The 72,089-nt window shown below is 38.8% G+C and overlaps 3 pseudogenes; all 3 read right to left on the bottom strand.

The window, feature by feature from the left end:
- Positions 1 to 2,166: 2,166 nt before the first annotated feature.
- LOC129658872 (olfactory receptor 10AG1-like) lies at positions 2,167 to 3,241 on the bottom strand (annotated as a pseudogene).
- A 24,421-nt stretch (positions 3,242 to 27,662) lies between these two features.
- On the bottom strand, positions 27,663 to 28,596 carry LOC129641891 (olfactory receptor 10AG1-like; annotated as a pseudogene).
- Positions 28,597 to 47,914: 19,318 nt separating this feature from the next.
- LOC129658931 (olfactory receptor 10AG1-like) lies at positions 47,915 to 48,618 on the bottom strand (annotated as a pseudogene).
- Positions 48,619 to 72,089: the final 23,471 nt, after the last annotated feature.

Here is a 72,089-nt window from a genome sequence, read left to right on the forward strand (position 1 = left end):
TGACACCACCCTTATGACAGAATGTGAAGAGGAACTAAAAAGCCTCTTGATGAAAGTGAAAGAGAAGAGTGAAAAAGTTGGCTTAAAGCTCAACATTCAGAAAACGAAGATCATGGCATCTGGTCCCATCACTTCATGGGAAATAGATGAGGAAACCGTGTCAAACTGTATTTTTTTCAGCTCCAAAATCACTGCAGATGATGACTGCAGCCATGAACTTAAAAGACGCTTACTGCTTGGAAGGAAATTTATGACCAACCTAGATAGCATATTCAAAAGCAGAGACATTACTTTTCCAACAAAGGTTCATGTAGTCAAGGCTATAGTTTTCCTGTGGTCATGTATGGATGTGAGAGTTGGACTGTGAAGAAAGCTGAGCACCAAACAGTTGATGCTTTTGAACTGTGGTGTTGGAGAAGACAGTTGAGAGTCCGTTGGATTGCAAGGAGATCCAACCAATCCATTCTGAAGGAGATCAACCCTGGGATTTCTTTGGAAGGAATGACGCTAAAGCTGAAACTCCAGTATTTTGGCCACCTCATGCGAAGAGTTGATTCATTGGAAAAGACTCTGATGCTGGGAGGGATTGGGGGCAGGCGGAGAAGGGGATGACAGAGGATGAGATGGCTGGATGGCATCATTGACTAGATGGTCGTGTGTCTGGGTGAACTTCGGGAGTTGGTGATGGACAGGGAGGCCTGGCGTGCTGTGATTCATGGGGTCGCAAAGAGTCGGACATGACTGAGCGAATGAACTGAACTGAACTGATGCCAAAACTATTACTGCTGCTAAAGAAACAATGTGTCAATGTCCCTTGTGAAAAGGCAATCTTTAACATATAACAACATTCAACCAAAATTAACCCAGACAGGAATGTGCATGTTTTTTGTCTCATTAAACATACATTTTTGGTGGTATATATTTTGAAGCCATTGTTTTAACGTAACAGAAAATCTAATCTTACTAAATGACTCTCTAAGTCATATACTGGGTAGCCCAATCAGATGGCCAGAGGTGAAGAAATGCTGCTACCCAGAAAGCAGGTGTAATTTAAAAATCTGTAAAAATAAGATACAAGAGAATAATGTTTGGTCTTTACTTCAAGAGATTAATGGAGCTCCAGATGGCAATCTTTGGCTAATTTTTCAAAAAAGTATAGATAAAGTCCAATGTTTTTATGAACCATATCATAAATTTATTTCCTGTCAATTTAAAATATATTAGCTGGTAATGGATAGAAAACAAAAAAACAATTAAATGTCAATAAATAATTTATAGGGGCTGCCTCATGTGAATTAAAAGTTTGGAAAGAAAAGGGTTAGAGAAATGAAAGGAAGAAATATAAAAATCGCAAGGAATTTTGTTAATGGTATAATCCAGCCCTTGTTAATAAACACTGAGTTCACAATGATATACATGTTTACTGATATTTTATCTGAATATTATTGCAGGTTTAGCTCTGATTTAGAACTCAGTGCATTAAAGCCTTTCTTTGGTATTCTGATTGGAGTAATTCTATATGAGGGTATAGTGGGTTAAATAACTATGTGCCCAATGTTTAGCAGTTCTCTGAAATCTCTAGATTTTTTTGACATCAGTCTTAGGTAAGCCATAGCAGTGTTTATTTCTCCATTCATCCATTCAATCCCTCTGTCACACATTATTTAACTGCTACTGAGCAGTTACTGTGCCATAGAATCAAGGAAAGCCAACAAGTACAGGTATGGATAAGTAAACAATTATGTAGGTAAATAATCTTGCATATCTGCAGTATATTTGAGCAAAAAAAATCTTAGCAGACTGAATTCTGTTGTTGTTTTTGTTCAGTGGCTAAGTCATGTCTGACTCTTTGTGATCCATGAATTGCTGCATGCCTGGCTTCCCTGTCCTTCACTGTCTCCCAGAGTTTGCTCAAACACATGTCCATTGAGTCGGTGATGCGATCCAACCATCTCAACCACTGAAACGATGCACATAACACTTTTATTCATAAAGCAGGATTATTTTTAGACATAGAGTATTGAAGATAGATTAATTTGCCTAGTATATATATAAGCACAATAAATTTTGGTTTATTATTTAAAAGTATCTAAAAGTGCATTTTAAACTAGAAGTAGTTAACTTCTTAATGGAAGAATGTAGAGATTTATAATGATTTTCTGATAGCTACATGCAAGTAGATAAAGCATTGATAATTAAACACATCATGCTATATTTTAATAATTTTCTCAGTGCTCCAATCACATCCTTATTCCAAAGGCTGTATATCATGGGATTGAACATCAGAGTCACTATGGTGTAGAACAGAGAGAGGAGTTTCTCAGTTCCTGCAGAATGTCTGGATTTGGGCCTTAAGTATGCAATGGTAGCAGATCCAAAAAATAAAAGCACAACCAACAGGTGAGAAGAACACATGGAGAAGGCTTTGGCTCGCCCTCTGGCTGTTGGCAACACAGAATAGTGGAAATGATTTTGCTGTAAGAGGCAAGGATCAACATAAAAGGTACAGCAACAAACAACAGAGCTACTCCATAGACTGAGGGTTCATGTGCAAAAGTGTCTCCACAGGCCAGCTTCAGAAGCGGGGGAATGTCACAGAAGAAGTGGTTAATCTGGTTCAAATGACAGAAATGCAGAGAGAAGATCTGGCACGTTTGCCTTATCTGCACTGGGATTCCACTGGCCCAGGAGCCCACAGTCAGCTGGAGGCACACCTTTGGGGTCATGACCAGGGGATAGTGCAGAGGGTCACAGACAGCCACACAGGGGTCATAGGCCATCACCACCAGGAGGACGCACTCAGTGGTTCCGAAGATAAGGAAGAAGCACATTTGGGCAGCACAGTCCAGCACAGAAATGCTTCTGTCCTGAGTCCAAAGGTTCACCAGAATCCTAGAGAGAGTGACAGACTTGGAACAGATTTCCAAGGTGGAAAAGTTTGCCAGGAAGAAATACATGGGTTTGTGCAGTGCAGGGTCAATCCTAGTTAGTATTATTATGAGACTATTTCCAGTAAATATAATGATGTAAATTTATATTTACACATAATATATATGTAATATATATTACATGTAATATATATTATATGTAATATAATATGTAAATTTATGTATATTATTTGGGAGAACACCCCAAAGAATAGCCCTTGGAGGTTTGGAAGGTCAGAAAACCCCAGGAGTACAAATTCCATCACTTTGGATATGTAGTCTTTTGCTTCCATATCTTCATATTTCATCTGTGGGAATGATCCAATCAGAGGTACTATTATTTCACTTTCACTAGCTCTTGTTTTCTTATTTATAAAATAGGATGTTTCAACTTTCTATTTTTCAATTTCCTATGAAAACCAAACCTATAACACCAGGTGCGCTAAATGTGTGATAAAGTGTGTTTTTCATCATTATTAAATCTATCTGTAAATTAAAAAAAAAAACTTTAATCTTTCTTTCTCTCCTATATACAGTATTTATTTAGTTCTGAAGATACATGCTTGTAATTTTGCTATTCATCTGAACATTCAAAAATACAAATTCTGAATTTAAGTTCCTTTGTGAAATGACTTGATATTTTCATTTGATGTGTTATTCTTTTCACCTCTCCATTCTGTTTTTCATTATCAATTCAAAATTTATTTATTTATTTATTTATTTATTTTGCTCTTTCAAACGTCTTAAGCAATCCCTAAATAGCAAACCCTAAAAATACTTTTAGGGATACATATAGATAACTTTTTAAAATAAGATTTTTTTCAGTTGTCTTTTGAACTTTGACATTCTGCATATTTAGCTATATTATTATAAAACAAAATTCATCAGCTAACCACTCAATATTTTTAAATGGTATTTAATTTTTTAAATTGTGTATTCCAATATAGTGTCTACAAATTCAGCATTCATAATTTTTATTCATATGGCTGCTATACTCTATAAAGATTAATGATTAGAAAGTTAAAAATGTATTTTAGAAACATTATGTCCATACGTGGAATGATATCACCGTTCAAGGTTTACATATTTACTCACAAATTTTGTTACACTATTTTGTGATTTTTTTATTTTAATTCTAGCCATTAAAGTACATGTGTATCATAATTTTATTTTAATTTTAATTTGCATTTCAAAATTCAAATGCTAATGCTAAAGATGGTGAGCAAGTTTTATGTTATTATTTTAATTCTGTGTATCCTTTTAGTAAAGTATCTGTCAAAGAGTTTTGTACGTTTGTTGATTAGGTTGCTTCTGCTCTTGCTACTTATCTTTGGGAGGTTTTGTATTATCTATATACATTTCACTTTTTTGAATATGTGATTCACAAATACTTCCACACCTCAGTTTTATATTAATGTTTTGTTGAGACAAGAAGACAACTTATTTTCTCCTTATGAGTCCTTTTATACATATCTAGCAGACTTAATCTTAATAATACAATTTTAGTTATAGGAAATTATTATGACTTGTTGACTGTTCAAAGGAAAGACATCGAAATAACCACATATCAGTACTGATGTAGCCACTGTTAATCACAAGCTCTTGAACTAGTTTTCCCTACTTTGGGATGCTATTTCAAATAATCGTGAAAGTGTCATACTTGCTGTGAGTCAAGTTTTAAGGAATCTGCAAAGTCTACAGATTTAACAATGATTTTTAATATCAAAGATCATATAACAATAGAACAATGATGACAAAGTTAAATATTATTTTAAAAATAAGGTATTTGCCTCAAAAATAAATGCTTTTAGGTAATCAAATGTCTGACTGTAAAAAGTTATGAAAAACAAAGTAAAAGGAACATGCAAAACTTTTCTTTAAAATATCAATAGATCAAGTGGTTGACCAGTTTTCCCAGCACCAATTGTTAAAGAGATTGTCTTTAATCCATTGTATATTCTTGCCTACTTTGTCAAAGATAAGGTGTCCATAGGTGCGTGGATTTATCTCTGGGCTTTCTACTTTGTTCCATTGATCTATATTTCTGTCTTTGTGCCAGTACCATACTGGGAAAACTGGTCAATCACTTGTAAAAGAATGAAACTAGAACACTTTCTAACACCATACACAAAAATAAACTCAAAATGGATTAAAGAGCTAAACGTAAGACCAGAAACTATAAAACTCCTAGAGGAGAACATAGGCAAAATACTCTCCGACATACATCACAGCAGGATCCTCTATGACCCACCTCCCAGAATGTTGGGAATAAAAGCAAAAATAAACAAATGGGACCTAATTAAACTTACAAGCTTTGGCACAACAAAGGAAACTATAAGCAAGGTGAAAAGACAGTTCAGAATGGTAGAAAATAATAGCAAATGAAGCAATTGACAAACAACTAATCTCAAAAATATACAAGCAACTCCTACAGCTCAATTACAGAAAAATAAATGACACAATCAAAACATGGGCCAAAGAACTAAATAGACATTTCTCCAAAGAAGACATACAGATGGCTAACAAACACATGAAAAGATGCTCAACATCACTCATTATCAGATAAATGCAAATCAAAACCACTATGAGGTACCATTTCACATCAGTCAGAATGGCTGCTATCCAAAAGTCTACAAGCAATAAATGCTGGAGAAGGTGCAGAGAAAAGGGAGCCCTCTTACACTGTTGGTGGGAATGCAAACTAGTACAGCCACTATGGAGAACAGTGTGGAGATTCCTTTAAAAACTGGAAATAGGACTGCCTTATGATCCAGCAATCCCACTGCTGGGCATACACACCGAGGTAACCAGAATTGAAAGAGACACGTGCACCCCAATGTTCATCGCAGCACTGTTTATAATAGCCAGGACATGGAAGCAACCTAGATGTCCATCAGCAGATGAATGGATAAGAAAGCTGTGGTACATATACACAATGGAGTATTACTCAGCCATTAAAAAGAATACATTTGAATCAGTTCTAATGAGGTGGATGAAACTGGAGCCTATTATACAGAGTGAAGTAAGCCAGAAAGAAAAACACCAATACAGTATACTAATGCATATATATGGAATTTAGAAAGATGGCAACAATAACCCTGTATACAAGACAGCAAAAGAGACACTGATGTATAGAACAGTCTTTTGGACTCTGTGGGAGAGGGAGAGGGTGGGATGATTTGGGAGAATGGCATTGAAACATGTATAATATCATATATGAAACGAGTCTCCAGTCCAGGTTCGATGCACGATACTGGATGCTTGGGGCTGGTGCACTGGGACTACCCAGAGGGATGGTATGGGAAGGGAGGAGGGAAGGAGCATTCAGGATGAGGAACACATGTATACCTGTGGCAGATTCATGTTGATATATGGCAAAACCAATACAATATTTTAAAGTTAAAAAATAAAATAACTAAGTACTAAAAAAAAAAAAGTAAAAAAGAAATATAAAAAAATAAAATATGAATAGATCAATAGATCCTTCTAAAGTTAGACCTTTCTTGCTAATCTCCTACTAACACTTGGAGAATATTAAAATATTACAAAATAGTAGTGAAACGTGTCTGTATTCTCAGCAGTCTATATCCCAAGAAGTTCATATATCAGATGAAAGTGTGTTGATTACATGCATACCAAGCAAAGCATCCTTGAAACATCCGAAGTACTCAGCTACAATACACACATGATCATCATTAAAGTCTACAAACAATAAATGCTGGAGAGGATGTGGAGAAAAGGGAACACTGTTGCACCGTTGGCAGGAATGCACATTGATATAGCCACTATGGAGAACAGTATGGAGAATTCTTTAAAAAAAAAAAATAAACCTAGTAATAAAACTACAATGTTGTTGTTTAGCCACTCAGTCATGTCCAACTCTTTGAGACCTCATGGACTGAAACACACCAGACTACCCTGTCCTTCAATATCTCATGAAGCTTGCTCAAGCTCATGTCCATTGAGTCAGTGATGCTATCCAACCATCTTGTCCTCTGTCGTCCCTTTCTCCTGCCTGAAATCTTTCCCAGCAACAGGGCCTTTTCTAATGAGTCAGCTCTTCACATCAGGTGGCTAAAGTATTGGAACTTAAGCTTCAGTATTAATCATTCCAATGAATACCGAATACAATCATTGGGAGCTATGGAAAACTGGCATAAGTCCTTCTGAAGGTCGCCAATGCTGTTATTACCCCTCAGTTCAGTTCAGTCGCTCAGTCGTGTCCGACTCTTTGTGACACCATGAATCGCAGCACGCCAGGCCTCCCTGTCCATCACCAACCCCTAGAGTTCACTCAGACTCAAGTCCATCAAGTCAGTGATGCCATCTCATCCTCTGTTGTCCCCTTTTCCTCTTGCCCCCAATCCCTCCCAGCATCAGCGTCTTTTCCAATGAGTCAACTCTTCGCATGAGGTGGCCAAAGTACTGGAGTTTCAGCTTTAGCGTCATTCCTTCAAAAAAAATCCCAGGGCTGATCTTCAGAATGGACTGGTTGGATCTCCTGCAGTCCAAGGGACTCTTAAGAGTCTTCTCCAACACCACAGTTAAAAAGCATCAATCTTTCCACGCTCAGCCTTCTTCACAGTCCAACTCTCACATCCATGCATGACCACAGGAAAAACCATAGCCTTGACTACATGAACCTTTGTTGGCAAAGTAATGTCTCTGCTTTTGAATATGCTATCTAGGTTGGTCAAAACTTTCCTTCCAAGGAGCAAGCATCTTTTAATTTCATGGCTGCAGTCACCATCTGCAGTGATTTTGAAGCCCACAAAAACAAAGTCTGACACTGTTTCTACTGTTTCCCCATCTATTTCCCATGAAGTAATGGGACCAGATGCCATTATCTTCGTTTTATGAATGTTGAGCTTTAAGCCACCTTTTTCACTCTCCTCTTTCACTTTCATCAAGAGGCTTTTTAGTTCCTCTTCACATTCTGTCATAAGGGTGGTGTCATCTGCATATCTGAGGTTATTGATATTTCTCCCGGCAATCTTGATACCAGCTTGTGTTTCTTCCAGTCCAGCGTTTCTCATGAAGTACTCTGCATATAAGTTAAATAAGCAGGGTGACAATATACAGCCTTGACGTACTCCTTTTCCTATTTGGAACCAGTCTGTTGTTCCATGTCCAGTTCTAACTCTTGCTTCCTGACCTGCATACAAATTTCTCAAGAGGCAGGTCAGGTGGTCTGGTATTACTATCTCTTTCAGAATTTTCCACAGTTTATTGTGATCCACACAGTCAAAGGCTTTGGCATAGTCAATAAAGCAGAAATAGATGTTTTTCTGGAACTCTCTTGCTTTTTCCATGATCCAGCAGATGTTGGCAATTTGATCTCTGGTTTCTCTGCCTTTTCTAAAACCAGCTAGTATATTTGGAAGTTCACTGTTCACGTATTGCTGAAGCCTGGCTTGGAGAATTTTGAGCATTACTTTACTAGCATGTGAGATGAGTGCAATTGTGTGATAGATTGAGCATTCTTTGGCACTGCCTTTCTTTGGGATTGGAATGAAAACTAACCTTTTCCAGTCCTGTGGCTGCTGCTGAGTTTTCCAAATTTGCTGGCCTATTGAGTGCAGCACTTTCACAGCATCATCTTTCAGAATTTGAAATAGCTCCACTGGAATTCCATCACCTCCACTAGCTTTGTTTGTAGTGATGCATTCTAAGGCCCACTTGACTTCACATTCCAGGATGTCTGGCTCTAGGTCAGTGATCACATCATCATGATTATCTGGGTCATGAAGATCTTTCTTGTACAGTTCTTCTGTGTATTCTTGCCACCTCTTCTGAATATCTTCTGCTTCTGTTAGGTCCATACCATTTTTGTCCTTTATCAAGCTCATCTTTGCTACAGGGATGGAACACAGCCCCACTCATTAGCAGAAAAGTGGATTAAAGATTTACTGAACATGGCCCCAACTTCCCTGGTGGTTCAGAAGGTAAAGTGTCTGCCTACAATGTGGGAGACGTGGCTTTAATCCCTGGGTTGGGAAGATCTCCTGGAGAAGGGAATGGCAACCCACTCCAGTATTCTCGCCGCCACCCTGCCTCCATTAAGATGGTAGGTGTTGCAAGAGGGCATCAGAGGGCAGACACACTAAAACCATAGTCACAGAAAACTAGTCAATCTAATCACACTAGGACCATAGCCTTGTCTAACTCAATGAAACACAGCCATGCCCTGTGGGGCCACCCAAGACACGCGGGCATGGTGGAGAGGTCTGACAGAACGTGATCCACTGGAGAAGGATATGGCAAACCACTTCAGTATTCTTGCCTTGAGACCCCATGAGCAGTATGAAAAGGCAAAATGATAGGATAGTGAAAGAGGAACTCCCCAGGTCAGTAGGTGACCAATATGCTACTGGAGATCAGTGGAGAAATAACTCCAGAAAGAATGAAGGGATGGAGCCAAAGCAAAAACAATACCCAGTGGCGGATGTGACTGGTGATAGAAGCAAGCTCTGATGCTGTAAAGAGCAATATTGCATAGGAACCTGGAATGTTAGGTCCATGAATCAAGGCAAATTGGAAGTGGTCAAACAGCAGATGGCAAGAGTGAACATCAACAATATAGGAATCAGCAAACTAAAATGGACTGGAATGGGAGAATTTAACTCAAATGACCATTATATTTACTACTGCGGGCAGGAATCCCTTAGAAAAAATGTAATAGCCATCATGGTGAACAAAAGAGTCCGAAATGCAGTACTTGGATGCAATCTCAAAAACGACAAAATGATCTCTGTTCGTTTCCAAGGCAAACCATTCAATATCACAGTAATCAAAGTCTATGCCCCAATCAGTAATGCTGAAGAAGCTGAAGTTGAACACTTCTGTGAAGACCTACAAGATCTTTTGAAACTAACAGCCAAAAAAGATGTCCTTTTCATTATAAGAGACTGGAATGCAAAAGTAGGAAGTCAAGAAACACCTGGAGTAACAGGCAAATTTAGCCTTGGAATACGGAATGAAGCAGGGCAAAGGCTAATAGAGTTTTGCCAAGAAAACGCACTGGTCATAGCAAACACCCTCTTCCAAAAACATAAGAGAAGACTCTACACATGGAAATCACCAGATGGTCAACACCAAAATCAGACTGATTATATTCTTTGCAGCCAAAGATGGAGAAGCTGTATACAGTCAGCAAAAACAAGACCAGGAGCTGACTGTGGCTCAGATCATGAACTCCTTATTGCCAAATTCAGACTTAAATTGAAGAAAGTAGAGAAAACCAGTAGACTATTCATGTATGACCTAAATCAAATCACTTACGATTATACAGTGGAAGTGAGAAATAGATTTAAGGGACTAGATCTGATAGATAGAGTGCCTGATGAACTGAGGTTTGTGACATTGTACAGGAGACAGGGATCAAGACCATCCCCATGGAAAAGAAACACAAAAAAGAAAATGGCTGTCTGGGGAGGCCTTACAAATAGCTGTGAAAAGAAGAGAAACAAAAAGCAAAGGAGAAAAGGAAAGATATAAGCATCTGAATGCAGAGTTCCAAAGAATAGCAAAAGAGATAAGAAAGCCTTCCTCAGAGGTCAATGCAAAGACATAGAGGAAAACAACAGAATGGGAAAGACTAGAGATCTCTTCAAGAAAATTAGAGATACCAAGGGAACATTTCATGCAGAGATGGGCTTGATAAAGGAGAGAAATGGTATGGACCTAACAGAAGCAGAAGATATTAAGAAGAGGTGGCAAGAATACACAGAAGAACTTTACAAAGATCCTCACGACCAAGATAATCACGATGGTGTGATCACTGACCTAGAGCCAGACATCCTGGAATGTGAAGACAAGTAGGCCTTAGAAAGTATCACTATGAACAAAGCTAGAGCAGGTGATAGAATTCCAGTGGAGCTATTTCAAATCCTGAAAGACGATTCTGTGAATGTGCTGCACTCAATATGCCAACAAATTTGGAAAACTGAGCAGGGGCCACAGGACTGGAAAAGGTCAGTTTTCATTCCAATCCCAAAGAAAGGCAATGCCAAAGAATGCTCAAACCACCGCACAACTGCACTCATCTCACACGCTAGTAAAGTAATGCTCAAAATTCTCCAAGCCAGGCTTCAGCAGTACGTGAACCATGAACTTCCAGATGTTCAAGCTGGTTTTAGAAAAGACAGAGGAACCAGAGATCAAATTGCCAACATCCGCTGGATCATGGAAAAAGCAAGAGAGTTCCAGAAAAACATCTATTTCTGCTTTATTGACTATGCCAAAGCCTTTGACTGTGTGGATCACAATGAACTGTGGAAAATTCTGAAAGAGATGGGAATACCAGACCACCTGACCTGCCTCTTGAGAAACCTATATGCAGGTCAGGAAGCAACAATTAGAACTGGACATGGAACAACAGACTGGTTCCAAATAGGAAAAGGAGTTCATCAAGACTGTATATTGTCACCCTGCTTATTTAACTTATATGCAGAATACTTCATGAGAAACGCTGGGCTGGAAGAAACACAAGCTGGAATCAAGATTGCCGGGAGAAATATCAATAACCTGACATATGCAGATGACACCACCCTTATGGCAGAAAGTGAAGAACTAAAAATCCTCTTGATGAAAGTGAAAGTGGAGGGTGAAAATTTTGGCTTAAAGCTCCACATTCAGAAAACGAAGATCATGGCATCTGGTCCCATCACTTCATGGGAATAGATGAGCAAATGGTGGAAACCGTGTCAGACTTTATTTTTCTGGGCTCCAAAAATACTGCAGATGGTGATTGCAGCCATGAAGTTAAAAGACGCTTTCTTCTTGGAAGGGAAGTTATGACCAACCTAGATAGCATATTAAAAAGCAGAGACATTACTTTGCCAACAAAGGTTCATCTAGTCAAGGCTATGGTTTTTCCTGTGGTCATGCATGGATGTGAGAGTTGGACTGTGAAGAAGGCTGAGCGCCGAAGAATTGATGCTTTTGAACTGTGGTGTTGGAGAAGACTCTTGAGAGTCCCTTGGACTGCAAGGAGATCTAACCAGTCCATTCTGAAGGAGATCAGCCCTGGGATTTCTTTGGAAAGAATGATGCTGAAGCTGAAACTCCAGTACTTTGGCCACCTCATGCCAAGAGTTGACTCATTGGAAAGACTCTGTTGCTGGGAGGGATTGGGGACAGGAGGACAAGGGGACAACAGAGGATGAAATGGCTGGATGGCATCACTGACTCGAAGGACGTGAGTCTCAGTAAACTCCAGGTGTTCGTGATGGACAGGGAGGCCTGGCATGCTACAATTTATGGCCTCGTGAAGAGTGGGACATGACTGAGTGACTGAACTGCACTGAGCATGGCTCCACTCATCAGAGCAAGATCCAGATTTCCCTACAGCCAGTACCTCCAAGCAAGAAGCTTCCACAGATAGATATATACAAGATGACGTAGGAATAGGATGGGGAGACCTCTTTCTCCCCTACAAATTCATCAAAAGAACATTTGAATGCTGAGTACATTCCGCAAAACAACTTCTGAATGCCAGCAAAATACTCAGGCACACAGAAAAGCAACCCATTGTCTTTGAAAGGAGGGAGGAAAAAATATAAAAGACAAAAAGAGAATCAAAAGAGGTAGGGATTGAGCTCCATCCCGGGAAAGGAGTCTTAAGAAAGATCAGATCAGTCGCTAAGTCCTGTCCGACTCTTTGCGACTCCATGACTGCAGCACGCCAGGCCTCCCTGTCCATCAACAACTCCCAGAGTTCACTCAGACTCACGTCCAGCGAGTCAGTGATGCCATCCAGCCATCTCATCCTCTGTCGTCCCCTTCTCCTCTTGCCCCCAATCCTTCCCAGCATCAGAGTCTTTTGCAATGAGTCAACTCTTCGCATGAGGTGGCCAAAGTACTGCAGTTTCAGCTTCAGCATGATTCCTTCCAAAGAAATCCTAGGGCTGATCTCCTTCAGAATGGACTGGTTGGATCTCCTTGCAGTCCAAGGGACTCTCAAGGGTATTCTCCAACACCACAGTTCAAAAGCATCATTTCTTCCATGCTGAGTCCTCTTCACAGTCCAACTCTCACATCCATACATGACCACAGGAAAAACCATAGCCTTGACTAGACGGACCTACGTTGGCAAAGTAATGACTCTGCTTTTGAATATGCTATCTAGGTTGTTTATAACTTTCCTTCCAAGGAGTAAGCGTCTTTTAATTTCAAGGCTGCAGTCACCATCTGTAGTGATTTTGGAGCCCAGAAAAATAAAGTGTGACACTCTTTCCCTATCTATTTACCATGAAGTGATGGGACCGGATGCCATGATCTTCGTTTTCTGAATGTTGAGCTTTAAGCCAACTTTTTCACTATCCACTTTCACTTTCATCAAGAGGCTCTTTAGTTCCTCTTCACTTTCTGCCATAAGGGTGGTGTCATTTGCATATCTGAGATTATTGATATTTCTCCCGGCAATCTTAATTCCAGCTTGTGTTTCTTCCAGTCCAGCATTTCTCATGATGTACTCTTCATATAAGTTAAATAAACAGGGTGACAATATACAGCCTTGACGAACTCCTTTTCCTATTTGGAACCAGTCTGTTGTTCCATGTCTAATTCTAACTGTTGCTTCCTGACCTGCATATAGGTTTCTCAAGAGGCAGGTCAGTGGTCTGGTATTCCCATCTCTTGAAGAATTTTCCACAGTTTATTGTGGTCCACACAGTCAAAGGCTTTGGCATAGTCAATAAAGCAGAAATAGATGCTTTTCTGGAACTCTCTTGCTTTTTCCATGATCCAGAGGATGTTGGCAATTTGATCTCTGGTTCCTCTGCCTTTTCTAAAACCATCTTGAACATCAGGAAGTTCACGGTTCACATATTGCTGAAGCCTGGCTTGGAGAATTTTTAGCGTTACTTTACTAGCGTGTGAGATGAGTGCAATTGTGCAGTAGTTTGAGCATTCTTTGGCATTGCCTTTCTTTGGGGGCCAGGACATGAGCTGCCACAATTCAGGGAATTGATGCAAGGAAATGGGAACAAGTGCACCCAGGAACTGAAGATTCAGATCAGATCAGATCAGATCAGTCGCTCAGTCGTGTCCGACTCTTTTCGACCCCATAAATCGCAGCACGCCAGGACTCCCTGTCCATCACCAACTCCCAGAGTTCATTCAGACTCACGTCCATCGAGTCAGTGATGCCATCCAGCCATCTCATCCTCTGTCGTCCCCTTCTCCTCCTGCCCCCAATCCCTCCCAGCATCAGAGTCTTTTCCAATGAGTCAACTCTTCTCATTAGCTGGCCAAAGTACTGGAGTTTCAGCTTTAGCATCATTCCTTCCAAAGAACACCCAGGGCTGATCTCCTTCAGAATAGACTGGTTGGATCTCCTTGCAGTCCAAGGGACTCTCAAGGGTATTCTCCAACACCACAGTTCAAAAGCATCAATTCCTCGGTGCTCAGCCTTCTTTCCAGTCCACTCTCACATCCATACATGACCACAGGAAAAACCATAGCCTTGACTACACAAACCTTTGCTGGCAAAGTAATGTCTCTGCTTTTGAATATGCTATCTAGGTTGGTCATAACTTTCCTTCCAAGGAGTAAGCTTCTTTTAATTTCATGGCTGCAGTCACCATCTGTAGTGATTTTGGAGCCTAGAAAAATAAAGTCTGACACTGTTTCCACTGTTTCCCCATCTATTTCCCATGAAGTGGTGGGACCAGATGCCATGATCTTCGTTTTCTGAATGTTGAGCTTTAAGCCAACTTTTTCAATCTCCACTTTCACTTTCATCATCTAAAACCAGCTTGAATATCAGGAAATTCACGGTTCACATATTGCTGAAGCCTGGCTTGGAGAATTTTTAGTGTTACTTTACTAGCGTGTGAAATGAGTGCAATTGTGCGGTAGTTTGAGCATTCTCTGGCATTGCCTTTCTTTGGGATTGGAATAAAAACTGACCTTTTCCAGTCCTGTGGCCACTGCTGAGTTTCCCAAATTTGCTGGCCTATTGAGTGCAGCGCTTTCACAGCATCATCTTTTGGATTTGGAATAGCTCAACTGGAATTCCATCACCTCCACTAGCTTTGTTCGTAGTGATGCTTTCTAAGGCCCACTTGACTTCACATTCCAGGATGTCTGGCTCTAGGTCAGTGATCACACCATCATGGTTATCTGGGTTGTGAAGATCTTTTTTGACAGTTCTCTGTGTATTCTTGCCATCTTTTCTTAATATCTTCTGCTTCTGTTAGGTCCATACCATTTCTGTCCTTTATTGAGCTCATCTTTGCATGAAAGAGAGGTTTCCAGACACCAGGAAACACTCTCACTGCTGAGTCTGTGGCAAGCCTTGGAACCACAGAGGGCAGCAAAACCAGAAGGAAAAATAAATAAGTAATTAAAACCCACAGATTACATGCCCAGTAGTAACTCCCCCAGCAGAGAAGCAGCACAGATGCCTGCATCTGCCACTAGTAAGAAGGGGCTGGGCAGGGAGGGGCAGGTTACATTGCTTAGAGTAAGGACCAGGCCTGAATGCCCCAAGGGCAATCTGAGGGAACTAATTTGGGCTGACAAACCAGACTGTGGGATAGCTACCACGTGAAAAGCCCTAACCTAAGACACTGCCAGGCCTGCTCACAGAACAAAGGACTGAGCAGAGCTAGCCAACTGCAGACCATCCTCCTCTGGTGACAGGCAGCCAGAGCCGGAAGGGGGCAATCACAGCCCCAGAGAGGCATTATCTACCAAACTGCAAGCAGGCTTCGTTGCTACTAAGACTTCTTGGAGTTCTGGATGGTCAACATCCGCCTGAGAAGGTGCGCTGGTTGTACACCCAGAAAACCAATCAGTAGGGACAGGGGAGGTGATAAGTCGCAGCGACCACACTCGCCAAACACCTGGTCACTTGGGCTGCTCGGACCTGGGAAGGGTCTAGTCTACGCCTCTGACGACTACCCAAATACCTGAACCTGAGCAGCTTAGACCTGAGAAGTGCATACAACCCAGAGCTGGCCTCAGACAGTTCCCCGCAGAACAACCTAGAGCCTAAGCAGTGTAGACAGGGAAAGCTCACCGCCGTGAGCAGGGGCAAATCCAGTGTGGCCAAAACACTATGAACACACGCCAGTGTTATTTGTTTGCAGTGTCCCTCCCTCCCCACAGCACGACTGAACAAGTGAGCCTAAAAAATTGTCCACCACAGCCCCCTTGTGTCAGAGCAGAAATTAGACACTGAAGAGACCAGCAAACAGAAGAAGCTAAAATGGAACCTACTTGGAAGTGACAGGTGTAATAGATTAAAACCCTATAGTTAGTACCGACTACATAGGAAGGGGCATATAGATCTTGAGAAATATAAGCTGTATCAAGGAACTATCTGAAAAAGAACTGACCCCACACTGCCCACAACAAAACCAGAGAAAGTCCTAGATATATTTTTAATATTTTTACTATCATTCTTTATTTTTTTAATTTTTCAGTCCTCTATTACTCCTTTCATTTTTATTTTTATAACCTACTATTACTTTGCAAAAAAAAAAGAGAGACCCTATTTTTTAAAACAAACTTCATATATATATATATATATATATATATATATATATATATAATAATTTTTGTGACTTTCTTTTTTTTTTCTTAAATATTATATTTTTGAAAATCCAACCGCTACTCTAGATTTTTAATCTTTGCTTTTTGGTATTTGTTATCAATTTTGCACCTTTAAGAGCCCAATCGTCAGTACCCATTTTCACTTGGGAGAGAGATTACTGGCTTGACAGCTCTCTCCCCCTTTGGACTCCCCCTTTTCTCCACCAGGTCGCCTCTATCTCCTACCTCACCCTTCTCTTCTCTACCCAACTCTGTGAATCTCTTTGTGTGTTCCAGATGGTGGAGAACACTTAGGAAACTGATTACTGGATCTGTCTCTCTGCTTTTGATTCCCCCCTTTATCCTCCTGGTCACCTCTGTCTCCTTCCTCCCTCTTCTCTTCTGTTCTCTGTATAACTCCATGAATATCTCTGAGTGGTCCAGACTGTGGAGCGCACATAATGAAGTGATTACTGGCTAGCTTGCTCACTCCTCTTTTGATTCCTCCTCATCTCATTCAGATCACCTCTATCTCCCTCCTCCCTCTTCTCTTCTCCATGTAACTCTGTGAACCTCTCTGGGTGTCCCTCACTGTGGAGAAACTTTTCATCTTTAATCTAGATGTTTTATCAACAGTGCTGTATAGATGGAGAAGTCTTGAGGCTACTGTAAAAATATGACTGAAAACCAGGAGCAGGAGGTGTAAGTTCAAATCCTGAGAACACTAGAGAACTCCTGATTCCAGGGAACATTAGCCGACAGGAGCTCATCAAATGCCTCCATACCTACACTGAAACCAAGCACCACCCAAGGGCCAACAAGTTCCAGAGCAAGACATACCACACAAATTCTCCAGCAACACAGGAACACAGCCCTGAGCTTCAATATACAGGCTGCCCAAAGTCACTCCAAACCCATTGGCATTTCATAACTCATTACTGGACGTGTCATTGCACTCCAGAGAGAAGAAATCCAGCCCCACCCACCAGAACACCTACACAAGCTTCCCTAACCAGGAAAACTTGACAAGCCACCCACACAACCCCACCCACAGCAAGGAAACACCACAATAAAGAGAACTCCACGAACTGCCAGAATAGAGAAAGGCCACCCCAAACACGGCAATATAAACAAGATGAAGAGACAGAGGAATACCCAGCAGGTAAAGGAACACGACAAATGCCCACCAAACCAAACAAAAGAGGAAGACATAGGGAATCTACCTGATAAAGAATTCTGAATAATGATAGTGAAAATGATCCAAAATCTTGAAAACAAAATGGAATCACAGATAAATAGCCTGGAGACAAGGATTGAGAAGATGCAAGAAAGGTTTAACAAGGACCTAGAAGAAACAAACAAGAGTCAATATATAATGAATAATGCAATAAATGAGATCAAAACACTCTGGAGGGAACAAATAGTAGAATAACAGAGGTAGAAGATAGGATTAGTGAGGTGGAAGATAAAATGGTAGAAATAAATGAATCAGAGAGGGAAAAAGAAAAATGAATTAAAAGAAATGAGGACAATCTAAGAGACCTCTGGGACAATGTTAAATGCCCCAACATTGGAATCATAGGAGTACCAGAAGAAGAAGACAAAAAGAAAGAACATGAGAAAACGCTTGAGGAGATAATAGTTGAAAACTTCCCTAAAATGGGGAAGGAAATAATCACCCAAGTCCAAGAAACCCAGGAGAGTCCCAAAAAGGATAAACCCAAGGCAAAACACCCCAAGACACATATTAATCAAATTAACAAAAATCAAACACAAAGAACAAATATTAAGAGCAGCAAGGGAAAAACAACAAATAACACACAAGGGGATTCCCATAAGGATAACAGCTGATCTTTCAATAGAAACTCTTCAGGCCAGGAGGGAATGGCAGGACATACTTAAAGTGATTAAAGAAAATAACCTACAGCCCGGATTACCATACCCAGCAAGGATCTCATTCAAATATGAAGGAGAAATCAAAAGCTTTACAGACAAGCAAAAGCTGAGAGAATTCAGCACCACCAAACCAGCTCTCCAACAAATGCTAAAGGATATTCTCTAGACAGGAAACACAAAAAGGATGTATAAACTCGAACCCAAAACAATAAAGTAAATGACAACAGTATCATACTTATCAGTAATTACCTTAAACGTAAATGGGTTGAATGTCCCAACCAAAATACTAAGACTGGCTGAATGGATACAAAAACAAGACCCCTATATATGTTTCTACAAAAGACCACCTCAAAACAAGGGACACATATAGACTGAACATGAAGGGCTGGAAAAAGATATTCCACGCAAATAGAGACCAAAAGAAAGCAGGAGTAGCAATACTCATATCAGATGAAACAGACTTTAAAACAAAGGCTGTGAAAAGAGACAAAGAAGGACACTACATAATGATCAAAGGATCAATCCAAGAAGATATAACAATTATAAATATGCATGCCCAACATAGGAGCACCACAATATGTAAGACAAATGCTAACAAGTATGAAAGGGGAAATTAACAATAACACAATAATAGTGGGAGACTTTCATACCCCACTCACACCTATGGATAGAACAACTAAACAGAAAATTAACAAGGAAACACAAACTTTAAATGATACAATAGACCATTTAGACCTAATTGAGATCTATAGGACATTTCATCCCAAAACAGTGAATTTGACCTTTTTCTCAAGTGCACACAGAACCTTGTCCAGGATAGATCACATCCTGGGCCATATATCTAGCCTTGGTAAATTCAAAAAAAAAAAAAAATGAAATCATGCCAAGCATCTTCTCTGACTAGAATGCAGTAAGATTAGACCTCAATTAAAGGAGAAAAACTATTAAAAATTCCAACATATGGAGGCTGAACAGCACTCTGCTGAATAACCAAAAAATCACAGAAGAAATCAAAAAAGAAATCAAAATATGCATAGAAATGAATGAAAATGGAAACACAACAACCCAAAACCTGCGGGACACTGTAAAAGCAATGCTAAGGGGAAGGTTCATATACAGGCATACCTCAAGAAACAAGAAAAAAGTCAAATAAATAACCTAACTCTACACCTAAAGCAATGCTAAGGGGAAGGTTCATATACAGGCATACCTCAAGAAACAAGAAAAAAGTCAAATAAATAACCTAACTCTACACCTAAAGCAACCAGAAAAGTAAAAAATGAAGAACCCCAGGGTTAGTAGAAGGAAATAAATCTTAAAAATTAGGGCAGAAATAAATGCATAAGAAACAAAAGAGACCATAGCAAAAATCAACAAAGCCAAAAGCTGGTTCTTTGAAAGGATAAATAAAATTGACAAACCATTAGCCAGACTCATCAAGAAACAAAGGGAGAAAAATCAAATCAATAAAATTAGAACTGAAAATGGAGAGATCACAACAGACAACACAGAAATGCAAAGGATCATAAGAGAATACTATCAGCAATTATATGCCAATAAAATGGACAACGTGGAAGAAATGGACAAATTCTTAGAAAAGTACAACTTTCCAAAACTGAACCAGGAAGAAATAGAAAATCTTAACAGACCCATCACAAGCACGGAAATTGAAACTGTAATCAGAAATCTTCCAGCAAACAAAAGCCCAGGTCCAGACGGCTTCACAGCTGAATTCTACCAAAAGTTTAGAGAAGAGCTAACACCTATCCTACTCAAACTCTTCCAGAAAATTGCAGAGGAAGGTAAACTTTCAAACTCATTATATGAGGCCACCATCACCCTAATACAAAGATGACACATCACCCTGACAAAGATGGCACAAAAAAGAAAACTACAGGCCAATATCACTGATGAACATAGATGCAAAGTCCTTAACAAAATTCTAGCAATCAGAATCCAACAACACATTAAAAAGATCATACATCATTACCAAGTGGGCTTTATCCCAGGGATACAAGGATTCTTCAATACACCACATTAACAAATTGAAAAATAAAAACCATATGATTCTCTCAATAGATTCAGAGAAAGCCTTTGACAAAATTCAACGTCTATTTATGATAAAAACTCTCCAGAAAGCAAGAATAGAAAGAACATACCTCAACATAATAAAAGCTATATATGACAAACCCAAAGCAAACATTATCCTCAATGCTGAAAAATGAAAGCATTTCCCCTAAAGTCAGGAACAAGACAAGGGTGCCCACTTTCACCACTACTATTCAACATAGTTTTGGAAGTTTTGGCCACAGCAATCAGAGCACAAAAAGAAATAAAAGGAATCCAAATTGGAAAAGAAGAAGTAAAACTCGCACTATTTGCAGATGACATGATCCTCTACATAGAAAGCCCTAAAGACTCTACGAGGAAATTACTAGAGCTAATCAATGAATATAGTAAAGTTGCAGGATATAAAATCAACACAGAGAAATCCCCTGCATTCCTACACACTAATCATGAGAAAACAGAAAGAGAAATTAAGGAAACAATTCCATTCACCATTGCAATGAAAAGAATAAAATACTTAGGAATATATCTACCTAAAGAAACTAAAGACCTATATATAGAAAACTATAAAACACTGAGGACACTAGTGTCAAAGAGGACACTAATAGATGAAGAAATATACCGTGTTCATGGATCAGAAGAATCAATATGGTGAAAATGAGTATACTACCCAAAGCAATCAGTAGATTCAATGCAGTCCCTATCAAGCTACCAACGATATTTTTCAGAGAACTAGAACAAATAATTTCACAATTTGTATGGAAATACAAAAAACTCAAATAGCCGAAGCAATCTTGAGAAAGAAGAATGGAACTGGAGTAGTCAACCTGCCTGACTTCAGGCTCTACTACAAAGCCACAGTCATCAAGACAGTATGGTACTGGCACAAAGACAGAAATATAGATCAATGGAACAAAATAGAAAGCCCAAAGATAAATCCACGCACCTATGGACACCTTATCTTTGACAAAGGAGGCAAGAATATACAATGGAGAAAAGACAATCTCTTTAACAAGTGATGTTGGGAAAATTGGTCAACTACTTGTAAAAGAATGAAATTAGAACACTTTCTAACACCATACACAAGATTAAACTCAAAATGAATTAAAGATCTAAACGTAAGACCAGAAACTATAAAACTCCTAGAAGAGAACATAGGCAAAACACTCTCCTACATAAATTACATCAGGATCCTCTATAACCCACCTCCCAGAATATTGGAAATAAAAGCAAAAATAAACAAACAGGACTTAATTAAAATTAAAAGCTTCTGTACAACAAAAGAAGCTGTAAGCAAGGTGAAGAGACAGCCTTCAGAATGGGAGAAAATAATAGCAAATGAAGCAACTGACAAACAACTAATCTCAAAAATATACAAGCAACTCCTTCAGCTCAATTCCAGAAAAAATAAACTACCCAATCAAAAAATGGGCCAAAGAACTAAACAGATATTTCTCCAAAGAAGACATACAGATGGCTAACAAACACATGAAAAGATGCTTAACATCACTCATTATCAGAGAAATACAAATCAAAACCACAATGAGGTACCATTTCACATCAGTCAAAATGGCTGCTACCCAAAAGTCTATAAGCAATAAATGCTGGAGAGGGTGTGGAGAAAAGAGAACCCTCTTACATTGTTGGTGGGAATGCAAACTAGTACAGTCACTATGGAGAACAGTGTGGAGATTCCTTTAAAAACTGGAAATAGAACTGTCTTATGATCCAGCAATCCCACTGCTGGGCATACACACTGAGGAAATCAGAAGGGAAAGAGACACATGTACCCCAATGTTCATCGCAGCACTGTTTATAATAGCCTGGACATGGAAGCAACCTAGATGTCCATCAGCAGATGAATGGATAAGAAAGCTGTGGTACATATACTCAATGGAGTATTACTCAGCCATTAAAAAGAATACATTTGAATCAGTTCTAATGAGGTGGATGAAACTGGAGCCTATAGTACAGAGTGAAGTAAGCCAGAAAGAAAAACACCAATACAGTATACTAATGCATATATATGGAATTTAGAAAGATGGTAACTATAACCCTGTATGCAAGACACAGATGTCTAGAACAGTCTTTTGGACTCTATGGGAGAGGGCAAGGGTGGGATGATTTGGGAGAATGGCATTGAAACATGTATAATATCATATGTGAAACGAATTGCCAGTCCAGGTTAGATGCATGATACAAGATGCTTGGGGCTGGTGCACTGGGATGACCCGGAGTGATGGTATGGAGAGGGAGGTGGGAGGGGTTCCAGGATGGGGAACACGTGTGCACCTGTAGTGGATTCATGTTGATGTATGGCAAAACCAATACAATATTGTAAAGTAATTAGCCTTCAGTTAAAATAAATAAATTATATTTTTTAAAAAAGGAGCTTCCACAAGCCTCTTACCCTTATCCATTAGAGGAAAGACATAATGAAAACCACAATCACAGAAAACTAACCAAACATCACATGGATCACAGCTTTTTTTCACTTAATGAAACTATAAGCCATGCCCTGTAGAGCCACCTAAAATGGACAGGTAATGGTGGAGAGTCCTGACAATGTGTGGTCCACTGGAGAAGGGAATGGAAACCATTTCATCATTCTTGCCTTGAGAACCCCATGAACACTATGGAAAGGAAAAAAGATATGACACTGAAAGATGAATTTCTCAGGTTGGTAGGTGCCCAATATGCTACTGAACAGTGAAGAAATAGCTCCAGAAGGAATGAAGAGGCTGAGCCAAAGTGGAAACAACACTCAGCTGTGGGTGTGTCTGGTGGTGAAAGTAAAGCCCAATGCTGTAAAGAACAATATTGCATAGGAACCTGGAATGTTAGGTCCATGAATTAACATAAATTAAAAGTGGTCAAACAGGAGATGGCAAGAGTGAACATTGACATTTTAGGTATCATGAACTAAAATGGATGGGAATGGGTAAATTTAATTCAGGTGATCATTATATCTATTACTGTGGGCAAGAATCCCTTAGAACAAAATGGAGTAGCCCTCATAGTCAACAAGAGTCTGAAATGCAGTACTTGGGTGCACTCTGAAAAATGACAGATCTCTGTTTGTTTCCAAGGCAAACCATTCAATATCACAGTAATCCAAGGCTATGGTCCAACCACTAATGCCAAAAATTTGAAATTGAATGGTTCTATTGTGAGAGCTTGACTGTGAAGAAAGCTGAGTGCCAAAGAATTGATGCTTTTGAACTGTGGTGTTGGAGAAGACTCTTGAGAGTCCCTTGGACTGCAAGGAGATCCAACCAGTCCATTCTGAAGGAGATCAGCCCTGGGATTTCTTTGGAGGGAATGATGCTAAAGCTGAAACTCCAGTACTTTGGCCACCTCATGCAAAGAGTTGACTCATTGGAAAAGACTCTGATGCTGGGAGGAATTGGGGGCAGGAGGAGAAGGGGACGACAGAGGATGAGATGACTGGATGGCATCACTGACTCGATAGAAGTGAGTTTGAGTGAACTCCAGGAGCTGGTAATGGACAGGGAGTCCTGGCGTGCTGCGATTCATGGGGTCACAAAGAGTCGGACACAACTGAGTGACTGAGCTGAACTGATTATGACCTCCAAGACTTTCTAGAACTAACACACCCAATATATGTCCTTTTCATCACAGGGGACTGGAATGCAAAAGTAGGAAGTCAAGAGATACCTGGAGTAACAGGTAAGTTTGGCCTTTGAGTACAAAATAAAGCAGGGCAAAGTCTAACAGAGTTTTGCCAAGAGAATGCAGTGGTCATAGCAAACACCCTCTTCCAACAACACACGAGATGACTCTACACATGGACATCACCAGATGGTCAATACCAAAGTCAGGTTTATTATATTCTTTGTAGCCAAAGATGGAGAAGCTCTATATAGGCATCAGAAACAAGATTGGGAGCTGACTGTGGCTCAAATCATGAACTGTTTATTGCAAAATTCAGACTTAAACTAAAGAAAGTAGAGGAAACCACGAGGCCATTCAGGTGTGACCTAAATCAAATCCTTTATGATTATACACTGGAATTGACAAATAAATTCAAGGGATTAGATATGATAGAGTGCCTGAAGAACTATAAATGGAGGTCTGTAATATTGTAAAGGAGGTGGTGATCAAAATCATCCCCATGAAAACTTCCATAAGACCCAGCAATCCTACTCCTGGGTATATACCCTGAGAAAACCATAATTCAAAGAGATATGCAGCACTAATTACAATAGCCAGGACATCGGAGCAACCTAGATGTACACTGACTGATGAATGGATAAATAAGTAGTGGTACATATATATAATGGAATATTGCTCAGTCATAGAAAGTAATGAATTTGTGTCAGTTCTAAATAGGTAGATGAATCTAGAGCTTGCTATATAGAGTGAAGGAAGTCAGAAAGAGAAAAACAAATATTGTATATTAATGCAAATAAAATGGACTCTAGAAAATTAGTACTGATGAATCTATTTCCAGGGCAGGAATAGAGAGGCAGACATGGAGAACAGACTTGTGAGCACAGCAGGGGAAAGAGAGGGTGGGGAAAGTTGAGAGAGTAGCACTGAATCTTTTACATTACCACGTGCAAAGGAGATCTAATGGGAAGTTGCTCTATAACACAGCTCAGCCCAGTACCCTATGACAACCTAGAGAGGTGGGATGGGGTGGAAAATGGGAGAGAGATTCAAGAGAAAGGGGACATATGTATCCTTAGGGTTGATCCACCTTGTTATGTGGCAGAAAACAATACAACATTGTAAATCAATTATCCTCCAATTAAAAAAATAAAAATAAAAAAGCACCAAAATCTACATTCCTGAGAAACATTTCCTGCCACAATACAGATTTTCACCAGATGAAAAGACACAGAAGAGGTACTATCTACTACCACCTACCATTGTGAAACATTAATATGTATGCAGATATATTCTCCTTTAGAATTTTATTTAAGCCTGTGAGATAAAACACATTTATTTACTTCACAGAGCACTTCTGGTGGGGTGGTATGACTAGTCTTATACTTTTAAATATACTTTTAAAATAGACATTGGAGTGTCAGGTTCCTTATGCTTTCCTGCTTTCCCATTCTTAGATATGACTTCTGTACCCTTCCAAAGATGAAAGATGGAGAAGGAAATGGCAACCCACTCCAGTATCCTTGCATGGAAAATCCCGTGGACAGAGGAGCCTGGTGGGCTGCGGTCCATGGGGTTGCAAAGAGTTGGGCACAACAGAGTGACTAACACTAAGGATGAAAGTAGTGGAAACAAAAGACTGAACACTTGTTGACACCTATCTTCATGTTATTAGCCAAAATTGAGTCATTGCTTCATACTCAGCTGGAATGGAGGCTGATAAATTGAATATTTAAAATCCTCATAGTACAGCTAAATTGGTTATGAGATTGAAGTTTTGAATTTATATATCCTGAGCAGGTCTACACCATTTCTTATATTATTTTCTGTGAACATCATTATTTTCTGTGTATTAGTTGTCTCTTGCAGTTTTAGTAAATTACCACAAACTGAGTGCCTTAAAATTTATTATCTTAGAGTTCTGTAGATGATATGTCAAAAGTGTTGGGAGGGCCACATTCTTTTTTTATGCTCTAGTGAGTATTCCATCTTTCTTGTTCAATTGAATTATTGGCAGAATTTGCTTCCTTGAGGTTGTCAGACAGAGGACTGATTATTTGCTGGCAGACTGCCAAATGCCATGCTCACTTTCTAGAGATCAGGACAGTCCTTGCTCTTTGTCCCAACAGACTTTGGAGCCAACAATGACAAAATGAGCCCTCCTTTTCTCTGCTCCATCTGTGATAACCTATTTTTTGAATACTGCTTTTCTTTCTCTTCTTGTTTCTAAAGCTTATGTGATCAGATTGGTTCTACCTGAATAATCTCCCCATCTCAATGATTTATATTAATCATATCTATAAAGTCCACTTTGTCAAGTAATGTAGTGTACTTATTTCCAGGGATTCTAGTTCATCTCACAATCTCCCAATGAAATAGCATGACTGGCTTATGTGGTCTTCATTTGATTGAACCATTAACTTCCATAAATTATTCTCTGATACACCATATGATAGTACATCCCAGGATAAAGACAGTTAGGTTATAATTAAAACTAAAACTAGAGAATGAAATAATTGTCAAAACAACTGTAGCAGAAGTTCTCAGGGATAGCTACAAGTCATCTCTTAATGTTGCTGATCTGAGGATGGAATTGGGAAGATGGGCATTAATAATCCTAATGACATACGTTCACTTTCCTTCATTATATCAGTCAATGATTTAAAATTTTCAACACTAAAGGAGGGGATAAAGACACAGGAGGTTAGTCCAGACACATTAATGTAATGCAATTGTACAGACTATGGGTAATTCTGAAAATAATTTCTAAAACTTTTCTTCACTTTTATATCCATATAGATTTTCTTTTAAAAATTCAAATTGACATAGATTTAGCTGTTAGAAAGCAGTTATATAACGGATAAAATAATGCAAAGCAAATTATTTTGGATCAAATTTGCTAAGTAGAACATGCAAATATGTGCAAAGTAAACCAGTTAAGATGAATAGGAAGGTACTCTTTTATCATGCATTTAGGAAGAGAACAAAGTCTGTAAATGCTATTCTTTTGGTTTTATGATTGGGGTAATTTCACATGAGTTTATAGTGGATAAGCAAATATGCTCCCAATATTACTGGTTCCCTGAAAAATCTAGATTTTTTTTGCTAGCAGTCTGATGTTGGTACTAGCAATATTCATTTACCCATTCACTCATTCAATCCCTCCTTCAAACATCCAATTTTCAACTGCTAGTAGTCATTTTCTGTGCTATAGAATCAAAGAATGCCAACAAATGCAAGTGTGGAGATAGAGATAATTATTTAGATAAATAAACATATATTTTCTAGTGAATTTAAGCCAAAAAACTTAACTGATTCAATTTTGTTTTAGCCTTTTTAATATGTAAATTACTATGTAATTCATGAGGCAGGATTATTCCTTAGGCATGGAGGATTGACAACTCATTTATCTTGGATATGTCCAAGACCAGTAAATTGTGGATTAGTTTTCTAAAGTATTCATAACTGCATGTGAGAATAGAAGTGGCTAACTCCTTAAAGAGGGAAGATAGAAGCTGAAAATGTTTCTCTGTTAATGGTTTAGCAAACAGTTAAAACATTTATAATTAAAATCATCACATTATTTTTAAATAATAATTTTCTCAGCACTGTAATCACATCCTTGTTCCAAAGGCTGTATATCATGGGATTGAACATCGGAGTCACTATGGTATAGATCAGAGAGAAGAGTTTGTCAGTTCCTGCAGAATGACTGGATTTTGGTGTTGAGTAGGTAATGGCAGCAGATCCAAAGAACAACACCATAACCAACAGGTGAGAAGAGCATGTGGAGAAGGCTTTACCCTGTCCTCTGGCTATTGGCAACCTCAGAATAGTGGGAATGATTTGGCTAGACGAGGCAAGGATCAACAAAAAAGGGACGGCAGAAAATAACAGAGCTACTGCATAGACTGAGAGCTCATGTGCGAAAGTGTCTCTGCAGACCAGCTTCAGAATGGGGGGAATGTCACAGAAGTGGTTAATCTCGTTCAAATTATAGAAACGCAGAGAGAAGATCGGGCACACTTGCCCTATCTGCACTGGGATTCCACTGACCCAGGAGCCCACAGCCAGCTGGAGGCACACATTTGGGGTCATGACCAGGGAATAATGCAGAGGGTCACAGATGGCCACACAGTGGTCACAGGCCATCACTGCCAGGAGGAGACACTCAGTGGCTCTGAGGATAAGGATAAAGCACATTTGGGCAGCACAGTCCAGCACAGAAATGCTTCTGTCCTGAGTCCAAAGGTTCACCAGAATCCTAAGGAGAGTGATGGACACATAACAGATTTCCAAGAAGGGAAAGTTTGCCAGGAAGAAGTACATGGGTTTGTGCAGGGTAGGCTCAAGAATATGTACTATTATTATAAGACTGTTTCCATTAAAGATAATGATGTAAATGATGGAGAACACCCCCAAATAATAGCCCTTGAAGGTTTGGAAGGTCAGAAAACCCTAGGAGTACAAATTGTATCACTGTGGACATGTTTTCTTCTGCTCCCATCTCTTCATATTTCATCTGTGGGAATGATTCAATCAAAGGTACTGTTATTTCACTTTCTTTGGCTTTTGTTTCCTTATATATAAAAAAGATGGTACACCATTCATTTTTTCCAATTCCATTAGAAAACAAACATAATTGCTAGGTGTCTAACAGGTTATGAATTACATTTTTCATGATTATCATTAAATTAATTTGTAAGAAAAGTTATCCATTTAATCTTTATTTTCTGCTGTGAATTATCACTTGTTCTGAAGATATGTGATTATAATTTTGCTCTTCATCTGAATGCTCAAAAATGCAAACATTTGAGTTAAATTCATTTACATTAGTGATTTTGCTCTTACAGCCTGTGTTTTTCTCTTCTCCTCTCAATTCTGTGTTTAATTATTATCAATTGAAAGTTAATTTGATTGCATGGTGAAATATATTGTAAGTGACCTAAGATAGTTTTAGGGATGAATATAGTTAATTTTTAAAGTGTTGGTTTTCCTGTGGTATTTCCAAAGTCTTGTTTGGCATTGACATTCTACATATTTCATTTTTTTCTTATAAATAAAATTGATGAGCTGACTATATAATATTATGGGATGTTACTAGTTTTCAAACATGTGTATTTCAGTGTAAAGTCCATAAATCAGTAGTGATAAGTTCTATTCAGATTTCTCAGTTGAGAGAAAATGAATTTTAAGCTGTTCTTTTGGCCCAGGAACACTCGAGACGTAAGAGGCAAGTACATCCAGGTTTATGTTCATGAAAGCAGTTCTAGCTAGAACATTCACCTCTCACTCATTTACTGCATGAAAGAGACACCACCCACAACTCATCTGTGAGATCTTCCTAAATTACCCACATCCTCAATAATTGCTGTTTTATTGATGATCCCATTCAACTTATTCATTCTTTCTTTTTTGCATGTGTTTGTGTTAGTCATCCATGTGAATGTGATAGGTTGAGATTTCCCATCTTTTTTGCATTTTTCTTATTATTTGTACTGTATTACTAGCTTCTTTTGTTTTTTTCTATAGATCTTTTTGGGCAATGCTTAGTACATTTCTTTCACTAAATGTGATTCATTAACTTATAGAACACATTAAAGATGAATCAATTTGATTGCTTCTTTGGAATTTCCCCCAAGGTATAAGAACCCAGATAGCTCACTCAGTAGAGCATCAGACTTTTAGTCTTAGGGTCCAGGGTCCAAGTCCCTGTTCAGGTGGAGGTTATTTCAAGCTTCCCTCATAGCTCAGCTGGTAAAGAATCTGCCTGCCATGCAGGAGACCCTGGTTTGATCCCTGGGTTGGGAAGATCCGCTGGAGAACGTATAGGCCACCCACTCCACTATTCTTGGGCTTCCCTTGTGGCTCAGCTGGTAAAGAATCTGCCCACAATGCAGAAGACCTGGGTTTGATCCCTAGGTTGGGAAGATCCCCTGGAGAAGGGAAAGGCTACCCACTCCAGTATTCTGGCCTGGAGAATTCCATGGACTGTATAGTCCATGGGGTCACAAAGAGTCAGACACAACTGAGAGATTTTTCACTTCACTTCCAAAGTATAAACATGGATTCCCACTGAAAATGTAAATCTCAGAGATCAAGCATACTTTTGATGGGACGTGCATGTGTGTATATTTAGAAATTATACTCTTTTTACTCATTCTTGCAGAAGTAGTAAATTGCTTCATTATTTTCAACATGTTATACATGTATTTTCATATTATATGTTAACTTGTTTGAAAGCCAATAGAAAATAAGTCACTGAAAATAAGATATACAACTAACTACATATTCTAAGGGTATTAAATGAGGACAAAAGTCAAGATTTCTGCTGAAAAAAAATGTAGACAAACATGGAGTAGAACCAATAGTCCATGCAAAAGCAAGAATACTGGGGTGGGTTGCCATTCCCTTCTCCAGGGGATTTTCCCCACCCAGGGGTCAAATCCAGGTCTTCAGCATGGCAGACAGATTCTTAATCATCTGAGCCATCAAGGAAGTCATATACTATTTATATATGTACCATCTACAATATCTTAAACTACACATTACAGTACTAAAGATATTCAAACTTTTTCCATTATTATACAATTCTCTCAATAAAAATGTGGTTGTTAGAAATGCAAAAATTATATGAATGAGTCTTTTAAATGGTCAGAAGCTAGTGGCTGACAGATGCATTATATATGAGTCTATACAATCATGCCTCTTTTTTTCAATACTTTGTCCCAACACCTTTATCAAATTTTATTCATATACTTAAATCAATGTAAAGTGCAGTACTTTGATACTGATTAAAATTGCTTATTAATGAATCATCAATCTTTTCAGCAAGCAGCATGCACCTACATTTGATGAGCCACCCATTTCCCGCAGAAACTGCCACCTGCTTTATTCTTTTTATTGTATCTGCTGTTTATGTATGTAAGGTTTTCTCTCATTATTTAATCCCCTTTGTAAATATTCCTTGCTGTTCAGGTAGGATAGTACATTTGAAAAGCATACTGAAACTAAGATGTCAAAGAAAAGCCCAAAAAAGTAAGAAAGCAAAACTTAATATAAAGAATGGAGTGTTCCACATTTATTAAAATATTTTTGTCTCAACTTTTTATTTGTCAAATGGAAACTTTTTATGAATAGTAAATGGAATTGTCATTATAAAACCATTTCTAAAGTAAGACATATTATAATTATTCAAATTCTATACAAACTATACTTATATTCTAAACTCAATCTCAGGTTCAAAGATTTCTTCAAATCTTGTGACATATTTGTTAGTTTCTCTGACTTCTAAAAACTGTCAATGCTTCTCTTTATACAACTCAAATAGAAAATCACTATATAATTCATCTAAATAGAGCCACTTTTGTTTTTCCTCAAATAATTCATGTTTATTGTTCTGGTATTTCCACTGAAACGACAATTTTCTTTGATGTAGGGATTATGATATCATGTAAATCAGCTATATCACAATGCATTTAATACTGTATAGAGCAAGTTTATGAAATCAATTTGAAATAGGAAATGGAAACCTAAAATTGGTAAATACAGTTCAGAAGCCTGCTTCCTTTAGGATAAAAAGGAAAACATGCCAATATTACTTTAATAGTTTCTCATTCATTTGCCATAGAATTTAATTTTAACAAACAAATTATTCCCTTGGTATTGTGAAAACACATTTTAATAGCTCCTTTTACTATTATACAACTTAGTTAATTTTTAAAAATTTTTTGTGCTATATCCTGATTTAATGCTACATGCAAACTACTTAAATGCATGCTTACTATGTAGTAATCACTTACTGAATCTTAATACTTAAGGTGACTGATGATAATGATAATGAGGTTGTAATCTTTGATATATTGGCCAAATATATTACAAAACATTTCCTGGTGGCTCAGTGGTAAAGAATCTGCCTGGAATGTAAGAGATGAGAGACGTGGGTTCGATCCATGGGGCAGAAAGATCTCCTGGAGTGACAACCCACTCCAGTACTCTTGCCTGGAGAATGCGAAGGACAGAGGAGCCTGGTGGACTACAGTCCATAGGTTCCCAAAGAATCAGAAGACTGAAGCGACTGAGCGCATATGTGTATTACACAGTACTCTGTAATTTCTCACTTGATAAGATAATGATGAGAATCAGAAAAGTAAAAAGATTATCTGAATCAGGGTTTTCTAAATTAATTAACAGTAAGGAGAAGGGATATATTTTTAATTCTTTTGAAATGAATGCCTTTTTTGCTGATGCTAAATATACATAGATATTTGTAAAGCTAAATTTGCTATTGGAAAAAAATGATTCATGCTTACCTGTTTGAAGCTAAATGCAATGCTTGCCTTTATAGATAGAGTTAAAAGACAGAAAAAAGCGAGATCTTTTTTGTTTTGGCAATTAGGCAATTTACATTTATTTGGAACAGAGGCTAACCACAGTCTATAATATATTCCTTGTCATGAAAAATAGTGCTCTTTAAATAGAAAATATTCTTTACCCTTGAGATCAGCTTATTCCCCATGTCACTTCTTTTTTTTTTAATTTTATTTTTTATCTTTACAATATTGTATTGGTTTTGCCATATATCAACATGAATCTGCCACAGGTATACACGTGTTCCCCATCCTGAACCCTCCTCCTTCCTCCCTCCCCATACCATCCCTCTGAGTCGTCCAGTGCACCAGCCCCAAGCAACCAGTATCGTTCATCAAACCTGGACTGGTGACTCGTTTCATATATGATATTATTCATGTTTCAATGCCATTCTCCCAAATCATCCCACCCTCTCCCTCTCCCACAGAGTCCACAAGACTGTTCTATACATCAGTGTCTCTTTTGCTGTCTCATATACAGGGCTATTGTTACCATCTTTTTAAATTCCATATATATGCATTAGTATACTGTATTGGTGTTTTTCTTTCTGGCTTACTTCACTCTGTATAATAGGCTCCACTTTCATCCACCTCATTAGAACTGATTCAAATGTATTATTTTTAATGGCTGAGTAATACTCCATTGTGTATATGTACCACAGCTTTTTTATCCATTCATCTGCTGATGGGCATCTAGGTTGCTTCCATGTCCTGGCTATTATAAACAGTGCTGCGATGTCACTTCTTAATTAAACTAAAACTTTCTGTCTGCCACTGGAGGAGTTTGGTATGACAAGCAAAATCAAATCTGTCCATAGTATTCCTTAAAATTTTCTACCTCTCTTCCTGTATTTTGTGATTATTAAGAAATGGGAGCACTGTAAAATTAGAAATTTATGATTGCATATTACTGATGCTATAAAATAAAGATGTTCTAAAAAAGATGTAAATGAATAATGTCTTGAAGAGAATTGTCTTTGTCATTAAAAATTCAAAAGTAAGAAATCTAGAAGACTTGGGACAATTAGGTCAAGTTCAACATGAATTTTCCGTCTCCACATTCACACTAACCAGTTAGACCTCACCTTCTCCTAGACTACAGAAAGGGGAATGAGGGGAAGGGGAACACACACTTATTCCTTTTCAGGTTTATGAGCTGAAAGCAGGAGCCCAGTGGGCTACAGTCCAAAGTGTCACAGAGATGACTAAGCATGCACACATGTAAGCAGGAATAAACAGACTTGTATAAAGAATAATGGAAAGAGAGTTAGAACAATACATTTTAGAAATATTTTGTCCATGCATTGAAAGCTATCACTATTGAAGGGTTATATGTTGTGTAACTTTTCAAGTATCTGGAGGTCTTCCTCTTATTAATCTACATTTTTACTTAATATAAATGTAACATATCATAATCTATGAGATCGTATCACAATCTATGAGATGTAGCCAAAGCAGTACTAAAATAAAATATTATAGTACTGAACACTTAGAACATTAAAATAACATCTTAACTCAATAAATTAAATTTTCACCACAATAAATTCTAAAATTCATAGTAAAATAAATCCAAATCAAACAGGAGGAAGAAAAAACAAAAAGAGAAGTCAACAAAACTAAAAAAAAAAAAAGAGAGAGAGAGAGAAAGAGAGAAAGACAATCAAGTAAAAAGCTGATACTTTGTAAATTTTATAAAGTAAATATGATTTTAAAAAGTAGACAATGAAAAAAGACATATCACATGTATTAAAAACAAAGAATGAGAGTTGGCACATTGAAATCCATAGATATTATTAAAGGGTTAATAAAGATGTTTTTAATAACTCTGTGTCTATAAAATTGCCAATAAGATGAAATGGACTGGTTCCTCAAAACTCACAAGCTATCAGGGGATCATTCTGACCCAGGGATTGAACCTGAATCTTTTAGGTCTCCTGTATTGGCAGACAGATTCTTTACCACTAGCCCCACCTTGGAAGCCGCAGGATATTTATATCTGTATCTGTACCTAGATATCTAATCTATGTCTGTATCTGTTTGGTTCAGTTCAGTCACTCAGTCGTGTCCGACTCTTTGCGACCCCATGAATCACAGCATGCCAGGACTCCCTGTCCATCACCAGCTCCTGGAGTTCACTCAGACTCATGTCCATCGAGTCAGTGATGCCATCCAGCCATCTCATCCTCTGTCGTCCCCTTCTCCTTCTGCCCCCAATCTCTCCCAGCATCAGAGTCTTTTCCAATAAGTCAACTCTTCACATGAGGCGGCCAAAGTACTGGAGTTTCAACTTCAGCATCATTCCTTCCAAAGAAATCCCAGGGCTAATCTCCTTCAGAATGGACTGGTTGGATCTCCTTGCAGTCCAAGGGACTCTCAAGAGTCTTCTCCAACACCACAGTTCAAAAGCATCAATTCTTTGGCACTCAGCCTTCTTCACAGTCCAACTCTCACATCCATACATGACCACAGGAAAAACCATAGCCTTGACTAGATGAACCTTTATTGGCAAAGTAATGTCTCTGCTTTTTAATATGCTATCTAGGTTGGTCATAACTTTCCTTCCAAGGAGTAAGCATCTTTTAATTTTATGGCTGCAGCCACCATCTGCAGTGATTTTGGAGCCCCCCAAAATAAAATCTGACACTGTTTCCACTGTTTCCCCATCTATTTCCCATGAAGTGATGGGACCAGATGCCATGATCTTTTTCTGAATGTTGAGCTTTAAGCCAAATTTTTCACTCTCCACTTTCACTTTCATCAAGAGGCTTTTTAGTTGCTCTTCACTTTCTGCCATAAGGGTGGTGTCATCTGCATATCTGAGGTTATTGATATTTCTCCTGGCAATCTTGATTCCAGCTTGTGCTCCTTCCAGTCCAGCATTTCTCATGATGTACTCTACATATAAGTTAAATAAGCAGGGTGACAATATACAGCCTTGACATACTCCTTTTCCTATTTGGAACCAGTCTGTTGTTCCATGTCCACTTCTAACTGTTGCTTCCTGACCTACATACAAATTTCTCAAGAGGCAGATCAGGTGGTCTGGTATTCCCATCTCTTTCAGAATTTTCCACAGTTTATTGTGGTCCACACAGTCAAAGGCTTTGGCATAGTCAATAAAGCAGAAGTAGATGTTTTTCTGGAACTCTCTTGCTTTTTCTATGATCCAGCAGATGTTGGCAATTTGATCTCTGGTTCCTCTGCCTTTTCTAAAACCAGCTTGAACATCAGGAAGTTCACGGTTCACATATTGCTGAAGCCTGGCTTGGAGAATTTTGAGCATTACTTTACTAGCATGTGAGATGAGTGCAATTGTGCAGTGGTTTGAGCATTCTTTGGCATTGCCTTTCTTTGCAATTGGAATGAAAACTGACCTTTTCCAGTCCTGTGGCCACTGCTGAGTTTTCCAGATTTGCTGGCATATTGAGTGCAGCACTTTCACAGCATCATCTTTCAGGATTTGAAATAGCTCAAGTGGAATTCTATCGCCTCCACTAGCTTTGTTTGTAGTGATGCTTTCTAAGGCCCACTTGACTTCACATTCCAGGATGTCTGGCTCTAGGTCAGTGATCACATCATCATGATTATCTGGGTCCTGAAGATCTTTTTTGTACAATTCTTCTGTGTATTCTTGCCATCTCTTCTTAATATCTTCTGCTTCTGTTAGGTCCATACCATTTCTGTCCTTTATCGAGCCCATCTTTGCATGAAATATTCCTTTGGTATCTAATTTTCTTGAAGAGATCTCTAGTCTTTCCCATTCTGTTGTTTTCCTCTATTTCTTTGCATTGATTGCTGAAGAAGGCTTTCTTATCTCTTCTTGCTATTCTTTGGAACTCTGCTTTCAGATGCTTATATCTTTCCTTTTCTCCTTTGCTTTTCACTTCTCTTCTTTTCACAGCTATTTATAAGGCCTCCCCAGACAGCCATTTTGCTTTTTTTTGCATTTCTTTTCCATGGGAATGGTCTTGATCCCTGTCTCCTGTACAATGTCACGAACCTCAGTCCATAGTTCATCAGGGTGAACTGTATCTGTTAATATATATTAATTTTTAAATATTCAATTGTTAAATTTAATGAGAAACTACAGCAAACCAATTGGGGCAGCCTGAGGATCACAAAGAATTAGACATGGCTGAAGCAACTGAGCACACACACATGCACACACAGCCCCCGGAATCATACATCCAGTTTCTGGAAACGCATCTCTCTGTGTTTGTGTCTGTATGTGTGCATGTTTGCAAAAGACTGAGGGCAAGAGTGAAAGGGAGCAATAGAGGATGAGATGGTTGGATGGCATCGCCATGTCTCTCCCTCATTTGATCAATTTTGAGTTAATTTTTAAATAAGGTTTTATGGTTTATATAGAAATTCGGGGGGGGGGTTGATGTTGTTGTTTGTTTCTTTGGATTTGCATGTGCAATGCTTTAATAACTTTTTTAAGACAATGTATTTTTTCTTAAATATATTGCATTATTTTGAACCTTTGTCAAATATCACTTAGTATTATTTGTGTTGGGAAATTTTTAAAATGTCTTAGATTCCATTGCTCCATCAACATTAGATGTCCTAATTCCCCTAGGATATTTATGTGCTTGTGTACTAAGTAGCTTCAGCCATGTCCAACTCTTTGTGACCCGGTGGACTGTAGGCCACCAGATTCCTCTGTCCATGGGATTCTCCAGGCAAGAATCCTGGAGTCAGTTGCCTTGTTATTTAAAGCACTACAGAATAGAGTAAGACATCACTGAAAAGGAATGCTATGGCCAGGGGCATTTTTAGTTGCTTTCCAAAATATTTGAATGGCTAGTATAATGAGCTGGTTCGATTATACATTGATACAGGAGAGAACTAATTCCCAAAGCTGAAAGAAATCTATTTCTACTTAAAGAGCACTATTTGCTTCAGAGGGAAAAAATGATTTAGAAAGACATTTGCAACACCTAACATTCAAATTGTTTAAAACTGAATTTCAATAGAACAACATTTAAAATACTCCATATCAAAGAAAGAAATAACTTCATTCCAATCCATGAAGGTAAGTGTGAACTCTTACATCAAAAGTGTTGTTTACATTTTAGATTGATTTTTCTTAGCTAATCACATCTTAAATATCAAAATTTATATCAAAGCCCAAATATTTACAGGCTATTAAGATAATATATTAAATTTGACAAGTTAGACTATATTTCAGGCAATATCTTCATTATTCTCTTAGATAATTAGTGAGATAAATGACTAAAATAATTTTGAAACATATTTTTAGTTATTAAAATAGTTGAGGCAGTTTTGAAGAAAATTTTAAATGTAGGAAAACTTACTGAAGAAGGCAGTAATTGGCTTCTTTTTAAATGTTTTAAAAGTGTTTGCATATTACCATCGATGAAATTCAGTATTATTTCTGAAGAAACACTATTTTGAAAAGTATTAGTTGCTCAGTTGTGTCCAACTCTTTGTTCTCATGTACTGTAGCCCGCCAGGCTCCTAAGAAAAGAAGCCAACCTAAAGGAAAAACAAACAAACAAACAGAAAGCCTCAATTAAAAGAATCAGGCCTGTTTATTGTTCACTTGGAAGGACTTCTGTGAAAGAAAAGTTTGAGTAGAATTAATTTTAGAATAGTGACGTGACACTGCCTTTATCTACAGTGAAGGGGTATAAGTATACAATCAAAACACAATACTAATCTCATCTCCAGTATTAGGCATAGACTGAAAACACTGGTGGCGGTTTAGTCACTGTCCTGTCTGACTCTTGTGATCCCCATGGACTGCAGCCCACCAGGCTCCTCCATCCAAGAGATTTCCCAGGCAAGAATACTGGAGTGGGTTGCCATTTCCTTCTCCAGGGAATCTTCCTGACCCAGAGATTGGACCCATGTCTCCTGCATTACAGGTGGATTCTTTATTGCTGAGCCACCAGGGATTCACTAAGGTGAATATTTTGTTATGAAAATACTGAGAATAATTCATAGGTTGTGGCTTTCCCATCTCTCTCTCCCTCCCTTCTTTCTTTCCCTCCCTCTCCCCTTCCCTTTCTCTGCTCCTCTTCTTCCTTTTCTATCTTTATGTTTCTTGAATTTCATCCAGCTGACAATCATTTTATTGCTTAAGAATCATTTGAGAAAATAAAATGTGGAGAGCCTTATAGTAGATGTGGTGGATAATACCACCATCTCTGTATTGCATGTGTGAATGCATGCTCAATTGTGTCTGATTATTTGCAATCTCCTAGACTGTAGCCCATCAGGCTCCTCCGTCCATGGAATTTTCCAGGCAAGAATGCTGGAGAGGGTTGCTATCTCCTTCTCTAGGCAATCTTCCAGACCCAGGGATCGAACCTGCAACTCTTGCATCTCCTGCACTGGCAGGTAGATTATTTACCCCTAGTGCTGTGTGGGAAAACCCTCTGTATTGCAGAACACTGTAATTTCAATAAACTGTTTTGGAAAATAAACATAAAATCATTTAACACAAATAGAGACTGTTAATCAAAGTCTGAAATAAATAGTGGACTTAGAATGGAATTTGTAGTCACCAACTGTTTGGTTTGTACACTTCTTTTTTGTTCTCAGTGTTTTAGGTTATTAAAACAAATAATATGAGTCCAACACAATGTGTGATCAGTATATACATCTTTCGCTGTCATAGATGAATACATAATATTTTTCAGTATTATAATAAACCCATGCATGAATGGTATACCTGACACCACCTGGAAAACATTCAAAATTCATGGAGAAAATCTTCAGTATTTTTATATAAAGGAAAGAATTTATGCCACTATAATATTTAAGGAGGGAATTAGAAATTGGATAGAAATTGCTTAATAACTTCTCTACATTTCAAAAGGTTTTATCATGCAATTTCTATTTAATATTCATAATATGCGTGGAAATTTCAAAAATTACTTATCATTGCATCTTATGAAGAACTTGTCTCAAATCTTACTCAAGCAAATTAGTACTCGGTTGTAGATTGCTAATTTCCAATTTGTTTTTGATTGTTATTTTTACTTTTCTCTGATTTGTTTTTCCAAAAATACTTAAAAAAATATGGAAGAAGGATATTGTTACAATATAGGAGAAGAATTAAGACAAGACTTCAATGTGCAGAGAGAGAGAGAGGTGAACAAAAAACACAATAATGAGAATCAGACCAGATCAGATCAGTCGCTCAGTCTGATCTGCCTATTGAGAAATTTGTATACAGGTCAGGAAGCAACAGTTAGAACGGGACATGGAACAACAGACTGGTTCCAAATACGAAAAGGAGTTCGTCAAGGCTGTATATTGTCACCCTGTTTATTTAACTTATATGCAGAGTACATCAGGAGAAACGCTGGACTGGAAGAAACACAAGCTGGAATCAAGATTGCCGGGAGAAATATCAATAACCTCAGATATGCAGATGACACTACCCTTATGGCAGAAAGTGAAGAGGAACTCAAAAGCCTTTTGATGAAAGTGAAAGTGGAGAGTGAAAAAGTTGGCTTAAAGCTCAACATTCAGAAAACGAAGATCATGGCATCTGGTCCCATCACTTCATGGGAAATAGATGGGGAAACAGTGGAAACAGTATCAGACTTTATTTTTCTGGGCTCCAAAATCACTGCAGATGGTGAGTGCAGCCATGAAATTAAAAGACGCTTACTCCTTGGAAGGAAAGTTATGACCAACCTAGATAGCATATTCAAAAGCAGAGACATTACTTTGCCAACAAAGGTTCGTCTAGTGAAGGCTATGGTTTTTCCTGTGGTCATGTATGGATGTGAGAGTTGGACTGTGAAGAAGGCTGAGCGCCGAAGGATTGATGCTTTTGAACTGTGGTGTTGGAGAAGACTCTTGAGAGTCCCTTGGACTGCAAGGAGATCCAACCAGTCCATTCTGAAGGAGATCAGCCCTGGGATTTCTTTGGAAGGAATGATGCTAAAGCTGAAACTCCAGTACTTTGGCCGCCTCATGTGAAGAGTTGACTCATTGGAAAAGACTCTGATGCTGGGAGGGATTGGGGGCAAGAGGAGAAGGGGACGACAGAGGATGAGATGGCTGGATGGCATCACCAACTCGATGGACGTGAGTCTCAGTGAAGTCCGGGAATTGGTGATGGACAGGGAGGCCTGGCGTGCTGCGATTCATGGGGTCGCAAAGAGTTGGACATGACTGAGTGACTGATCTGATCTGATCTGATCTTCTCTTAAAATACTGTGATGCCATAATGACACCTGGTTTCACCTGAAGTTAACTATTCTCAAACCTTGAGATAACTAATGCATTTTCTTATGGAAATGTGTCTTAAGCTATGCTAATGTACAATGCGTTTACCCCAAACTCTGTCTTCAAGTCAGTTCCACCTCTTGGCTCAGAACCTACTTGACAAACCAGCATGTTATACTCAGATATTGTTCCCCTAATCTATGTAAATGAAACTATTTGTATGGTGATCTGACCCTCTACAATATTCAAGTTAATCATTTTATGGCCCAGGATGAACCATTTGGTGCCAAGATTATCCCAAAATTCATCTTATGGGGGAGGGGCCTGGTGCCATTCTGAGTTTTAAGACATTCCTTTCTATTATTAACAGACTGCTAGCATTACTTTGCCAACAAAGGTCCATCTAGTCAAGGCTATGGTTTTTCCTGTGGTCATGTATGGATGTGAGAGTTGGACTGTGAAGAAGGCTGAGTGCTGAAGGATTGATGCTTTTGAACTGTGGTGTTGGAGAAGACTCTTGAGAGTCCCTTGGACTGCAAGGAGATCCAACCAGTCCATTCTGAAGATCAGCCCTGGGATTTCTTTGGAAGGAATGATACTAAAGCTGAAATTCCAGTACTTTGGCCACCTCATGCGAAGAGTTGACTCATTGGAAAAGACTCTGATGCTGGGAGGGATTGGGGGCAAGAGGAGAAGGGGACGACAGAGGATGAGATGGTTGGATGGCGTCACTGACTCAATGGACGTGATTCTCAGTGAAGTCCGAGAGTTGGTGATGGACAGGGAGGCCTGGTGTGCTGCAATTCATGGGGTCGCAAAGAGTTGGACATGACTGAGCGACTGATCTGATCTGATCTGATCTGACTGTGATATTGAATGCTTTGCCTTGTAAATGAACAGAGATAATTCCGTCGTTTTTGAGTTTGCATCCAAGTCTGCATTTCACTCTTTTGTTGACCATAATGGCTATTGCATTTCTTCTGAGGGATTCCTGCCCACAGTAGTAGATACAATGGTCATCTGAGTTAAATTCACCCATTCCAGTCCATTTTAGTTCGCTGATTCCTAGAATGTCGACGTTCACTCTTGCCATCTCTTGTTTGAACACTTCCAATTTGCCTTGATTCATGGACCTGACATCCAGGTTCCTATGCAATATCGTTCTTTACAGCATCGGACCTTGATTCTACCACCAGTCACATCCACATCTGTGTATTTTTTTTGCAGCTACCCCACGTCTGAAGTCAGGGGCAGAAGCCAGGAGGACCCCATGCCCAAGAGGAGGTGGCCAAGAGGAGCTACCCCACGTCCGAGGTCAGGGGAGGGCGGCCAGGAGGAGCCACCCAACGCCCGAGACCAGGGGCGGCAGCCAGGAGGACTTACCCCACGCCCGAGGCCAGGGGCAGCGGCTGGGAGAACCAACCCCACCTCCAAGGAACGGTGGCTGCACGGGCACAGGAGGGCCTAGAGGAGCTATTCCGAGTTCAAGGTCAGAAGGGGCAGCGGTGAAGAGGTACCCTTCGTCCAAGGTAAGGAGCAGTGGCTGCACTTTGCTGGAGCAGCTGTGAAGAGATACCCCACGTCCAAGGTAAGAGAAACCCAAGTAAGATGGTAGGTGTTGCAAGAGGGCATCAGAGGGCAAACACACTGAAACCATACTCACAGAAAACTAGTCAATCTAATCACACTAGGACCACAGCCTTGTCTAACTCAATGAAACTAAGCCATGCCCGTGGGGCCACCCAAGACGGGCGGATCATGGTGGAGAGATCTGACAGAATGCGTTCCACTGGAGAAGGGACTGGCAAGCCACTTCAATATTCTTGCCTTGAGAACCCCATGAACAGTATGAAAAGGCAAAATGATAGGATACGGACAGAGGAACTCCCCAGGTCAGTAGGTGCCCAGTATACTACTAGAGATCAGTGGGGAAATGACTCCAGAAAGAATGAAGGGATGGAGCCAAAGCAAAAACAATACCCAGCTGTAGATGTCACAGAATAATGATCCTCAAAGACACATTTTATAAGGAAGGCTGAATGCTGAAGAATTTATGCTTTTAAATTGTGGTGTTGGAGAAGACTCTTGAGAGTACCTTGGACTTCAAGAAGACCAAACCAGTCAATCCTAAAAGAAATCAGTCCTGAATATTCATTGGAGGGACTGATGCTGAAGCTAAAGCTCCAATACTTTGGCCACCTGATGCAAAGAGCCGACTCATTAGAAAAGACACTGATGCTGGGAAAGATTGAAGGCAGGAGGAGAAGGGGAAGACAGAGGATAAGATGGTTGGATGGCATCACCAGTTCTATGGACATGAGTTTGAACAACCTCCAAGAGATGGTGAAGGACAGGAAAGCCTGGCGTGCTTCAGTCCATGGGCTCACAAAGATTTGGACACAACTGAGCGACTGAATAGCAACAAAAATATATATATGTGACAACCTTGTGTGTGCATGCTAAGTCACTTCAGTTGTGTCTGATTGTGCCACCCTATGGACTTGAGCCAGCCAGGCTCCTCTATCCATGGGATTCTTCTGGCAAGAATACTAGAATGGGTTGCCATGCCCTTCTCCAAGGTGTCTTCCCAATCCAGGGATCAAACCCACATCTCCTGCAGCTCTTGCACTTCAGGCAGATTCTTTACCACTGAGCCACTGGGGAAGGTCATATATGACAAGCTTAATCATTCTAAATACAATTACTTCAATGAATCCACCTAGAAAAGTTCACATCTGTGTTATTGAATGCACGTACACAAACTCTTTTTATCTATGTATCTATCATCTATCTAAATGCTTTAAACACAAAATATAAATGTACATATATAAATATGTATATCTTTTGTGTGTGAAGCTTATTATGACAAAGCTCAATCATCTTCCTTTTTGAAATTTCAACATCATCTCTAAAAGTTTGTTTCATAATTTATATTTTTTCCAGCTCTTCCCCTTAGACCATATGTTCACCTTCTCTTTATCTCCCAATTCTATTATTCTATTTCCATATATGTTCTTTGTACTAATTATATGATAGTGAAATAAGCTTACATGCTTTCATGTCACACACAGCTAAAGAAATAGTTATCGATATAAAGGTTGCTCCTGCTGCTGCTGCTGCTAAGTCACTTCAGTCATGTCGGACTCTGTGCCACCCCATAGATGGCAGCCCACCAGGCTCCCCTGTCCCTGGGGTTCTCCAGGCAAGAACACTGGAGTGGGTTTCCATTTCCTTCTCCAATGCATGAAAGTGAAGAGTGAAAGTGAAGTTGCTCAGTCGTGTCTGACTCTTCGCAACCCCGTGGACTGCAGCCTACCAGGCTCCTCTGTCCATAGGATTTTCCAGGCAAGAGTACTGGAGTGGGGTGCCATTGCCTTCTCCGGATATGAAGGTTACATATAGCAAAATACTATTCCAAGAAACAATTATACATATGATACCTATATAAATATGCAGATACCTTTAAAAGAAGGAAAGAAAGAGAAGATGTCTACCATTATTCCCTGAATTATCTTTTCCAGCAAAGAATCCATACCTATTAATACAATCCAGATGCACAATGAAGACATATTCACTTTTCACTTTTCCTGATTCAGGCTATTGATCTTGGAAAGATTTTGCACATATTATTTGCCTTCCCATCCTTCATTGTCAGTTGACTTTATTCCACAAGAGCAATACTCTCCTAAAGCACACACACAGACACACACAAACAAGCATGTATACCTACGTAAATGAATATCTGTTTTTGTGTTTCTAAATAATAAAATTGTGTGTGCTTAGTTTCTCAGAATTATAAGTGACTTGTTCTGGAAATAGTACAGTACAAAGTAGTAACAGAGGATTATCTTGCTAATAAAGATATTTATAATGTACAAAGCAGTGGTAGTATTTGCACACATTCATTGTGTTTTTGTTTTTGTTTTTTTTTTAGGTTTTTTTTTTTATTTTATTTTATTTTTAAACTTTACATAACTGTATTAGTTTTGCCAAATATCAAAATGAATCCGCCACAGGTATACATGTGTTCCCCATCCTGAACACTCCTCCCTCCTCCCTCCCCATTCCATCCCTCTGGGTCGTCCCAGTGCACCAGCCCCAAGCATCCAGTATTGTGCATCGAACCTGGACTGGCAACTCATTTCATACATGATATTTTACATGTTTCAATGCCATTCTCCCAAATCTTCCGAATCATAGGGGTCCCAGAAGAAGAAGACAAAAAGAAAGACCATGAGAAAATACTTGAGGAGAAAATAGTTGAAAACTTCCCTAAAATGGGGAAGGAAATTATCACCCAAGTCCAAGAAACCCAGAGAGTCCCAAACAGGGTAAACCCAAGGCGAAACACCCCAAGACACATATTAATCAAATTAACAAAGATCAAACACAAAGAACAAATATTAAAAGCAGCAAGGGAAAAACAACAAATAACACACAAGGGAATACCCATAAGGATAATAGCTGATCTTTCAATAGAAACTCTTCAAGCCAGAAGGGAATGGCAAGACATACTTAAAATGATGAAAGAAAATAACCTACAGCCCAGATTATTGTACCCAGCAAGTATCTCATTCAAGTATGAAGGAGAAATCAAAAGCTTTTCAGACAAGCAAAAGCTGAGAGAATTCTGCACCACCAAACCAGCTCTCCAACAAATACTAAAGGATATTCTCTAGACAGGAAACACAAAAATGGTGTATAAATTCGAACCCAAAACAATAAAGTAAATGGCAATGGGGTCATACTTATCAGTAGTTACCTTAAACGTAAATGGGTTGAATGCCCCAACCAAAAGACAAAGACTGGCTGGATGGATACAGAAACAAGACCCCTACATATGTTGTCTACAAGAGACCCACCTCAAAACAGGGGACACATACAGACTGAAAGTGAAGGGCTGGAAAAAGATTTTCCATGCAAATAGGGACCAAAAGAAAGCAGGAGTAGCAATACTCATATCAGATAAAATAGACTTTAAAACAAAGACTGTGAAAAGAGACAAAGATGGTCACTACATAATGATCAAAGGATCAATCCAAGAAGAAGATATAACAATTATAAATATATATGCACCTAACACGGGAGCACCGCAGTATGTAAGACAAATGCTAACAAGTATGAAAGAAGAAATTAACAATAACACAATAATAGTGGGAGACTTTAATACCCCACTCACACCTATGGATAGATCAACTAAGCAGAAAATTAACAAGGAAACACAAACTTTAAACGATACAATAGACCAGTTAGACCTAATTGATATCTATAGGACACTTCATCCCAAAACAATGAATTTCACCTTCTTCTCAAGCGCACATGGAACCTTCTCCAGGATAGATCACATCCTGGGCCATAAAGCTAGCCTTGGTAAATTCAAAAAAATAGAAATCATTCCAAGCATCTTTTCTGACCACAATGCAGTAAGATTAGATCTCAATTACAGGAGAAAAACTATTAAAAAATCCAACATATGGAGGCTGAACAACACGGTGCTGAATAACCAACAAATCACAGAAGAAATCAAAAAAGAAATCAAAATTTGCATAGAAACGAATGAAAATGAAAACACAACAACCCAAAACCTGTGGGACACAGTAAAAGCAGTCCTAAGGGGAAAGTTCATAGCAATACAGGCACACCTCAAGAAACAAGAAAAAAGTCAAATAAATAACCTAACTCTACACCTAAAGCAACTAGAAAAGGAAGAAATGAAGAACCCCAGGGTTAGTAGAAGAAAAGAATTCATTGTGTTTTAAAAACAAGTGATACAGATACACGATACTGGATGCTTGGGGCTGGTGCACTGGGAGGACCCAGAGGGAGGGTATGGGGAGGGAGGAGGAAGGAGGGTTCAGGATGGGGAACACAGATATACCTGTGGCAGATTCATTTCGATATTTGGCAAAACTAATACTATATTGTAAAGTTTAAAAATAAAATTAAATTAAAAAAAATAAAAACAAGTGATACAGACACATTTTTGGCAAGCTATTACCACTGAATGTGATAACTAGTTTAGATATGGTTTGTTAGTTGCCAAGCCAAAGAGAAAATAATTTCTGAAGCTGTCCACTGACATTTTTAGCTTGTGGAACTTCAGTATCTACCCAAAAAAGTCATAATGCTTTAAGATATCACTCTTATTTGCTCTTCTCTATAAAAGGAGAGAGATCCAGTCACATCTCTTCGATATATCAATATTTTTAAATGTTGCCCACCCCCCATTAGTGATCTCTTCTCTCTAAAAAAAGTTGTTTGTTTGTTTTTTTTAATTAGACAGGAGGGAGAGAAAAAAAGAGAGGATTTCTTAATGTCTGTCTCAATCTTTTCAACATATAATAGTTCCAGGATTTATCCAACTTCTGCCTAGAAATTTTCCTGGAATTTTGTTGTTGCTGTTATTATAGTTTTTCTTTTAACCTCCCCTGTATTCAATCATTTCCATTAGATTTTATTAGGTTATGATGACTGTGTTATCTGAGAATCTTGGTGATTTATTGTTTACTTGGTTCTCAATAAGAGTTGGTTTTTCCTTCTTCACTTAATTATCAGAATTGGTCACATGTCATCTGGTTGCTTTCTCCCAAGGGGAAAGTGGTACTGCACCTCCCTATCCATCTGGAAATAGCCAGCTCCAGATAAATGTGAACAAAACTGACATATATTTTTATGGGAATAAACTTTAAAAGCAATGGTTCAAGCTTCATCATATTTTTTAACTTTGAGTACTGGCTACAGGTCATATTTCTGCAATGATATGTTGCCTGACTATATGAAGGATTATTATCTAAACATGGAATTTTGAAAATTATATAACTACAGAAATAGCACACACAACTAATAATTGTGATTTTCCTTATCCAGAATGAATACAAATTTACTGTTTGTTATTTTGATTACTTGAATAACACAAGCCTATTGTAATAAACTGCACAATTTCAATAAAACAAAGGGAAAAATAGAATGATTTACTTTGTGATTTCCATAATTAACAACAGTGATTATTTTTGTATTGACCATTTCTAATAGGTGTATGTATATAAGGTTTAAGGTGTACAATACTTGTGCTTTTATAGCAGATACTTACTTTTACAAAAGTTTAAATCCTTTGTCTTTTCCTCTAACTTTCCTATGCCCACTATCATCTCTAGGAAAATATATTTTTAAAAAAATGACTTGTGAATATTCCCATCACTTTTTCCAAGCTCATCTTATTATATGTAAAGATTTCTATAATATCTTTTGTTTTATCAACTCAACAAATCATGTTATGGATTTAATCTGATATACACATAAATGATGCCTAATAATTACTAGTATCAACAGAAATGGAACCAAAACAAACAGCACAGCAACTGTGAAGACCAACATTCCATTCAGAAAAGTGTCCCTACAGGCCAGCTTGAGTATGGGAGGGATGTCACAGAAGAAGTGGTTGATGAGGTTAGAACCACAAAAGGGCAGAGAGAAAATCTGGCCTGTCTGGCCTATGTGGATTGGGATTCCACTGATCCAGGAGCCAACCACTAGCTGGATGCACACCTTGTAGTTCATGACTAGAGGATAGTGCAGAGGGCTACAAATGGCCACATAGCGGTCATAGACCATCACGGCCAGAAGGAAGCACTCGGTGGCCCCAAGTATAAGAATGAAGCACATTTGTGTGGCACAAGCAACTAAAGAAACCATTCTTCTTTGTGTCCAAAGACTCGTGAGAATTCTGGGGAGTGTAACAGACACATAGCAGATTTCTAAAAGGGAAAAATTGCCAAGGAGGTCTGGAGACCAGGGTCTAGTTTTGTTATCAGAAATATGATGCCATTGCCCATCAAGATAATTATATAGATGAATAAGAACAGTCCAGATAAAAACCTCTGGAGACGAGGAACATCAGCAAGGTCCAGGAGAACAAATTCCATCAATTTAGTGAGGTTAGCTTCTGGTGCTTTTTCTTGATGTTCCATCTGTGAAAAGGTGGAAATGTATTATCTGCTTTTTATTTTACCATCAGGGATCAGGGCCTGTTTTATAAATTGTATCAGGATATCCAGATTGATTTCCATGATCAATGCAATTGTTTCTAATTTAAGAATTTTATTATTTATGCATTTCTTCTTTCTCAGTTTATAATCCATGTTCTCACCATATACTATCCCTTGAAATATCTTTTAGGGCATTCTTTCCGAATACAGTCCATTGTCAAAAAAGTTAATGTGTTAGTCGTTCAGTCATGTCTGACTCTCTGATCCCATGGATTGTAGCCTGCCAGGCTTCTCTGTCCATGGGATTTCCTAGGCAAGAATACTGGAGTGGGTTGTCATTCCCTTCTCTAGGGGATCTTCCCCACCCAGGGATCAAACCCTGGTCTCCTGCATTGCATGTGGATTCTGTATCAGCTGAGCCAGGAGGGAAGCCCTAAATGCCCTGATCAGAACAGGCATTGGACAAATTGATAATCATTGTAGATAGACCCTCAGTGTTGCTATGTGATCTCAGTTTTAAATACTTCCATTATTTTGTGGCCATGTCTCACGGCTTGCGAGATCTTAGTACTCCAACCAGAGACTGAACCTCAGGCTCATGGCAGTGAAAGTACAGAGTCCTAATCATTGGGCTGCTAGGGAATTCCCTTAAATATTTACATTTTTTGGCAATTTTATTGTATTTCTCTACAACTTTTCTTTACATACTTCAGTAGAACTATTAATATAACAGAAATTATCTTCCTTATATATTTTCAGCTACATATTTCAACTCTTCATTTCCCTCCCATCACTTGATGATCTTGATCATACATATTCTTATATACAATTCACATTATTAGGCATTTTACAAAAAAAAATATTAAAATGAGAGAATATTTTATTTTATTGTACATAGGGAAATAAAATACATATATTTCAGTAAGATACTATGTGGGGGCTATAAGAGGGTTTTATTCTGGGAAAGTTGTGTGGGAATAGATACAGATAGAAGCAATTAAGAGGGTCACTCTGAGAAAAGAGGGGTCACCTGGAATGTGTTCACTAGCTGTGTAAGATACTTCCTGTCATGCTTTACCCTGTGTTCTGTGTGCATCTCTGATGTCTTTGTTGTTCCTCAAAGAATAATAATAATAATTCAGATAACAGTTTCTAAACTTACTTTTCTTGAGCCAGGATATTGAGACTTAGCAATGATGGATACATTGATCATTTGCCCATTGGTTCTGTGATTGCAAATCAGTGCCTATTTTTTAAATCATACTTAAGTTTGAACCCAAACTCCATTATTTATCATCTTATATTAAGTAATTGCTTAAATTTTGTTTGCTTTCTTATTTAAGATAATTAAATATGATATTACTGATAAAATTACCTATCACTTTTAATATGTTTATGTATAAGTTATGGTCGTATAATTATAATTATTAATATGGTATAATGTTCTTAAATCTTTAGTTGCCAGGGTTGTAACACACTCCCTAGAAAAATTGTTTTTGATAGAGTTATTGAGTTACTTGTTGATGATTACATTTTTGCTTTTTTTTCCTTTCATCAGAGGTAGGAGTAGAATACAGTCTGAGCTAAATAAAGAATGAGACTCCTCTAGTACAGAATCTCAGAGCATGCACCCCATTTCAGGGCTGACTCTGCATTGCACAATTGTTAAAGTGACTGCCTCCTTAAATATTACACTCCAGGCATCACTTGACTTAACATGACTCCCAACCCTGCTTCTCATTTCCCCATCCTATATGTTTCAAGATTTTCCATGCAAGCATAGTCTAAATATAGGGTCATGGACAAAAACTACAATCCTGACAAGATGGCCTGCAGTCAAATCGTGGCTTCACTTGCCTGCTTTGTGACAATGCGAATTGCTTAACCTTCCTGTGCCATAGATCACTTGGCTGCAAAACTGACTAACAGTTGTACCAACAGTTAGGATTGCTATATGAATTAATTCATTTGATACATGTAAAGCAAATTAAAGATGTTTTGGCATTCATAGAAAGTCTATTTAAAAGCTAGCTATTATTTTTTTCATTAAAAACTAAATTTTATTCTTCTAAATTTCACTCTCTGTTTTACCACTATGAAAAACTGCTCTCTAATTTACCTTGGTTTGGTATCACATGGTTAATGAGGGAATGAAATAAGATATTAAAACATTCTTCACAGTGTTATAAAAATTCCAGACTCTTAGATGTGAATTCCCCAAGAATTTTCTGCCAATAATTTCAATAATATTATCACCTCCACTCTGTAGAACTAATAGGGAGAACACACACGACTTTGTAGCAAACAGTGTTGTAATTTGGCTCACTCCTTTCATTTACCTTTTATTTTCCCACTGATATTACATAATCTGGGATCAAAGGACTGAGACTATTTTCCTACTTGGGAACAATATAGAACCTAGAAAATGCTTGTTTACTTAAATGGTGTTCATTATTTGCTTCTGAAAATGAGAAAAAGAACAGACACTTTTAAAATTGTCAATCTGAAAAGGGAGAAAAGATTAATATACAAAACAATAGAATTTTAATCTTTATCATTTTATGAATAAAAACATTTAGTATGAGCAATTTCACCCATTACTTGAATAAAATTATTTCCAGCGCTATATAAAATACAGTTTCTAATTGGACAGATATGACATTTTGGTGACCAAATCTTGTATGACATGAAATAGGTAAGATTTGAGTTTGAACTTTTCAAGAGTACAACAAGGTGTATTTCAAGTATATTTGTATATCTGATAAGAATTAGCAATGTGATCCTTGAAAATAATTTAAAAACAATGTTGGACTTAGCTATCTTATTATTTTATACATCCTGAATTCTATAAGTTTCTTTTTTCAAAATAATTGTTCATTGAATTCCCCAATGGTTGTAACTTTATTTTATGTTATATCACTTTAAATCTCTTATTATACTATCAAACTGAATAAACATATATAACTTTTTTGTTACAATGTGTTGACTCAAATGAAGTTTTCCTTAATATCATCTATACCTAGACTTTTTTTAATATAAATTTATTTGCTTTAACTGGAAGCTAATTACTTTACAATATTGTATTGGTTTTGCCATACATCAACATACATCAACATGAATCCACCACGGGTGCACATGTGTTCCCCATCCTGAACCCCCCTCCCACCTCCTTCCCCATACCATCCCTCAGGGTCATCCAGTGCACCAGCCCCGAGCATCCTGTATCATGCATCGAACCTGGACTGGCAATTCGTTTCACATATGATATTATACATGTTTCAATGCCATTCTCCCAAATCATCCCACCGTTGCCCTCTCCCATAGAGTCCAAAAGACTGTTCTAGACATCTGTGTCTCTTTTGCTGTCTCGTATACAGGCTTATTGTTACCATCTTTCTAAATTCCATATATATGCCTTAGTATACTGTATTGGTGTTTTTCGTTCTGGCTTACTTCACTCTGTATAATATGCTCTAGTGTCATCCACCTCATTAGAACTGATTCAAATGTATTCTTTTTAATGGCTGAGTAATACTCCATTGTGTATATGTACCACAGCTTTCTTATCCATTCATCTGCGGATGGACATCTAGTTGCTTCCATGTCCTGGTTATCATAAACAGTGCTGCGATGAACATTGGGGTACACGTGTCTCTTTCAATTCTGGTTTCCTCAGTGTGTATGCCCAGCAGTGGGATTGCTGGGTCATATGGCAGTTCTATTTCCAGTTTTTTAAGGAATCTCCACACTGTTCTCCGAGAAGGCAATGGCAACCCACTCCGGTACTTTTGCCTGGAAAAATCCCATGGATGGAGGAACCTGGTAGGGTGCAGTCCATAGGGTTGCTAAGAGTCAGACACGACTGAGCTACTTCACTTTCACTTTTCACGTTCATGCATTGGAGGAGGAAATGGCAACCCACTCCAGTGTTCTTGCCTGGAGAACCCCAGGGACAGGGGAGCCTGGTGGGCTGCCGTCTATAGGGTCGCACAGAGTCGGACATGACTGAAGCGACTTAGCAGCAGCAGCAGCAGCAGCACACTGCTCTCCATAGTAGCTGTACTACTTTGCATTCCCACCAACAGTGTAAGAGGGTTCCCTTTTCTCCACACCCTCTCCAGCATTTATTGCTTGTAGGCTTTTGGATAGCCGCCGTTCTGACTGGCGTGAAATGGTACCTCATTGTGGTTTTGATTTGTATTTCTCTGATAATGAGTGATGTTGAGCATCTTTTCATGTGTTTGTTAGCCATCTGTATGTCTTCTTTGGAGAAATGTCTATTTAGTTCTTTGGCCCATTTTTTGATTGGGTCATTTATTTTTCTGGAGTTGAGCTGTAGGAGTTGCTTGTATACTTTTGAGATTAGTTGTTTGTCAGTTGCTTCATTTGCTATTATTTTCTCCCATTCTGAAGGCTGACTTTTCACCTTGCTAATAGTTTCCTTTGTTGTGCCGAAGGTTTTAAGTTTAATTAAGTCCCATTTGTTTATTTTGCTTTTATTTCCAATATTCTGGGAGGTGGGTCATAGAGGATCCTGCTGTGATGTATGTCGGAGAGTGTTTTACCTATGTTCTCCTCTAGGAGTTTTATAGTTTCTGGTCTTACATTGAGATCTTTAATCCATTTTGAGTTTATTTTTGTGTATGGTGTTAGAAAGTGGTCTAGTTTCATTCTTTTACAAGTGGTTGACCAGTTTTCCCAGCACCACTTGTTAAAGAGATTGTCTTTAATCCATTGTATATTCTTGCCTCCTTTGTCAAAGATAAGGTGTCCATATGTGCGTGGATTTATCTCTGGGCTTTCTATTTTGTTCCATTGATCTATATTTCTGTCTTTGTGCCAGTACAATACTGTCTTGATAACTGTGGCTTTGTAATAGAGCCTGAAGTCAGGTAGGTTGATTCCTCCAGTTCCATTCTTCTTTCTCAAGACAGCTTTGGCTATTCGAGGTTTTTTGTATTTCCATACAAATTGTGAAATTACTTGTTCTAGCTCTGTGAAGAATACCATTTGTAGCTTGATAGGGATTGCATTGAATCTATAAATTGCTTTAGGTAGTATACTCATTTTCACTATATTGATTCTTCCAATCCATGAACATGGTATATTTCTCCATCTATTAGTGTCCTCTTTGATTTCTTTCACCGGTGTTTTATAGTTTTCTATATATAGGTCTTTAGTTTCTTTAGGTAGATATATTCCTAAGTATTTTATTCTTTCCGTTGCAATGGTGAATGGAATTGTTTCCTTAATTTCTCTTTCTGTTTTCTCATTATTAGTGTATAGGAATGCAAGGGATTTCTCTGTGTTGATTTTATATCCTGCAACTTTACTATAATCATTGATTAGCTCTAGTAATTTTCTGGTGGAGTCTTTAGGGTTTTCTATGTAGAGGATCATGTCACCTGCAAATAGTGAGAGTTTTACTTCTTCTTTTCCAATTTGGATTCCTTTTATTTCTTTTTCTGCTCTGATTGCTGTGGCCAAAACTTCCAAAACTATGTTGAATAGTAGTGGTGAAAGTGGGCACCCTTGTCTTGTTCCTGACTTGAGAGGAAATGCTTTCAATTTTTCACCATTGAGGATAATGTTTGCTGTGGGTTTGTCATATATAGCTTTTATTATGTTGAGATATGTTCCTTCTATTCCTGCTTTCTGGAGAGTTTTTATCATAAATGGATGTTGAATTTTGTCAAAGGCTTTCTCTGCATCTATTGAGATAATCATATGGTTTTTATTTTTCAATATGTTAATGTGGTGTATTACATTGATTGATTTGCGGATATTGAAGAATCCTTGCATCCCTGGGATAAAGCCCACTTGGTCATGGTGTATGATCTTTTTAATGGGTTGTTGGATTCTGATTGCTAGAATTTTGTTAAGGATTTTTGCATCTATGTTCATCAGTGATATTGGCCTGTAGTTTTCTTTTTTTGTGGGATCTTTGTCAGGTTTTGGTATTAGGGTGATGGTGGCCTCATAGAATGAGTTTGGAAGTTTACCTTCCTCTGCAATTTTCTGGAAGAGTGTGAGCAGGATAGGTGTTAGCTCTTCTCTAAATTTTTGGTAGAATTCAGCCGTGAAGCCATCTGGACCTGGGCTTTTGTTTGCTGGAAGATTTTTTATTACAGTTTCAATTTCCGTGCTTGTGATATACCCATCATTTTAAATAGACATTAATTTTCCAAATACATGGGCCTTTTAAAGAATCTTTGGTAATGAATTCTCATTTTGATATTAATTTCTCATTTAAATGCTTTCTTCTCTGCAATCACTCTCTGTGTTTTTTCAGTATTCCAACTTTATTCAGGCTTTCAATGACTAAGTCAAAGATTTTTCTTGGTAAATGTCACACTGGACTTGAAAATATGTGGGTTATTTTCAAATATCTTTTTTTCTTTTACTTTTTTTAAAATTAATTTTTTATTCGAGGATAATTGCTTGAAGAATTTTGTTTTCTGTAAAACTTCAACATCAATCAGAAATTGGTATACATATATCTGCTCCCTTTAGAACCTCCCTCCCATCTCTCTCCCCATTCCACCCCTTTAGGTTGATACAGAGCCCTTGTTTGAGTTTTCTGAGCCATACAGCAAACTCCCATTGACTGTTTATTTTACATATGGTAATGTAAGTTTCCAAGTTACTCTTTCCATGCATCTCACCCTCTCCTCCCATTTCCCCATGTCCATAAGTCTATTGTCTATATCTGTTTCTCCATTATTACACTGTAAATAAATTTTCAGTAACATATTTCTAAATTCTGTATATATGCGTTAGAATATGATATTTATCTTTCTCTATCTGACTTCATTCACTGTATAATAGGTTCTAGGTTCATCCACCTCATTAAAACTGACTCAAATGCTCTTCTTTTTATGGCTGAGCAATATTCCATTGTGTGTATGTACCACTACTTATTTATGCATTCATCAGTCGATGGACATCTAGGTTGCTTCCACGTTCAAGCTATTGTAAATAGTGCTGCAATGAACAATGGGATGCATGTGGCTCTTTCAATTTTGGATTCCTCAGGGTATATGTCTAGGAGTGGAATTGCTGGGTCATATGCTGATTTTATTCCTGGTTTTTTAAGGGCTCTCCATACCGACTTCCATAGTAGCTGTATCAATTTACATTCCCACCAAGAGTGCAAGTTCAGTTCAGTTCAGTCACCCAGTCATGTCTGACTCTGCAACACCGTGGACTGAAGCATGCCGGGCCACCCTGTCCATCACCAGCTCCTGGAGTTTACTCAAGCTTATGTCCATTGAGTTGGTGGTGCCATCCAACCATCTCATCCTCTGTCATCCACTTCTCATCCTGCCTTCAATCTTTGCCAGCATCAGGGTCTTTTCCAATAAGTCAGTTCTTCACATCAGGTGACCAAAGTCTTGGAGTTTCAGCTTCAACATCAGTCCTTCCAATGAATATCCAGGACTGATTTCCTTTAGAATGGACTGGTTGGATCTCCTTGCAGTCCAAGGGACTCTCAAGAGTCTTCTCCAACAACACAGTTCAAAACCATTAATTCTTTGGTGCTCAGCTTTCTTTATAGTCCAACTCTCACATCCATACATGACTACTAGAAAAACCATAGCCTTGACTAGATGGACCTTTGTCAGCAAAGTAGTGTCTGTCCTTTTTAATATGTTAAGTTGGTCATAACTTTTCTTCCAAGGAGTAAGCGTCTTTTAATTTCATGGCTGCAGTCACCATCTGCAGTGATTTTGGAGCCCAGAAAAATAAAGTCTGCCATTGTTTCCCCATCTATTTGCCATGAAGTGGTGGGACCAGATGCCATGATCTTACCTTTAAGCCAAATTTTTCACTCTCCTCTTTCACTTTCGTCAAAAGGCTCTTTAGTTCTTCTTCACTTTCTTTCACTTTCACACTTTCACAATGGTGTGATCACTGACCTAGAGCCAGACATCCTGGAATGTGAAGTCAACTGGGCTTTAGAAAGCATCACTACAAACAAAGCTAGTGGAGGTGATAGAATTCCAGTTGAACTATTCCAAATCCTGAAAGATGATGCTGTGAAAATGCTGCACTCAATATGCCAGCAAATTTGGAAAACTCAGCAGTGGCCACAGGACTGGAAAAGGTCAGTTTTAATTCCAGTCCCAAAGAATGCTCAAACTACCACACAATTTCACTCATCTCACACGCTAGTAAAGTAATGCTCAAAATTCTCCAAGCCAAGCTTCAGCAATATGTGAACCGTGAATTTCCTGATGTTCAAGCTGGTTTTAGAAAAGGCAGAGAAACCAGAGATCAAATTGCAAACATCTGCTGGATCCTCGAAAAAGCAAGAGAGTTCCATAAAAACATCTATTTCTGCTTTATTGACTATGCCAAAGCCTTTGACTGTGTAGATCACAATAAACTGTGGAAAATTCTGAAAGAGATGGGAATACCAGACCATCTGATCTGCCTCTTGAGAAATCTGTATGCAGGTCAGGAAGCAACAGTTAGAAATGGACATGGAACAACAGACTGGTTCTAAATAGGAAAAGGAGTTCGTCAAGGCTGTATATTGTCACCCTGTTTATTTAACTTATATGCAGAGTACATCATGAGAAACACTGGACTGGAAGAAACACAAGCTGGAATCAAGATTGCTGGGAGACATATCAATAACATCTGATAGGCAGATGACACCACCCTTATGGCAGAAACTGAAGAGCAACTAAAAAGCCTCTTGATGAAAGTGAAAGTGGAGAGTGAAAAAGTTGGCTTGAAGCTCAACATTCAGAAAACAAAGATCATGACATCCGGTCCCATCACTTCATGGCAAATAGATAGGCAAACAGTGGAAACAGTGTCAGACTTTATTTTTCTGGGCTCCAAAATCACTGCAGATGGTGACTGCAGCCATGAAATTAAAAGACGCTTACTCCTCGTAAGGAAAGTTATGACCAACCTAGATAGCATATTCAAAAGCAGAGACATTACTTTGCCAACAAAGGTTCGTCTAGTCAAGGCTATGGTTTTTCCAGTGGTCATGTATGGATGTGAGAGTTGGACTGTGAAGAAGGCTGAGCACCAAAGAATTGATGCTTTTGAACTGTGGTGTTGGAGTAGACTCTTGAGAGTCCCTAGGACTGCAAGGAGATCCAACCAGTGCATTCTGAAGGAGATCAGCCCCGGGATTTCTTTGGAAGGAATGATGCTAAAGCTGAAACTCCAGTACTTTGGCCATCTGATGGGAAGAGTTGACTCATTGGAAAAGACTCTGATGCTGGGAGGGATTGGGGGCAGGAGAAGAAGGGGACGACAGAGGATGAGATGGCTGGATGGCATCACTGACTCGAAGGACGTGAGTCTCAGTGAACTACGGGAGTTGGTGATGGACAGGGAGGCCTGGCATGCTGAGATTCATGGGGTCGCAAAGAGTCGGACACGACTGAGCGACTGATCTGATCTGATCTGTTCACCTTCTTCCATAAAGAGTGCAAGAGTGTTCCCTTTTCTCCACACCCTCTCCAGCATTTATTGTTTATAGACTTTTTATGATGACTATTCTGACTGGTGTGAGGTGATATCTCATTGTAGTTTTGATTTACATTTCTCTAATAATGACCAATATTGAGCATCTTTTCATGTGTTTGTTACCCATCTGTATTTCTTCTTTGGAGAAATGTCTGTTTAGGTCTTTTTCCCACTTTTTGTTTGGTTTGTTTGTTTTTCTGGTATTGAGTTCTATGAGCTGCTTTTATATTTTGGAAATTAATCCTTGTTAGTTGTTTCATTTGCTATTATTTTCTCCCATTCTGAGGATTGTCTTTTCACCTTGTTTATAGTTTCCCTTGCTGTGCAAAAGTTTTAAAGTTTAGCCAGGTCCCACTTATTTACTTTTGTTTTTATTTCTGTTACTCTGAGTGGTGGGTCACAAAGGATCTTCTTATCCATTCATCTGCTGATGGGCATCTAGATTGCTTCCATGTCCTGGCTATTATAAACAGTGCTGCGATGAACATTGGGGTACACGTGTCTCTTTCAATTCTGGTTTCCTCAGTCTGTATGCCCAGCAGTGTGATTGCTGGATCATAAGGCAGTTCTATTTCCAGTTTTTTAAGGAATCTCCACACTGTTCTCCATAGTGGCTGTACTAGTTTGCATTCACACCAACAGTGTAAGAGGGTTCCCTTTTCTCCACACCCTCTCCAGCATTTATTGCTTGTAGACTTTTGGATAGCAGCCATTCTGACTGGCGTGAAATGGTACCTCATAGTGGTTTTGATTTGCATTTCTCTGATAATGAGTGATATTGAGCATCTTTTCATGTGTTTGCTAGCCATCTGTATGTCTTCTTTGGAGAAATGTCTATTTAGTTCTTTGGCCCATTTTTTGATTGGGTCATTTATTTTTCTGGAATTGAGCTGTAGGACTTGCTTGTATATTTTTGAGATTAGTTGTTTATCAGTTGCTTCATTTGCTATTATTTTCTCCCATTCTGAAGGCTGACTTTTCACCTGCTTATAGTTTCCTTTGTTGTGCCAAAGGTTTTAAGTTTAATTAGGTCCCATTTGTTTATTTTTGCTTTTATTTCCAATATTCTGGGAGGTGGGTCATAGAGGATCCTGCTGTGATGTATGTCGGAGAGTGTTTTGCATATGTTCTCCTCTAGGAGTTTTATAGTTTCTGGTCTTACATTGAGATCTTTAATCCATTTTGAGTTTATTTTTGTGTATGGTGTTAGAAAGTGGTCTAGTTTCATTCTTTTACAAGTGGTTGACCAGTTTTCCCAGCACCACTTGTTAAAGAGATTGTCTTTAATCCATTGTATATTCTTGCCTCCTTTGTCAAAGATAAGGTTTCCATATGTGTGTGGATACAGAAAGGACACCCCAAACTCAGCAATTTAAACAAGATGAAGAGACAGAGGAATACCCAGCAGATAAAGGAACAGGATAAATGCCCACCAAACCAAACAAAAGAGGAAGAGATAGGGAATCTACCTGATAAAGAATTCCGAATAATGATAGTGAAATTGATCCAAAATCTTGAAATCAAAATGGAATCACAGATAAATAGCCTGGAGACAAGGATTGAGAAGATGCAAGAAAGGTTTAACAAGGACCTAGAAGAAATAAAAAAGAGTCAATATATAATGAATAATGCAATAAATGAAATCAAAAACACTCTGGAGGCAACAAATAGAATAACAGAGGCAGAAGATAGGATTAGTGAATTAGAAGATAGAATGGTAGAAATAAATGAATCAGAGAGGAAAAACAAAAAACGAAATAAAAGAAATGAGGACAATCTCAGAGACCTCCAGGACAATATTAAACGCTACAACATTCGAATCATAGGGGTCCCAGAAGAAGAAGACAAAAAGAAAGGCCATGAGAAAATACTTGAGATAATAGTTGAAAACTTCCCTAAAATGGGGAAGGAAATAATCACTCAAGCCCAAGAAACCCGGAGAGTCCCAAACAGGATAAACCCAAGGAGAAACACCCCAAGACACATATTAATCAAATTAACAAAGATCAAACACAAAGAAAAAATATTACAAGCAGCAAGGGAAAAACAACAAATAACACACAAGGGAATTCCCATAAGGATAACAGCTGATCTTTCAATAGAAACTCTTCAAGCCAGGAGGGAATGGCAAGACATACTTAAAGTGATGAAAGAAAATAACCTACAGCCTAGATTATTGTACCCAGCAAGGATCTCATTCAAATATGAAGGAGAAACCAAAAGCTTTACAGACAAGCAAAAGATGAGAGAATTCAGCACCACCAAACCAGCTCTCTAACAAATACTAAAGGATATTCTCTAGACAGGAAACACAAAAATGGTGTATAAATTTGAACCCAAAACAATAAAGTAAATGGCAATGGGATCATATTTATCAATAATTATCTTAAACGTAAATGGGTTGAATGCCCCAACCAAAAGACAAAGACTGGCTGAATGGATACAATAACAAGACCCCTACATATGCTGTCTACAAGAGCCCCACCTCAAAACAGGGGACACATACAGACTGAAAGTGAAGGGCTGGAAAAAATTTTCCAAGCAAATAGGGACCAAAAGAAAGCAGAAGTAGCAATACTCATATCAGATAAAATAGACTTTAAAACAAAGGCTGTGAAAAGAGACAAAGACGGTCACTACATAATGATCAAAGGATCAACCCAAGAAGATATAACAATTATAAATATATATGCACCCAACACAGGAGCACTGCAATATGTAAGACAAATGCTAACAAGTATGAAAGGAGAAATTAACAATAACACAATAATAGTGGGAGACTTTAATACCCCACTCACACCTTTGGATAGATCAACTAGACAGAAAATTAACAAGGAAACACAAACTTTAAACGATACAATAGACCAGTTAGACCTAATTGATATCTATATAGGTCCTATAAAAGTCCTATCTTATAGGACATTTCATCCCAAAACAATGAATTTCACCTTTTTCTCAAGCGCACATGGAACCTTCTCCAGGATAGATCACATCCTGGGCCATAAATCTAGCCTTGGTAAATTCAAAAAAAAAAATTGAAATCATTCCAAGCATCTTTTCTGACCACAATGCAGCAAGATTAGATCTCAATTACAGGAGAAAAACTATTAAAAATTCCAACATATGGAGGCTGAACAACACGGTGCTGAATAACCAACAAATTACAGAAGAAATCAAAAAAGAAATCAAAATTTGCATAGAAACGAATGAAAAATGAAAACACAACAACCCAAAACCTGTGGGACACAGTAAAAGCAGTCCTAAGGGGAAAGTTCACAGCAATACAGGCATACCTCAAGAAACAAGAAAAAAGTCAAATAAATAACCTAACTCTACACCTAAAGCAACTAGAAAAGGAAGAAACAAGCATCCTTTTTGAGACTCTACATTGTTCAGAAACATGCTGTGTGAATCTTGAAATCCGAGTCTCTTGACTAAAGCTGTATTATCTGACTTGGAATGCAAGATAGTTGTAGACTGAAAGCTAGTTGAAAAATACTTTGGTTTTATATGTATACTGTACTCAGTTCAACAATTTCTTTAGTCTAACCCTTGAGTTTTCTGAAAGAAACAGCTGCTTGGAATTCCATGTAAGGAAGTTATCTTAGAGTAGATTTAACCTGAGGTTAGTTAGAGGTATAGTATTAACTAGTCACAGAACTCTCTGCTCAAAGCAGAATTCACAAAGAAGGATCTAGTGTGTAATATTTGAGTCTCTACACAGTTCAGAAGCATGTTGTGAGTGAATTTTGAAACTCGATCCTCTTGGTTAAAGCTGTGTTTTCTGCCTCAGAAAAGTATTTAGTTGTAGGCTGAATTCTAGTGGAAAAACACTGGTTACTTTTGTTGTGTTCAGTTTAACAACTTCTTTAGTCTAACTGTTGAATTTTCTGAAAGAAACAGATTGCTTGGAAACTTTTGTTAGGATGTTATTGCAGCATAAGTTTTCACCTAACCAGGTCAGTTATAGGTATTGTACTAACTAATCACAGAACTCTCTGGTCACACAGTGTTCATGAAGAAGGTTCCAGTACATCCTGTTAGAGTCTCTACATTGTTCAGAAATATGCTGTGTATGAAACATGAAATCTGAGGCTCTTTGCTAAAGTTGTATTATCTACCTTGAAAAGCCAGTTAGTAGTAGACAGAAAGCCAGTTGAAAAACACTTTGGTTACTTTTTTGCATTCAGTTCAACATCCTTATTCTAATCCTTGAGTTTTCTGAAACAAACAGGCTGCTTGGAAATCCTTGTTTGAAGGTTATCGCCGAGGACATTTTCACCTAATGGCGAAATACATCTCTTGGATAAAGGTGTATTTTCTGCCTCAGAAAGCTAGTTAGTTGTAGACAGAAAGCTAGTTGCAAAGCACTTTAGTTACATTTGTTGTATTCAACTTAGCAACTTTCTTATGCTAACCTGTGAGTTTTCTAAAAGAAACAAGCTGTTTCTAACTCGTTGGATTAGGAGGTCATCTCAGTACATTTTCACATAACCAGGTTAGTACTAACTATTCACAGAACTCTTTGCTCAAGGCAGTGTTCACAGATAAGGATCTAGTTGCCCTGTGTGAGTCTCTACATTCTTCAGAAACATGCTGTATTTGAATCTTGAAATTCTAGCCTCTGGCTAAAGCTCTATTATCTGCCTCAGAAAGCTAGTTAGTTGTAGACTGATAGCTAGTTTAAAAATACTTTGGGGACTTTTGTTGTATTCAATTCAAAAATGTCCTTAGTCTAACAGTTGAATTTTCTGAAAGAAACAGGCTGTTTGGAACTCCTTATCAGCAGATCATCTCAACATTCATTTTCACCTAAACAAGTCAGTTATAGGTATAGTATCAACTAGTCACAAAAGCCCTCTATTTAAACCCATGAAGAAGAATCCAGTGCATCCAGTTTGAGTCCCTACACTGTTCAAAAACATGCTGTTGTGAATTTTAAAATCCCAACCTCTTGGCTAAAACTGTATTTTCTGACTTGGTAAAATATTTAGTTGTAGACTGAAAGCTAGTGGAAAATCACTTTGGTTACTTTTGTTGTATTCAATTCAGCAACTTCCTTAGTCTTAACTTGAGTTAAAAAAAAAAAAAGACAGGCTGCTTGGAACTACTTGTTAGGAGTCCATCTCAGAGTACATTTCCCCTACCATGTTAGTTATCAGTTCAGTTCAGTTCAGTCACTCAGTCGTGTCCGACTCTTTGCAATCCCATGAATTGCAGAACGCCAGGCCTCCCTGTCCACCATGAACTCCTGGAGTTCACCCAGACTCACGTCCATCGAGTCAGTGATGCCATCCAGCCATCTCATCCTCTGTCGTCCCCTTCTTCTCCTGCCCCCAATCCCTCCCAGCATCAGAGTCTTTTCCAATGAGTCAATGTGGGGAGCTGCCTGTGAGAATGGGGTCCTTTGTCCGAAGGACACAGCTCTGGGAGCTGCCTCAGTCCTTGAGGGTTTGCTTGCAAACATAGCTCTCTGTCCCACCACCCCAGAGATTAGGCACTTATTTACTGCAGGCACCTGGAGTCCTGTGCAAACTTCTCACACACAGAGAAATGTTATCTGGTGTAAGAAATAATAACAGGGTGCCATTCCCATGCTCTCAAGATTTCTTGTGACTGTTTGTAAGATGTGTAGATCAAACAAAGAGAATGTTAACTGTCTTGTCTTTCTCACGCTCTTCTGTATAAATATGAGATGCTGAATAAAGTTGGTGTCAGACTGCGTCCCTTCGTGGAGACGTGTCTGAACCTCTCTACCCCATCTTTGTTGTAGATTTCTCTTGCTTTAGTTTCTTTTCTCAGCCCCGCTGTGCACGTTCTCGGGACCTGATCGACTTTGCCGGCTGGCACCAGCAGGTGGCACCCGAAACAGGGACTCAGGAATCAGAGCGCGACGACGGCCACTGCCCACCAAGATTGAGGTAAGAAACAAGGAATTTCTAATTAATTAAAGTAAAGGGCAGGGAGTCTTATTGTCGAGAGTAATAAATCATGGGACAAGGCAATAGCCGCCAGTTATTTGTACATATGTTGAAAACTATGTTAAAAGGTAGGGGAATTCATGTAAATAAGTTACAGCTAGAGAAGTTTTTACTTTTTATAGAAGAGGTTTGTCCCTGGTTTCCAGAGGAAGGAACAGTTAGTCTGGAAACTTGGAAAAAAGTAGGAAAACAATTGCAGACATATTATTCCTTACATGGTCCCAATCGTGTTCCTGTGGATGCTTTTTCTTTGTGGACTCTCATAAGAGACTGTCTGGATCCTGAACATGAGGGACATAAAATTCAAACGGCTCTCAGGGATTCCACAGGACCCGAAGTTGCAGAGCCTTCCGCCCCTCCGCCTGAGCCACTTTATGCTGTGCCTGAGGGAACAGCTTGTAAGGCTGGAGGGAGTGATGATGTGTTAAGCTCTGATGAACAGGAAGAGTTAAATGAACAAGCGGCTAAGTACCATAGAGAGGATATGCCTTGGGAAATGATGGTTAACATGTAATCCCCCTCAGGAAAAGGGGAATTAAAGCATTCAGGGCTTTCTGAAGAACAGCTGGAGAATTTAATTCAGAAGATTGTTATAGCAGTAAAGAAGGATGCACAGGGAGACTCCCACTCCAGTCAGCCTGTGCCTCCAGCATGTCCTCCCTCGGTTCTTGCTGGACTGATCCACCTCCGCCTTTTGTAGAACCGCGAGAGCTTATATCTATCCCTGCTTCTTTGCCCAGTGAAAACATAAAAATTAGAAGTGAGATATTATTATCTCCTCTTCAACAAGCGATTAAGCGAGCTAATGAAGAAGGAGAACATATTCCCGGGTTTTCAGGAATCTATCCAGTGTTTGAAAATGCTCAACAGCAGAGGTATTATCAACCGCTGCCCTTTAAGCAACTAAAAGAGTTAAAAATGGCTTGTGCACAATACGGCCCAACTGCGCCGTTTACTCAGGCTATTATAGAGGCTTTAGGAAATCAAAATCTGCCACCTTATGATTGGAAACAGGTTGCTCGGGCTTGTTTATCTGGAGGAGATTATTTACTATGGAAATCTGAATTTGCTGAGCAGTGTGGGATCACAGCTGATATCAATCGGTGACAGGGACTGAACACCACTTATGAAATGATGGTGGGAGAGGGAGATTATCGAGACACTAATAGTAAACTTAATTATTTGCCTGGAGCCTACCCTCAGATTAGTGCTGCGGCTTTATGAGCATGGAAAAAGCTTCCAAATTCTGATAAAAAGACTGAAGATTTATCTAAAATTCTCCAGGGGCCAGATGAACCATATCAGGATTTTGTTGCCCGCCTGCTTGAGGTAATTGGTAAAGTGATAGGGGATGAGCAGGCAGGAATGGTGTTGGCTAAACAGCTTGCTTATGAAAATGCCAATTCAGCTTGTCAAGCTGCCTTGAGACCTTACAGAAAAAAGGGAGGCTTATCCAATTATGTACAGATTTGTGCCGATATCAGCCCTTCGTACGTTCAAGGCATAACTTTGGCCACAGCATTATAAAGAAAGACAGTCAAAGAAGTACTATATCAGCAACATAAGCGAGATAAGGGATAAAATTTTACAATTTGCTCACTATCACCAATTTCTCTTCCCAAAAATCGTTGTTTCTCAGCCCCTTGCTGACACCCTAACTGTATTTACTGATGGCTCTTCTAATGGAATAGCTAGTTTGATTATACTGGACAATACTGCCGCCTGGTGTACTAATTATAAGTCTGCTCAAGAAGTAGAACTATTTGCTGTTTTTCAGGCTCTATTACATATTTCTGCTCCATTTAATTTATATTCAGACAGTCAATATATCATAAAAGCCTTAAACACTATTGAGACTGTTCCATTTATTGGTACTCTGAATTCTACTATCCAAACTCTTTTTCGTGATATACAACATTTAATTTGTTCCAGAGTTAATAAATGCTATTTTGGTCATATTCGTGCTCACTCTGGACTTCCTGGACCTTTAGCACGAGGCAATGCTTTGGCTGACGAAGCTACACGTATGATATTTCCTTCATTGGAACAAATGGAAAAACCTTCTCACAGCTTACACCATCAAAACAGCAATAGCTTGAGACTTCAATTTGGCATTACTCGAGAAGCTGCCAGACAGATTGTTAAGCAATGTCAAACATGTCCTCAATTTTTTAGCGTCCCCCTTTATGGAGTTAATCCCCAAAAATTGTTGCCAAATGACATATGGTAAATGGATGTTACCCATATTCCTGAATTTGGTAAACAAAAATTTGTTCACTTTACTATTGACACCTTCTCTGGCTTTTTACATGCCTCTCTACAATCCGGAGAAGCTAGCAAACATTGTATAGCTCATTGCATTAAATGTTTTGCTGTTATGGGAACCCCTAAGACCATAAAAACAGACAATGGTCCAGGATACACTGGAAAAAATTTTCAACTATTTTGTTCACAATTGTCTATCTCACATAAAACAGGTATCCCTTATAATCCTCAAGGTCAAGGAATTATTGAACGGGCACATCAAACTCTCAAACATCAGTTGCAAAAACTAAAGAAGGGGGGATTGTATCCCAATAGCCCCTCCAACTCTCTAAACCACGCTTTATTTGCTCTAAATTTTTTACAATTGGATATAAGTGGCCGTTCAGCAGCACAGCGATTTTGGAACTTTGATGCACAAACAATAAGACCTAAAGTCCTTTGGAAAGACCCACTTGTGGGAAAATGGTATGGACCAGATCCTGTACTAATCTGGGGACAAGGGCATGTTTGTGTTTTCCCACAGGATGCCGAAGCACCGCGCTGGCTGCCGGAAAGGTTGGTACGCACAGCGGAGACGATCTCTAGTAAACTAGATGAGGAGATTGATGATTCAAGAGCATGATGAATTACCATCTCGGCAACAACTTCAGGCATTGATGCAAGAGGCACATAATCATGTTGCTGTACAGGGTGATCCAATATCGCCTTTAAGCTTCCTGATAACCTTATTAATTATCTTAAATCAGATTAATACTGCACATTCTAAAAAATATTCAAATGCTTACTGGGCTTATTTTCCCGATCCTCCCCTTCTCCATACGGTGGGCTGGGAGGATCAGTCCATCCCCATTATAACTGTTTTATTTCTTGCACCTTGTTTAATTAAAAAACTGATTGATGATCTATGGATGATAAAGGCTTCCATCTATGGAAATGGTCTGCAGTTAAAAGAACATAAGCGTGCGCCTATATAAAAAGAAAGGGGGAGATGCGGGGAGCTGCCCGTGAGAACGGGGTCCTTTGTCCAAAGGACACAGCTCTGGGAGCTGCCTCAGTCCTTGAGGGTCTGCTTGCAAACATAGCTCTCTGTCCCACCACCCCAGAGATTAGGCGCTTATTTACTGCAGGCACCTGGAGTCCTGTGCAAACTTCTCACACACAGAGAAATGTTATCTGGTGTAAGAAGTAATAACAGGGTGCCATTCCCATGCTCTCAAGATTTCTTGTGACTTTGTAAGATGTGTAGATCAAACAAAGAAAATGTTAACTGTCTTGTCTTTCTCACGCTCTTCTGTATAAATATGAGATGCTGAATAAAGTTGGTGTCAGACTGCGTCCCTTCGTGGAGACGTGTCTGAACCTCTCAACCCCATCTTTGTTGTAGATTTCTCTTGCTTTATTTTCTTTTCTCAGCCCCGCCGTGCACGTTCTCGGGACCTGATCGACTTTGCCGGCTGGCACCGGCAAGTCAACTCTTCGCATGAGGTGGCCAAAGTACTGGAGTTTCAGCTTTAGCATCATTCCTTCCAAAGAAATCCCAGGGCTGATCTCCTTCAGAATGGACTGGTTGGATCTCCTTGCAGTCGAAGGGACTCTCAAGAGTCTTCTCCAACACCACAGTTCAAAAGCATCAATTCTTCCGTGCTCGGCCTTCTTCACAGTCCAACTCTCACATTCATACATGACCACTGGAAAAACCATAGCCTTGACTACACGAACCTTTGTTTGCAAAGTAATGTCTCTGCTTTTGAATATGCTATCTAGGTTGGTCATAACTTTCCTTACAAGGAGTAAGCGTCTTTTAATTTCATGGCTGCAGTCACCATCTGCAGTGATTTTGGATCCCAAAAAAATAAAATCTGACACTGTTCCCACTATTTCCCCATCTATTTCCCATGAAGTGATGGGACCAGATGCCATGATCTTCGTTTTCTGAATGTTGAGCTTTAAGCCAACTTTTTCACTTTCCACTTTCACTTTCATCAAGAGGCTTTTTAGTTGCTCTTCACTTTCTGCCATAAGGGTGGTGTCATCTGCATATCTGAGGTTATTGATATTTCTCCTGGCAATCTTGATTTCAGCTTGTGCTTCTTCCAGTCCAGCGTTTCTCAGGATGTACTCTGCATATAAGTTAAATAAGCATGGTGACAATATACAGCCTTGACGTACTCCTTTTCTATTTGGAACCAGTCTGTTGTTCCATGTCCAGTTCTAACTGTTGCTTCCTGACCTGCATACAAATTTCTCAAGAGGCAGATCAGATGGTCTGGTATTCCTATCTCTTTCAGAATTTTCCACAGTTTCTTGTGATCCACACAGTCAAAGGCTTTGGCATAGTCAATAAAGCAGAAATAGATGTTTTTCTGGAACTCTCTTCCTTTTTCCATGATTCAGCTGATGTTGGCAATTTGATCTCTGGTTCCTCTGCCTTTTCTAAAACCAGCTTGAACATCAGGAAATTCACGGTTCACATATTGCTGAAGCCTGGCTTGGAGAATTTTGAGCTTTACTAGCGTGTGAGATGAGTGCAATTGTGCGGTAGTTTGAGCATTCTTTGGCATTGCCTTTCTTTGGGATTGGAATGAAAACTGACCTTTTCCAGTCCTGTGGCCACTGCTGAGTTTTCCAAATTTGCTGGCATATTGAGTGCAGCACTTTCACAGCATCTTTCAGGATTTGAAATAGCTCAACTGGAATTCTATCACCTCCACTAGCTTTGTTCGTAGTGATGGTTTCTAAGGCCCACTTGACTTCACATTCCAGGATGTCTGGCTCTAGGTCAGTGATCACACCATCGTGATTATCTGGGTCGTGAAATTCTTTTTTGTACAGTTCTTCTGTGGAATCTTGCCATCTCTTCTTAATATCTTCTGCTTCTGTTAGGTCCATATCATTCTGTCCTTTATTGAGCCCATCTTTGCATGAAATGTTCCCTTGGTATCTCTAATTTTCTTGAAGAGATCTCTAGTCTTTCCCATTCTGTTGTTTTCCTCTATTTCTTTGCATTGATTACTGAAGAAGGCTTTCTTATCTCTTCTTGCTAGTCTTTGTAACTCTGCTTTCAGATGCTTATATCTTTCCTTTTCTCCTTTTCTTTTCACTTCTCTTCTTTTCACAGCTATTTGTAAGGCCTCCCCAGACAGCCATTTTGCTTTTTTGCATTTCTTTTCCATGGGGATGGTCTTGATCCCTGTCTCCTGTACAATGTCATGAACCTCAGTCGATAGTTCATCAGGCACTCTGTCTATCAGATCTAGGCCCTTAAATCTATTTCTCACTTCCACTGTATAATCATAAGGGATTTGATTTAGGTCATACCTGAATGGTCTAGTGGTTTTCCCTATTTTCTTCAATTTAAGTCTGAATTTGGCAATAAGCAGTTCATGATCTGAGCCACAGTCAGCTCCTGGTCTTGTTTAGAACTAATACCCAAAAAAGATGTCCTTTTCATTATAGGAGACTGGAATGCAAAAGTAGGAAGTCAAGAAACACCTGGAGTAACAGGCAAATTTGGCCTTGGAATACGGAATGAAACAGGGCCAAGACTAATAGAGTTTTGCCAAGAAAATGCACTGGTCATAACAAACACCCTCTTCCAACAACACAAGAGAAGACTCTATACATGGACATCACCAGATGGTCAACACTGAAATCAGACTGATTATATTCTTTGCAGCCAAAGATGGAGAAGCTCTATACAGTCAGCAAAAACAAGACCAGGAGCTGACTGTGGCTCAGATCATGAACTGCTTATTGCCAAATTCATACTTAAATTGAAGAAAGTAGGGAAAACCACTAGACCATAGACTGATAGCTAGTTTTAAAACACTTTGGTTACTTTCTTTGTATTCAGTTCAAATTTCCTTAGTCTAACCATTGAATTTTCTGAAAGAATCAGGCTGCTTGGAATCCTTGTTAGGAGGTTATCTCAGAGCATATTTTCATCAAACAAGGTTAGTTATAGGTATAGGACTAACTAGCCACAGAACTCTCTACTCAAACAAGTGATCACGAAGAAGGATCCAGGGCATCCTGTTTGAGTCTATAAACTGTTCAGAAACACACTGTGTGTGAATCTTGAAATCTGAGCCTCTTGGCTAATGCTGTATTATCTGCCTTAGAAAGCTAGTTAGTTGTAGACTGATAGCTCGTTTAACAACACTTTGGGGACTTTTGTTGTATTCAGTTCAAAACCGTCCTTAGTCTAGCAGTTGAATTTTCTGAAAGAAACAGGCTGTTTGGAACTTCTTGTTAGAGGTCATCTCAGAGTACATTTTCACATAACCAGGTTAGTTTTAGGTTTATTATTTATATACTAGTTTATATACTAGTCACAGAACTCTGCTCAAATCAGTTCTCGTGTTCTGCTTGAGTCTCTACACTATTCAGAAACACGATGCACGTGAATCTTGAAATCTGAGCCTCTTGGCTAATGCTGTATTTTCGGCCTCAGAAACCTAGTCAGTTGTAGACTGAATAGTAGTTGAGAAACACTTTGGTTGCTTTTGCTACTATCTCCTTAGTCTAACACTTAAGTTTTTGGAAAGAAACAGGCTGCTTGGAACTCCTTGTTAGCAGGTCATCTCAGAGTACATTTTCACCTAACCAAGCAATTATAGGTATAGTACTAGGTAGTCACATAACTTTCTGCTCAAACCAGTGATCACGAAAAAGAATCCAGGGCATCTTGTGTCTCTACATTGTTCAGAAACATGCTGTGTGTGAATCTTCAAATCCAAGACCCTTGGCTAAAGATGTATTATCTGCCTCTGGAAGCCAGTTAGTTGTAGACTAAAAGCTAGTTGAAAAACACTTTGGTTACCTTTCTTGTATTCAGTTCAGCAAATTTTTTTTGTTTAACCCCTGAGTTTTCTGAAAGAAACAGGCTGCTCAAAACTCCTTGTTAGGAGGTAATCTCAGAGTACATTTTCACCTAATCAGGTTAGTTATAGGTATTGTACTAACTAGTCACAAAACTCTCTACTCAAACCAATGTTTATGAAGAAGGATCCAGTGTGTCCTGTTTGAATCTGGGATAGATATACCTACGGATCTTAGAGGATCTCCTAGGCAGATAGAAGTTAACTAGCTCTCTGCGGGTACACACTGGTGGCAGAAGACCAAGGGAATATTGAGCAGTGGGAGACCTCTGAGAGATCCCCATTTTACCTATGAGGGCCCCACCCAAGAGCCCTCAGGCCAACCAACCAGCAAGATAGAAACTGAGTCCCACCTATCACTCAACTGAAGACCTAAAGTCATACTGCACTCACAGTTACCTCAGAACAGACCCCTTGACACAGCCCTGTCTACCAGAGGGTCAAGACCCAGCTCCACCAATCAGAAGGCAAGCACTAGTTCCTCCCACCAGGAAGCCAATCACAAGGCAAGCACCAGCCCCTCCCACCAGGAAGCCTACACAAGCTGGTGGGCCAACCTCACCCACCAGGATGCAGACGCCAGAAAGAGAGGAACCACAACCCTGTAGCTTGTGAAAACAGAAATGTAGAAAGACAAAATAAGATGACAGATAAACATGCTGCAGATGAAGGAACAAGATAAAATTGCAGAACAAGTAAATAAAGAAGGGTTATGCCACCTACTTGAAAAAGAATTCAGGGTAATGATAGTGAAGAGGATCCCAAGATGATTGTCTCAGTAAATGAATGGCAATACAGGTGGAGAAGATAAAAAAAATGTTTAACAAAGAACCAG

This window comes from Bubalus kerabau, chromosome 1 (genome assembly GCF_029407905.1).
Source record: "Bubalus kerabau isolate K-KA32 ecotype Philippines breed swamp buffalo chromosome 1, PCC_UOA_SB_1v2, whole genome shotgun sequence".
Classification (NCBI taxonomy): domain Eukaryota; kingdom Metazoa; phylum Chordata; class Mammalia; order Artiodactyla; family Bovidae; genus Bubalus; species Bubalus kerabau.